The sequence below is a fragment of the Varroa destructor genome, unplaced genomic scaffold (genome assembly GCF_002443255.2).
Source record: "Varroa destructor unplaced genomic scaffold, Vdes_3.0 BEIS01000002.1, whole genome shotgun sequence".
NCBI classification, from domain to species: Eukaryota; Metazoa; Arthropoda; class Arachnida; order Mesostigmata; family Varroidae; genus Varroa; species Varroa destructor.
In genome coordinates this window covers 57,037,432-57,109,520 of record NW_019211455.1, presented here as the reverse complement: position 1 = coordinate 57,109,520, position 72,089 = coordinate 57,037,432, and the positions used below count along the sequence as shown (strand labels likewise).

At 39.6% G+C, this 72,089-nt stretch overlaps 1 protein-coding gene across 3 annotated transcripts; it reads left to right on the top strand.

Moving 5' to 3' along the window:
• Positions 1 to 26,261: 26,261 nt before the first annotated feature.
• On the top strand, positions 26,262 to 44,280 carry LOC111245278 (uncharacterized). 3 transcript variants are annotated; one of them, XM_086979946.1, is made up of 4 exons: positions 35,491 to 37,689; positions 38,080 to 38,614; positions 38,831 to 38,894; positions 39,040 to 39,152. In XM_086979946.1, exons 1-2 carry the CDS (start codon positions 37,516 to 37,518, stop codon positions 38,215 to 38,217), a joined length of 312 nt encoding a protein of 103 aa, XP_086836072.1. In that variant the 5' UTR covers positions 35,491 to 37,515; the 3' UTR covers positions 38,218 to 38,614; positions 38,831 to 38,894; positions 39,040 to 39,152. The 3 variants fall into 3 exon arrangements, 1 of the variants encoding a protein (XP_086836072.1); XR_015320875.1 differs by lacking the exons at positions 35,491 to 37,689; positions 38,080 to 38,614; positions 39,040 to 39,152 and adding exons at positions 26,262 to 26,772; positions 43,750 to 44,280; XR_002671263.2 differs by lacking the exons at positions 35,491 to 37,689; positions 38,080 to 38,614 and adding an exon at positions 26,262 to 26,772.
• Positions 44,281 to 72,089: the final 27,809 nt, after the last annotated feature.

Genomic DNA, 72,089 nt, shown 5'->3' with positions numbered 1-72,089 from the left:
GAACGAAAGGCTCACATCAGAAAAACCCATCGATCGTATGGCGACTTGAAGAACTCATAGCTTTAGAACGCTACGCAGTACGTAGTTTACGACAGTTAGGGACAATTACAGAAAAAAAAAAACTATAGAGGCTTATTTTAACTTGTTTGATCTTGCCATTACTGCAATCACCGTAGTAACTCATAATTATTTATAACAACATATGTAGAAAAGTAATAGCAGGCACGACTAGAAGGCCCAACTGGATGACGATAGGCGCACATCAGTAAATATTAATCCATTGCAAGGGGTTATACAACGGTTTAAACCATATAGTAGGCGTCTAAGGACTTTGTCTGAGCAGACAAGATCACCGCACCGCAAAGTAACTGTTTCGGATACCGTCGTTATTAGAATTCAGTTATTAATGTTCAAATTCAGTTATACAGTATATTTACAAAGCATAAACATATCTTTATACTCTGCTCTACCTGCAGTAGAGACACGTATCATTATAAGATTATACACGTTCGAAGTTACAGCATCTTAAAGTAAGCTTGAATATGTTAGCTACTAAGATGAGACGATAAAAAGTTCACTCTACCTGAAAAATTTGTAAGATCCATTGTATTCCTCTATATATATATATATATATATATATATATATATATATATAAGAACTGAAAAATATCTGTGATATGTTAGAAGGGAGTGTTATGGCTTTTGGTGGAAAAAAGATATAAAATTATATTACAAAGTGATGCGAAGGTACAAAGTGTAAATTGACAAGGTCTCAATGATGCGCTAACAATAATAACAGAATGACAACATTATCATACATTTGTTAAAACTTTCCAGATGTTCAACTTCAAAAATTGACAGCGAGATAGGTATTTGTGTCTTGTGAGTAAAACTCTTCAAAACTTCCCACACTCAAAGACATCTAATTATGGATATGTCCGGTGTTTTTTTATACGGCTATTCAATGTGAATCACTCTCTCTAGACGTACAAGAAAGGTGCAAAGGTTACACCGTAACCGTCTAGGCTGGGGTACAATGGTGTCTGTCGAAAATTCGATATAAAAAATGGCTACAGCCTTACTGCGTTATGAATAGCAAAATAATTCTATTATATACAGTAGTCTAGAATTTATTTACAAGTCCCGACGTGTATAGGTGTTTTTACTATGACCCATTTCTTCAGGGTCATTTGGGGTCGTTCTGTTGTGCGCACGACTCGCCGCATCGATTCATTCTTAAGTCGTTTGTTCGAAGAGATCAAAATACAGTCCCCCTGCTAGCTGAATGCGTTAGTTTAATCAGACCAGATTTTTTAAGAATATCGTCAGGGTTTGCTTGCGTCTTGGATGGAGGGCCACAAACATCACGATGTTACCGATAGATATAACGATTCTTTTGCAAAAGACCAGAAAAAAGGTTCTTCCCATTTGTATTTAATAAGAAATATTATTATGAGCTATTTAACCGTTGCCCGACATTGAAGACTTACGTTATTTTTAATTGCTTCACGGGCTTATGCCCGTTTGGAGATCAGCTTATTTATTGGCTTGGATTTTTCATGCTAATAACAATCATGCCAATGGTACTACTATAAGTTGTTAGACAACTATCTTGGCGAAGTGCAATATGTTCGGAGCGATCGACGGTGGCCATTACGGGTAGAGGCGACTCAAATTCGCGAATTCTGAAACAGAACAACATCGACGTAGGCAGCGTTACTTTAACGAAACTCGCCCGATGCCAGTCGGGTAGCATAGAGATTTTAGGGCAAAAATTTTTTCGCCCCACGACGTCTTCTCCACACGAGCGAACACGTTAGAGCCCCATCTCACATAATGACTGCCATTAATAATACGTTCGTTCACCTCCTCCAAGAACCCCAACGCCAATCTAGCTACTTCCAAATCGTTCCGAACATACGAATCGACGTTTCATCTACGCCGAGCGCAAATGTAACAACGGTGAAGTTTCAAGAAAAAGTTAGCAATGATTTCTGCAAAGGTTTGCAAACGCGGTGTTACTTTACCGCTCCGGTTCAGTCGCTTGGCAATGCTTTTATTGGTTTTTCATTTAGGTGCACTGTTATAAAGCAATGGACGGAGGGAATCTTGGTGGACATAAGGGCTATTTTCATTTAAGCATCTGATTTCACAGTACTCCTGGCTATTGTTTGAATATACATCATGGTGCGGGCCGATTGTTAGATTTTCTGTTGTATGTTTAGCTTAATCTGTATCTATGTACTGGCTATTAAATGTATTGGACAGCAAGCTTTGGATGCCGAAATTGGCTTTTTAGTGTGGACAGATTGGACTGTCCTTATAGTTTGTATAGTTCCGCCTACGAAGATCATTGCGACAGTGACACAAGTACTGTTGCTGTTCGAGGCAGAAGCTTGGAGACAGCGCAATATTGATTTGGGTAGGAGCCTCCTTTTCATTTTGCATGTTTGAAAACAGTGCCTTAAAAACGTTCCCTTGCATCGTCCGCGCTGCTATTTCATCAGTGTGGGAATTATATGCTCAGCTTATGTTGCATGACAAATTTTGGTTAAGCTATATTACGGTTTCGCGTTCATCAAGACTAGCTACACTATGTGGAAATAATCGTGGTCAGAAACAGCGGCTGAGAAGGATAGAGACCTGAAGAGAGCAGAGGAAGCCAATAATCAGCGTAGGGTAGGTTATGAAAGAAAAACCTTAAATGAAATTAAGTAGTAAAAACATATACTCGGCGTTTAGCAGAGACAGTAATAATGAGATAGCATAAAGCGGAACTGATCGACGTCACGCTAAATCCGTAAGCAGCGAGTAGCGAATCAGCCCGACAACGTCTTGGCAGATGTCAATCGACTGGATAGAATCTGTGTATAGCTTCTATTGAAGTGGAAGAGGTGTGCACAATGATTAAAAAGAAAACATAACACGATATAGTTGTCTATTTTAGATGACTTCATTTGATATCACTGGGAAGTAGCCTCCCATGAAAGAAACGTGTAATGCTTCATTAACTGGACGAGGTGCTTGCTATTAAGCATCGAACCGGTGAATCGAACCCGATTCTGATCTCTAAAAACTCTGTCCTATGGATCCACATGAGGGCATTGAATGCCGCTTACGAATCCTGAACCGTCAAGAATTTCGTGACATCATTTAAAAGTCAGAAGGACAGTTCAAAAAAACAATAACTATGTTCAATATTTAACAAGAGCTAAGAAAATGTATAGAAAAAGATTTATGAGAAGTGGTTGCCATCACTGATCCTGATCCATGGCGACTGGGCGAGCATAAAAAACACACAATGCTCAAGTAGCGGACAAGGTAGGAATCATTCCTTGGATTCAACAGGATCAGGTATAATACCGCGACATATCTCCTATAATGTCGAAATAACACCGTGATAAGGTCGTCAAAACAGACAAAGGAAAGAACGAAAAATGCAGGTAATTTCTCAATCACATCGATTCGATCACTTCTTATAATACGTATCACCGCTTGTACAATACGTATAAAGGCAAAAAAAAAAAAACGCAACACAAAACAATAGCCGCACTGTGATAATACACATATCGAATCATCAGTCGTGAAGACCAATGTGATCGTGATGTGGACGATCCATCACTTTCAGCAATGTCTGGTCGGCTCAGCTGAGAAAATTCAATCTGAAACCTATTTTATATTCAAAATAACTAAAAATCTTTACCTTCAATCACATATTAGATACTCAATAACACCATATCGCAGATATCCGTTATAGGTTCCATCCGGCTGTTTTTATTCAAGGGCGGAACAATACACATATGACAGAATTTGGACAGAATACTATGTTGTACATTTGCACGGATGGAAATGTATGATTAGTACTGACAGCAACGTGCAATGTGCACGTGTCAGTCGAAAATTTTAAATAACCTTATTGAAGACTTACAACAAGAAGATCAACCAGATCTAATCAAGTATGCGTGGCAATTATATAATCACCATATGAAGAAATTCGATAATACTGTGATGCATTTGACAACCGAGGGAAAAAAGGGACTGTTACATTATCCATATTCTGGCGTGACCGGATCAAACCTTAACCTAACACCACGATCCATTCGCGTAAGCTAAAATTTCGGATTCATACGCAAATCCGGAACTTCACAGGTTAGTATTAGAACATATCGTTCGTACCCCGTATCACACAGTCAACTCAATCTGCATGAAGATTGAGGTTGATACTTGAAGGGGAACCTGAAGCCACACATTAGAAGCACATCATATGGCGAAGACGCTAATCCTATACATAAGTGGCATTCTTTCAAAATAGATTTCGTAAGTTAGACAAAGGCTTAAAAGTACGTAAATCATAGAATTATTTCACAATAAGTTGTACCTGTGCATAATACTACACGACTTCAAACTTCCTTCGATTGCCACTTGGACGATTGAATATGCTTATCCGTCATCTTATCATCAAGTAGGGATATCACGATATATAAACTAAAGGGAAATGACGCATTTACTTTTAAAAAAGAAAGATCAAGCAATGCCCCAGCGTTCGATACATAGTTTCGTCGAGCGGTTGTGTGCAGAGGTCAAGCTTCTTTATCCTTTTATACCTTTATCCTTTATAACTTATCGGTCATTTTCACCTACACCTATCGCAGGAATAACAGGCACTTTTCCAGGAAGGCACACCTGCACAATTAAATCAGAACGACGAAAAATCAACAAAATAGATCGATAGAGTTCACGGTTCTTTGCAACTACGACGAATTTATAAAAAACTTACTTTACACCAATACACCCATATACTGATGAACCATATGAGGAAGTTAGTAGGTTCTAATGTGTCACCGTATGAATACTAGAAAAACGAAAACACCGGCCTTCTACAGGAAATTCAATATAACATTACATAACAGAATGAAATTGTAAGCATACGTGAGCTACTTTTAAATGACTGATGAAAAACTCTATTATAATGATGTAACAAAGGCAACAGCTCAATGGTCTTCAAGGAAGACTAGATAAAAGCTTCGTGACCAGTGTCATCCTATCCAACGTAAGAGGAAATAGAAAGGTGGCATTATCGTACATTTGATGCCCGGAGGCCGAATTTCGAACGTTTAGTTCGCCGGAATCTCGCGGAGTACAACTACATTGAAGCTAACTAAAAAAAAAAACAAAAAAAAAAAACTGTAAATCTACTTTGTGTAACAGCACTCATTATCTAAAACGAATGCCCCAGAATTAAACAGGAAGGTTTCAAAGTTGTCTATCGGCGATGTGATACACATTATCAAGATGAATCTTTTTGGGGATTACTCCCTGTTTAGGCGACTTTCACCAATTGCTATCAGTAGCCAGACAACGTAGCGATGCCGATATTAAAGACGCCTGCATCACAAGGTCCTATTGGGACACAAAATGTTATTAATCATAATGCTTTTGCAATAAATCCTTGGCGAGAAGCTTAAATAAGAACTTAATTATTCATAAATTTACAAACAAAGAACTGTGCCAATTCATATATACACAGCTTGGAACTTGAAGGAGCTGAAGACCTGATGTTCACTAGGAGATAGAAACAATATGATTCAACAAAAAAAAAAAAAGTACTAAAGCAAAGCGGAGAACTGTCTTTTCTCAGAATTACCCAAAACTGAATAATCAAATTAATGATAAGCACGGCGATGATCGATGAAGACTTCAACATGAAATGGGGGTTATTTCTATCGTGAATCTGATTAGTCTTTTGTTTCTACACAAGTAGAATAGAATATGTTTAATAGTGAACTGGGCGCGGAGAGAGCCCGCTAGTGGTAAACGATGATAGGGATTTGTCGAGAATGGCATTATTCCTGCAGCTTATAGGGTTACTTTACTGAAGGGAAACATTGTGTCTTTACAAGTAGTTTCAATAGATATGATACTCAGATACCCAGTTGTCAGATACCAGAATGTCTTTAACGACCCATTTAACAGATAATATAACAGAAAATAAAGAAAATATACCACTCGAGCATATATCCTCTTCGTAAAATGGTAAAGTAGTGCATTATTGATGGATGTACTGCAGGACGTAAAGCAGATGGTTTGTACAGCGCTTATACGTATTCGTAAATGCGTTTAAAGAAGAACTAGTCACTCATACAAGGCGCTGGTTTGATGTTAAATTGCGACCATTAGCTGCAGTCGAACTTCTCAATCGCCGACCGATGGTTAAGTTCTATTTCCGCGTACGTGTTTGTATTACCTTTGAATCACATATTGAATAATACGCTAACAGGTAGTGCAACCAAAGTCCATCTAAGCGTGGAGCCCTCTTGTTCGCAGACAAATGAAACTGTGTTCTGATCGTATACAACACGATAATACCTACTAAACCACTATCCTCTTCGTTATTCCTTTTGAGAGCTAAAGACGTTTTGAAATATTACTTCATGAAAAATGGAATAAATGAAAAATGGATACTTCGGGGAAAAATGTGGCACAGTTGGTTCTCTTTCTTTACTCCTCTTCCGTGTCTTGTACCTGCTGACACATCCCGTCTTCAAGCTTTCCTTCAAGTCTCCTTTTTTGCATGTAGTTATCCTGAAACAGGTCATTCGTTTGCTATAGAAAAAAGCAAATAATCAACAACGTCTTCAGCCATCATTCGTGACGTACTTCTCAAAAGTCATGCCATTTAAACACAGCATAGCGCGCCCCATAGTTAAGACGCGTAATGAGCATGTGGTTTGTTGCGTTTTCTCAATTTTCACTTTATAGAGCTGGTACTAATTGTATCCAGTTGATTAATATGTGCACTGAGTGGCTGATTAGCTGGCTCTTTTCATTTTTATAGCGAACTCACAAGTCCGGGATGAAGGGGCTCGCCGATTTCCTAGTCCTGTTTGTAACCATTTTTCTCGCAACTTCTATATACTGCCTTGGCAGAAATTGTCCCGTATAATTGAACTGCTTAAAATGCTATAACTTGTTATGCCTTAAGTGCGGTACTCTTGTTGTTCTGTTTATCTCATATCTTTAAGAACCCGTGAAATCCCGGTCTTCCGTAACCATACGGAGCAGGATCGAAAGCACACGTCAAGGTAATCCAAGATGTTCTTGGGTAATGTTTTAGATGAAAGAAAACGAGACACACGTTTATAGAAGCACTAACTCATTGGACACCTTGAATATTTCCGCTTATTCAGTCATGTTATTCGGCTTGCCACATCCGGTAGTTTTGCATTTCGTTAGAAAGTTATGCTTGAGGCGTAATTTTGGAACACATCGGTAGGCCTAGCGGGTCTGCCTATTGCACACATATGCCAGCTACGATTTCTTTGTGTGCCTTCAGTTAAATCAGAGCGTTGACCATTAGCTTCACTTCGTATATCTTCTATTAGTTCATCAGTTCATTTTAGGGTGTGCATTCGCTAAAAGAACCCCGAATTTTTCTACTGCTTTTGACCTTCCCGGATTTCCGTTTCTTTAAGGGAGATGATTGCTACTTATGGCTAAAGTGACTTGGAACTCCTTTTCATAGACGAGTAGATTTAACAAGGAAAAAAATAATGCCGCATGCATACACGACATATAGCGTCACACTTCGAGATGCGTTGCTGCCTAACGTACATCTCTGCCATTGCCATTCGCGTCGTTGCACGATTGTAGCCTTTTGCGACGTGTCGTGTTTTGAAGCGATTCCTGGACTCAGCGTCGTCTGCCAAACCCAGTCAGAGTTGCGGGCACAGCCAGCAGACAAAACGCTACGGGACAAAGTACAAATAGGTGCCGTCAGCCGTCGCCCTGTGCAACGGAATGAAACGATTTTGTCGTTTATCTTTAGGCTGTCAATGTTCGTCTTCTATTCTATTTTCAGCCCAGCAATGACCATGGAAACATTCGAAGCGAGCATCAAATGGGAAAGATTCACTTTTCAAGCGACAACAGCAGCCCTGAAGATGGGACAATGGCCTTTGTCCTGCCGCTGTGTTTCCAGCCGGCAATTTTGGAAGCAGCGTAACATTGGCAAATAACGAAAAAATGTAGAATATATTGAATTTAGATAAAATGGTGTTGCACTTTCAGTTAGCCACATCGACATGTAGATCCGATATAGTTGAAGTGCTTTCCGTGTATGTAGATTTTGTGTATGTTTTTCCGTGTATGTAGACATCCTCTCTTTAAGCCTAAATATTATTCTTGAAAAGAGTCGTTGATGGTACTACATTTTAATTAGATTGAATTTAATTTGATTTTAATTAGAATATATATTGTCGACATAAGTCTGCTTCTATAGAAGCAGAGCTTTTTCGGCCATTCAGATTCTAATTTTAAAAATGGATAATTGACTATGAAGTTGTTCGCTATCACGCCTGCCTGCCTGCCTGCCTGCCTGCTTGCTACCTGGTTGTGAACAAAAGGAAGAAAAACACTTCGGTAAGTAGGGAAAAATTTGTTTTTTGTCGGACATATTTCTTGCATCGGACATTGTTTCGTCTGCTTCTACAATGGTGCAATGTAGTCAGATTTCGTCAACTGAAGCCATTTCGTGACCCAATCGAACACAGATCTTGATTTAGAGTCGTCATTGACTGGACGAGAGGTGGAATTTGTCCCTCTGCAAAAAACTCGAAATCTATCTGCAACATACCTTGTACACGCAGCCGACAGATGTACTGAGCTTAGTTTGCCCTTACTGCCAAAACAATCCTGGTTAATCCCAATGGTCCATATTTTACGATAATGATCAATGGCAGCCGCCTTTTCAGCGAACTATCGTGTAGGTACAGATATAATAGCAGAGATGCTGTTAGAGACGCATAGAGAGATGATACTATTACCGTTGTCCTTGTGATATTGTCAGCAGTATAGTAGATGTTGCTGCGCGAATACCACGGCGATCGCATCTGTGAAAGCTACCATCTTCGTTCCGATCCCGCATCGCCATGGCCTATCTGATGTGCGGATTTATATTAGGGTTGGATGTTTAACAAAAATGCCCAACGAGTGAGTACATATTATATCATGTACTCACGGATAACTAAGGTTTAAGAATTGTGCTTAATATCGAGGCCGAATGAGTCTATAATGTCTACATTATAATTGCTCTCGATACAAATATTTATTGTAATATATTTAAAAAAATATAATCAGATAATTGAAGAAGGGATGATTGACCAGCACGGTACGCGATGTATCTGTGGAAAACATTAGTAGGTTCCTCAGCTCTCACTTTATCACTCAACAGCGGTCTCGAGAGGAACAGTTAATTGATATATTTCGGTGACTGAATTTTCCATAATTGGCCAGTTCAGCCTCGACCACGTAATTGTCGTATCATAAACAATTCTATTTTTAGTATATGTGTAAAACACAAGGATTTCTAGGAAATCTACAGTCAATTCATGATTGTTGGATAACCTTGGAAGCCGTCTCAAAAGATAATCTTCATCTTATCATCAAATGTTTGTATGATAAAAGTAGAAGAATAACATTTATCGACGGGTACTGATCCTAAATAATCTCTTGTGTGAGTATAGTTTCATGTCCGGCTTCTATACTTGGCCGTGATGCTTGAAAGCAGCTTTACTGTCGCATTTATTATAGATCAGATTTAATGTTTACGGTGATCAAAAGTAAACAAGGTGTTAGGGGATAGCGTTGTATCTCCCCCTGGGTAATATATGCTAATTTAGGACACTTTTAGGTTTGCAATGTGTTTTTAATTGACTACTATACATATAAACGCCGTGCTAGCATAAGTGTGCCGAAGAAGTTCCTGCTCAGACCTGATCATGTCACACCAAAACAACGGAGGTAAACCTGCCCTCTGAAAAAAGCATACGCGCCGGACATCTGTTCTGCCGATTCGCAGGCGTTTAGTCAATGTCAAGCGAGCAACTCTGATGGTTGATCATAAACATGATCTATGCTACTATTATTTTACATTAGTAGACCTTGACATAGAGCTCATTTTGAAGCTGTCTTAGCCCACATAATACGGCTTCTCGATACTTCGATTTTTGTGCTTTGATTCGGTACTTGAATTGATTCCATGTGATCGGAAGGGCCGAATGTCATCATTCAAGCGCACTTATGCCTAAACCTGGCATTGTAGGCCTTCGTTTGATCCGAATGTAAATTCGATCTTGCACGGCACTTCGAATGTAGTAGACGTGCGTCATTAGGTAGGAGTAGAATCGAACGCTTTCGTATCGGTCGCTTGGTAAAAAAAAGTCTAGCTAGTGCTCTTCATGTTCGAGTGAAATAAGTTACTGTCAGAGTTTCTGAAATTGTCCTTTGTGCTTGTTTTACTGTGTACGCACATCCTCTCTACAAATGTTGTGTTCCATTAAAGCTATGGACCACTGTATCGGTGATCAAGAATATATGTCACCTGAAGTCGTCATAGCATTAGATGCTTGCCGTGTGCTAAAATTTTACGATGAAGATGGCCAATCCGACAAGCTAAGACAATCACAGGCACTTTTTTTTTTTTTTTTTTTTTACTTGAAAATATTTCGGCTATATGTTTGTATGGGAGGGTAACAAAAACACCGGCCAATTCGAAGACAATTCATAACAGTTTCTGCTGTAAACGGGCTATTACAAGCTTTGATGACCTCACACAGATACATAGTCTAAGCTTCAAGAGTAGTAATGTGACTGCGTCCATTGTCGTTATGGTATTTTCTATAAAGGATCTTCTTGTGCTTGCGATTGCTTATTACTCTAGGTCGAAATAACAACTTTAAGTGAGCTTTCACATTGTTTGGCCGGTGTCTATTCCCAATAGGTACACAGTACTCAAAAGAAGACTGAAAATCTGTGCAGGTTAATTATGTATTAGCAGCTACTGGGTGGTCCGCCTGACCGGAGTTTGCTGAATGACAAGTCCAACAGCGGTATCTATCGCTGGTTGCTGGTACCCGACCGGAGCGTCACTTGGCCTTGCTTAATAGCAGTAAAACAGCATTAGCCTCACGGAAGTTAAAGTTGTGGAATACTTCGACTTGTGTGAAGCAAATCCGAAGACAGGTATATAAATTGAATTTGTTCAATTTAGTTGCTATTAAATTGACCGCCAGCGATAGTAAAGCATGTGATCGAAACATCAAAATTCAGTTGTCTTCAAAAATGAAGCGGAACGGAAAAATCCAAAAAAGCAGGACGCTGGCGGATCACATTTAACGAATAGCCGGGATAGTGATCAAAGACATAGACTAGCTAGCCGATAGTAACGGCGCAATACGTGCAGTAAAAACCTACAATATACAATAACACCGCCATGGAGAGTCTGCCGCACTCACATCTAATACGTGTGATTTCAAACTAAAATAGAAGCTATAGTAGAGGTCAACTCGAAAAAGATATCCGGCAATGCTTTTTAGAAAGAGTTGCTCGTAACTTTCTCATCTACAGCCTTTATGTCTTCGCCAGAGGTAGTTACAGAAATGACAGCATTTTTATACGTTAAGGAACATGCACCAGACAGCTCCCGGGCAAAGTCTGGTAAAAGGAAACTAATAAAATCCGACAAAATGAATGTTTATAAAGAATCATAAATATGACTCGTATTTCAAGTATCAACCTGTACAACCTCACTAAGGCACAGCCTTTGGAAAAATATGTACGGTCAACAGCCAGCAGAGACAGTGTGTTCAGAGCTTCTGGCTACTCAGGTCTAACATGTTTTCGTAGGTTCGAGAAGAACGTCTGCGGTATAAAGTGAACACGGGTTTGCAGCTAAATCTGTTTAGGTGGCGATCCGTGCCTCAGTGTCAGGCAATGACACCGCTTACTCTGAATTATGTGAGTGGCGTGGATCAGCTTCTTCCTAGGCCAAACTTAAGGCTATGATGGAACGCTTCGGCTATCGAAGTTTATCCTAGAGTGTGAATAGAAATGATGACTCGCCGACGTTTTATGTTCTTAGCCCGCGGACGAGTAACACAACTAAGTGCATATAATTATGATCTATATAGTTATCCATTTATTTATTTCACTAGAGAACTCCCTGTTGTCCATTCAGCATCAGGTCCCAATGCTGTTACTCAGCACCGACCCAAGAATGGGTCAATGTACGGGGGCAGAGGTATTCAATACGAGCAAAATACAGGGAACAAGCAGGAGAGAAAATTATGACTGTATTTACCATAATGTTTCCGTTTTCTTAAAATACCTTCTATTTGTTACGGTTTGACATTATAACAGAACTCGTATTCCTCAACGTATATGTGAGACTACAGAAATGAGAAACTATGTTTTGCCCTACAACAAGTGAAAATTAGGTACTTTTCAAGCACATCCGTAAATATCAATTTGATTCGACCCTCTCCTTTCATTGGTGGTGCATTCTATCTGAAAAATAGACCATTATATTGCTCGTAAAGAAAATAGAACGCTTACATTTTTTTTTTGCTCAAAGAAAATACGGGAGGTGAGGAACTTATAGCTGGTACATCTTTAAGACGTAGCTTCACCTATTTGAAAGTTCGCCCAGATAAAAGGCGCGCTCCACCTAACGTAACTGTAAGACATAATTTAAAATTATTATTAACCAACAATTCGATTGTGTTTGACGGAAATGCAGACCTTACTAGTGTCGCTAGATATGCAATTAGATCAACGAACAGATTCGACATGTATAAAATTTTAACACGGCATTCAGATGGCCCGTTACCTGTTACATAACGCATTCCCGTAAAGTTTTACTTTTTTTTGCTATTTCAAGCCAACCGTTTACTAGTTGGTCCATCCCTGGCAAAATTCGAAAAACTTACTAATTCTCCAACATCCACTCCAAGGACCTACGACCCGATATCTCCTTACGGGCTCGAAGTTAGACTCCCTCACCGTGTTCACGTTCGGCTTATTACGTACGGATCACACACATCATCCAATCTACTGCTCTTCATTTTTCCGACGTCGGAGTCTAATCTGATCCATTAGGATCACAACCCTTTCTCGTTGATTCTACTCCGACGGGCCACGTAATTAATCATCACCCAAACGCTGCAAAGCTCTCAGGTGGCTACTATTGTCAACAACGGGTTGAAAGATGATTCATTAGAGAGAACGATTGCAGTCGTAGAACGGGCACGATACGACTCTTTCATGGCCCGCTTTTAACATGCAAATGATATCTCTTAAAAATACTTCCCGACCCTCACATTGAGATACAGCGCGTATGCATAATCTGATGTCCTGCAACAGCCTGTGTGCGTGCCTTCTGGGTGTCTCCGGTCCATTGCACCATCTTTATCGTTGCAGAGAATGCTCATCCAAAAGGACACAACCCATTAAATTAGGACTAAGATATGCGTTCGCTATAGTAGACTTCAAAGTAACGAGACTTTTCGAACTGTGTTATACGGGTCACACTAGAGAAACGATGGTGAACGTTGTGTCAATAAGCTCACATTGAAATAATTAATAATAAATTTCGTTTAATTATCTATTTTTAAGTTAAATTTGACCTGGAAAACGTAACACAATGATGAAATTAAAAATTGTATTTGTAACTACCTAATCACGCTTTATAAATACGTCACCTTTATCCCTGAATTGATTTAGGGTTGTACACAAACGCTAATGCATATATTGAGCGCTTTTTGTTGTTTTATCAATGTAACCATCTCTATTTCGCACGAAAACGGATAAGTAACCCATCACCTACTTTCAACAATTGTAGTCACGCTAACAATTAGCAATAAAAATTCATTCGCAAGCAATAAACGATACATTCTCTCGCTTAACGCCCCTAGTGACAGCAGCTGGCCTAAGTATACTCATCTTTTTATTTACCAAACACTCGTAGCAATTTTCATGATGGGTTTTTAATAAATGTTTCGTGTTTTTTACAGTTCGGTTTCATGGTGACTGGAGTATTTATTGATAAAGATTAGGATTTCTTTTTCTCCACATTCACAAATTCGGCTTTCTTTAATGTTAAGCTGTTGTAATTAATATAGTAGCCGGCCAAGATGAGTAATCAGTCGTATCCCATACTAGACATTTCTCTTAAACAATTATGGCATAGATATTATTGAATGCATTGACTTGAAGTGTATCTGTTAAGGCTCAAAGCCTTTGCCTGTAATTGTTAGGGTGTTTGGGATCCGCCTGTTTCTGCGCTCGCGATACACAAACCTTGTAGTGCCTAAACTAAATGAATAGATAGTGCAATCGCAACAACTTCAACTCGCCCTTCTGCGTCTTCTATTCTGATCTTCGTCTGAGAATGCCCCTTTTTTTCAAATTGCAAGAATGAAACATTTTAGCTTTAAGAGCCTCTTTGTAGAAATCGAGCTACGGGCTCAGTGTTCACAGCACTTCACGGCTCCTAGCGCTCCATTAACTCCGCGAAACTCTGCACGCTCAGCTGTACGAAGCTGCAGTGATGTAGTACCTAGAAAGTCTTGACGTGAGGTTCCCCTTAGTCCGTGGTGAATTGACGAGCTCGCTTTGGGTGGCGGTGAGCCTTGCAGGTCCTTAAGGTTTTATTCCCGTTCATCCACCTATAGGATGTGGCAGATTGAAGGTAAGCGAGCTGCTTGAAGACGTTGAGCAATGCAAACGCGAACAACGCTGAAAGCGTACGTCATTGAGCTACACTTTAGTAGTAGTAGAAGTAGTGGCAGTTATAGGAGTAGCAACTTAGGCAGCGGCGGTGGCGGTTTCGACCATCAGATAGAGTCAGAAGCAGGGGCAGGTACTACCAGATCGTTCACTCTGGTACAACTTTGCTCCCAGCTATTACTAAGGTCTTGTGAGACTAACGAAGCACAGAGTCAGTGACCAGCAGCACAACGGAGTAAATGTCTTGCGAAAAGTGGATTGTGTTTGACATCCGAGTCCTGTTTCAGAGGAAAACGGGCCGCGCACGACTGTGTTTAGCGTTCGTCTGTATCCACCGTACTAAGGAGGACGGTAAGGGCGACAAGGGAAGGATAGGGGGTTCAAAAGGATATTGTTAAAAAGAGTTGTGGGGACTAGACGTAGTGCAGCTCAACAGCCACTGTAACAACAATAGTAACAACAGGAACAATAACAACAAAGCAGTAAGATCTGCTACGCCCCTCCGGTACGACTGTACCATTGAACCGTTTTTCTCAGTTTTGAAACTATTGGTTTGAGACTGACACAGTTTCATATGGCGTGAGGTATCAATTTTACAGACGCACTAGCGCCGAGGTAGATAGCTATCATGGGAGTCAGCGGAGATAACGTCAAGAGCGGATAAAGCAGACGCGACGAATAGCAAAATGACAACGCGACAAATTTTAAAACCATGCGGCAAAGAAATGCACCCGTAGCCCTTACGAAGGCTTTGGGGGGCTTACAGAAGGGTCTAACGCCATGAGAGAGGCAGCTTACGCACTACTGAACAGGTCGCGGCAGACAATGGCGGCTGTGTGAGGGCATTGGAATGACGACTATGGGAACAAGATGGTAAAATCGTAGTCTCGATTTCTCGTTTGGTGCTAGTGACAACCCTATGTACTGTATTATACGATGTTGAGGTGCCTATGAAGCAAACGGGCACGTGCTCGTGGTTTATAGCTCACGGTGCGCTAGTAGTGAAATGACGCTAGAAAGATACACGACGGAATTGGGGTCTGGTGAAAAAAACAATGCCAATTGTCGCCAGAGGAACGTCTGGTGCCATTGATTTAAGGTAAATATTATAGAACAAGATGATACCGTCGGATGCGAAACGGCCTTCCTATGCCAGTTTGCGAGGATTTTAAAGAAATTGGTTGGCAAACATTTCATTGTTTTAGTATTTCAGGACATGCTAAAATAGGAGTAAAAGCATAGCTTTATATTTATCCGTTTATTTATGCAAGCACAACTTATGTAACAACAGAAACATATCTTCAAATGTAAGTATGTTATTTTAATTAACCATTTACGCAAGGCCAGCAAATTCTATAGCACAGGCCTTCCGTAGACCTGTTGCCTGGACGAATGGAGTTCTAACGTAATGTGATCGTTACGCGATCTATCCACCTTGCCGGTAGCTTCTTCAGAGATTTCACATAAAACATCATTTCGATTGCCTACCTAAAATTAATGACTGTCCGTCTGGTCGGAAATTGAGTTTCAACGCGTCGTACTTCTGAGCAGCATCTGAGCAGGCTCTTCACACAATTTGGACAAATCGGATATTCCATTAGAATTTTACTAATTAAGATGCACGTCTCGTAGTTCTCTAAACGTGACATCATTATTAGCATTTCAGATAAAAATGCATAAGAAGAAGATTAACATAGACTTGACGTAAACAGGGCTGCCTACCCGTTCATTGGATAGACCCCATTTCTAATAGAAGCAACGGATGCAAGAAAAGGAAAATAGTTGCTAAAAACTATATATATATATATATATATATATATACGTGCTCAAAAGCCTTTATCGTAAACATATTACAAACCTTTGCAACACTTTACGCTGTGAAGATGTTTAATTATAAACTGGTCCGTATTCTGCTCTAAAATTACGAGATGCCGTGGGCCTTTTAGGTGGAGCCGACGAAAGATACGTGGTTGATGACATTTTCACCTTCCAACTCGAATTTTCCCTAAATTCATTGCATATTTTTCTAAGAGAACCGTTTCCAGTGTATCCGTTATGTATCATCACATGTAATCAATTGTAGAATTTGGTTTCTGTGGGATATTGCATCTGTACATAGAATACAAGTAGCTTATCAGAGTCAGACTTTGGTTTCATAATGACAAATGACTGGTTTGGTCTGGGCCGTGTCGTACACATCCAGACTATAATAAATCTATTAGTGAATTGAAGGCTTAGTAAAATTACAGCCTTCCTGTAGTTCATCAATGGGCTATTTTTCTGTATTATGCCACAATTGTTTCCAAAGGACCCTCAACTTGGAAAAATACATTTGAGGGCGTCTCAGAATTTCTTGCCAGTGTTTCTAATAAGGACATGGTGCATTAATGAGCGTATTGCATATTCGAATCGCTCTGACGGGTTTTCTTCTATTCTTTGAACGGAGTATCAGGCCACGTTTAAAGAGTACACTTTTGTAGTGAATTACGGCTAATACCATTGTCGTTGTAAAAGACGCGGGCTGACTGGTAGCTTCCATTTTGGCCTTTAGATGAGTTCCGCCGTCCGAATATTTATTCAGATCGGTCTGTTTACTTTTCCGTCCTGTTATACTATTTAGTATGAGAGCGACAAGGCAGACAATGACGAATCAGATACTACAGAAACAGATCAAGTCTTTTTCAGTTCCTATCAGGGGATCGAGAACGTTCTTGAACTGACACATTCCCAATCATTACGAAGCGTTTGGCAAATGTAAACACTATTCAAAATATTTAGTGGATACGGCTTTTGAGGGATTGTCAGAGAAAAAAAACACGGCTCTAACAAGCCTAAATGATGGACTATATATTATCAGTGAATGAAACAGGTTGGTGACATAAGACCCTACAATTAATTCAATGTAGATTAATTCTTGTCAGTTATAGCATTGCAGGACATGCACACCTAATGTAAATCCTGCAGGCTGACAGGCGACACAGAAGGATGGGCATACTTTATTACTAAGCAGGATCCGTTCTCTGTAGCTTCTTTTTTTATGGCATATTTTTGCTAGTAAAGAGCTAAATCAGTCTTGTGTCACAAGTTACTCCGTACAATTGTTTTCCACTCATGTTGAACAGCACTTAGAAGTAATACCCATAGAAGATCATATCGTTGATGAAGGTACTCGACTCTTTCGAAACGAGGTTTCCCCAATAACAACGATAAAGGTACACATAAACATGTTGAATTCTAAGTGGCTACTGAGTTCAGAAAGCTGTTTAGCAGCTTCGAGATTTTTAATTAGCAGAAAAACATATATCATATGACGTCAAACGTTGATCAAAACCCCACCTAGCAATCAAAATATACACTGGAGTTTGACATCCTTCAAGATAATTTTTCAAAGGGGAGATAAATTTTGACTCATTTTTTTCGAGGGGTAGCGCCACTTGCTAAATATCTCCGGCTTACTGCCCATTAGAATATTACATAAAACAAATTTCGAAACTCCCGCTGCTGGGGCACTATATCAGGTTGTCCAATATCAGATATATGTTATTATACATAATCCGCCTGATGACCTGTTTAATTTACATTAAATCAGATTTGCTAATGACTAGTCATAATTGATCTAGAATATTTGCCAATAAAGTGCACGACTCTCACGAGTTCCTTGTCGATGGCATTACTAAACACAGTAATACGTCAGCGTGTAAGTAACTTAAATCAATAGATAATACGCGACGTGTGGTTGATAGCTTTGCAATGCAAGCGCTGAAACAGCTGAAGAAAGACGACCTAATATGTTGTCCCCCGTTCTGGTGCGTCAGTAGCGTTTCCGCTCACTAAAGTAAGGCACATGCGAAATAGTCTTCGTTGAAACTGGGTCTGGGCGTAAATTTATGTTGTTACATGCTGGAGGGAGCTAGTCGTTAGAAGTAGCAATGTTTAACAGAAGCGATTCGCGGAGAAACTGTAGATTATTGCACAATTTCGTCCTACGAGAAATAGTACTTATTCTTTTTATAAGGCAGGCATCACTGTTTGAAGTTATTACTCGAAAATGATTGTCAGTACGTGATAATTAAATTCAATTTTTATTTAGTTTCATATTCAGAAGCTGTTCTCATTCTTCATCGTGAACGACCCCTTCGTATAAGCCGTTCCCAGTAGTTTTCGATAAGGGATTGACTTAAGAATCATCATCATCATCGGAGTCTTTAAGGTTGCGTAGTTTTATTAGCCCGTTTGGAAATTTTGTTCTCGGGTAAAACATTGTGTTGCATTTTTTCGATAGGCTGAATCGGGGTTCCTTTTATTTAGACGGAGGTGGTCATTAAAGGTCAAAGCTGTAACAGTGAACTCGACGTTGCAGATATTCTTGTAGCCTATCTATACTCTCACGCTATATATCGGAAAAAATATTAGCAATGCACACATTGAGTGGAGCTTATATCGATTATAAGTTCGTATTCAAATTTTACTAAACTCCTAAAATACCATAGAACAATAACGTGCGTAATGAGATCAATCTATTGGATTCCTGATTTGTGGGCCCGATAGTGTAGTCGGGTTTCTATTTTAAGCGAAACGAATTTTTTATATATATATATATGCTTCCTACAATACGTGCCTCATGTTTACTACAATTACACATCCTTACGAGATAATCTTATCCTTAATCAAGATCCGCAGAGAGCTCCGTCTTGAATGATTAAGCAATTTTAGAATATACATGATAATAGAAATAAAATAATTTTCTGATATCGGAATAAAAACGACAGTTTTATCACAAAATACAGCATAGGCAGATCCTATTGAGTTACCCAAACAAAACCTTAATCTGTTTATTCGAACTATATTAAAACACCTATTCAATGAAAGAACTTGTTTACTTGAGCATTAAACTTCGTTGGTTAACAAATAGAACTTAGTTATGATTATACGGCGTTTGCATGTACTCCTTGGACGAATCCCAGAAAGTAAAACAAAGAGAGCCCTGCTTCTACCTACAACTTTATTAACTAAATTGATTAATATTTAACTTGATGTGATTTTATATTAGGCCAACTATATGAAACCTAAGCTCAGTCTTCTTAGGGCCAATAATGTGAACGGAAGCCTTTTGAGGGAGACATATTGCCGAAAGCAGCTTTTATAGCTAAAAATTATAGCTGAATCATCACTATAAGCTAGTGCTCATGTATTTTAATCTAGAAATTATTGCTACACGCTTGTAAGGGTACATCTTTTATCGGTAGCTTTATATGAATCCAGAATATATAATGCAATAATAATAAGTGGTCAACTGGCTCGCTAGCTGGCGTCTGATATGTCTTATAACGCTGCCGCTATAGGCAGGACGAAATCGTACGATCCTAAAAGCAAACCTAGAACATCGGCCAGACCAATTCTTATTAGACTAACATTGTTCAAATGCAGCTTGTATTCATTCTAGTTGCTCGACAGAGTTCCGAAGCGCACATTCAAGCTCTTCATCAGGAAGGATTGAAGTGCAATCTAATCATTTGCAACGTACGAAGGGCTGCATGACGAAGCAATGCGAGGTGCACTACATATGCTCGCAACGCATAGTGCTATGCAGAAATTTAACCTGTGTAACTGTTGAAGGCTAAACTTTTTTCCTTCTGTCAAAGCTGAAACACCCAAAGGTAATAACTTCTGCGGAGTGAAGGACGCTTGCGGCTAGCTGGCTGACTGACTGACTGCCAATAAAAGAACTAATCCAACAGAGCGAAGTGAACTGGTGCATCAAAGACAGTAAGCAACTATCTCTAAAGGGAAATTAGTTTAGTCTCTTGCATCGTATCCGCTCCATAGAATTCAATACGCACCCTATAGATAAACAAAAGATCGTTTTCCCAGTGCAAGCCATGCTACTAACGACAGGCAGCGCTGTATCGTACCTACGCCCCAACTAGTTTGGTAACTGTATGTGTAACAGCACTTCGTAGCCGTGAACTTTGTTGAAAATCTGTCGATACGAAGTTACGAAGCACGACGAAGACCAATCAGCGGTCTATTGGTTACGTCGCAGAGTCTCTTCTCTGCTTAGCTTTCACATTGCTGACGATAACGTTACAGATCCTGCTTTAGGGTAACTGTATTGATTACCCGATTAGTTACTACATCACTAGCTAGATTATTTATTATTTACGAATTGGACGGCTCTGCAGTTATCAGACTTTTCACAGACAAAAAAAGGTACGAGGTGGTTTCTCTATGGTGTAGATATTGTTTTCAAGTATAATGAAAGTAATATTTTTTACAATTCAATTTAAAATAACTAATCAACAAATGAGGTAAATAAAGAGATACGATAAATATGGATGCGGCACTTTCCGTTAGCATTTATAGAAAAACAAATTTATAAACCGCGCGTAATTTGTGAATTATGACAACAGCGTTAACGTTCAGGTGTCTAAGGGCTAAGGTGTGTCAGGCTAAGGGTCAGAATTGCCCGCCCACACTAGCAGTGTTGCGCGCTATGAAGGTAATCTGGTTCTCGTTTGGCTGCTTAGATTTGTGTTTTGCGGAACTGTATCTGTTCCGTAGGACAGAAATCAACGAATTATTTTGCCGTCATTGTAACTCTGATTATCCACGTGTTATTCGCCTAAATAAAAAATGTTTTGTTTGTAGCTTTCACAAACCCTTTATTTTCTCTGTTAGCATTTCCCGGACCTCGGTGCGGCGAGCGAACTGCGCGTCCGTAGCAAAATTTCAGACGTAGTCTGACCCGACTTTGACTTTCTAAGTCAGATGTAATTTACGACTGCCCTATAGTCACCGCACCGGCCTCAAAGCAAATACACAAGGAAAGCTATGTCGTTCTTCCAAGAAAGGCCAAAGATCTACTTTGGTGCCTGTTCACTTCTAAGTTTCGACTAGACCCTTTTGAACGAGGATGCGTAAATGACCCCGGACGCGGAAAGCCTGTCGGGTCTGGTCGCCAGGTCGGCAAGAAGTAAACCACGTCTTTAGCGAGCTCTAAAGTTCGTCTTCTTCCAACAGCGCCATTCCACAGCCCTGAGTAGAATCTCTCCATACGTGGTTATTTGCTATGTTACTAGTGAGTCCGTCTGCAGTTCCCTTGGGGTTGTGCCGTTGGAAAGCGAACAAAATAAAAAAATCAGTTTTTTCCCTCTGGCACCTCTTAACCGAAACCGCAGAGGGACGATTGCTCCCTTCGTCTGCATCGTTCTAACAAAGTTAATTCGAAAAGAAACCAGTGAACAATACAAATATCATTTTTTTTTTAAATTTTAACTTTTGGAGATCCTATATTCTGTTAAGTAGGGTACATTTTGAGACCATCCATCGTCCATATAATAATAATATGACTACCATCTCAGAGTTGTACGTAACTGCTGGAATATATCTTTTCTCTTTGTGGCTCTTCTTCAATATTTATACGCGAGCTCAATAGAAAGCCTCAACTGTGAACGTCGAGTCTATATTCTTCTAGTGTCAAAAAAAAAAAAAAAAAACTATTTTTTACGCGTAATTAGTATACATGCAGAATCATTAACGAAAAAGCACCCTGATAACCACTGTGTACTGACACAGTGATCGGAACTGTAATAAATAGAGGCCAACGGGCCAAATTTGTCGCTGTATGGAGAGTCTTTATTTCTGGCTACATCTGTGTTCTTTTTATTATATATATATATATATATATATATATAACAACACCGGTTTTGTACAAATAAATTTTTCAGTGTTTGGGGATCACGTCATACTCTAACAAAAGGGACGATTCTTATGCCATTTCGTTTATTTATGTAAACCGCATTGGCTTACCAGTAATACCTGATGAAAATAGTTAATAATAATTCTGAGCGAAGATTTGCCATTTAGCCTGTGATATTTGTTGGCCTAATTCAAAGATAGGCGACTTGAACGAATCCCTATGTGCTTGCCATTTATGTTTATTTATGTCCATATATGAAAGCGGGCAGCATAGCGCGGTATTAAAAGATCATAACATGTTTACGGTCTATTGTTATTAGTTGATATTATAGAGAATAAAGATCGGCATCGCTCGAAAAAAAAAATCCTACGAACAGCATGGTTTTATTATAATTATATTATTATTATATTATTAGAATTATATTATTTCGTTTGGAAGAACGGATACATGAATATAAAGGTTGATGGAAAAGAGAAGTCTGATTTTTCTATATTAAATAATTAATGAAATTAAAAAAAAAACTACATCTAGTTACAACAATGGTAGACCTTTCGATGAAATAATTGTTGCTTTTTTTAGCTAGCGTTATTAATTAATATAATTAATAACCAATTATTAAACTTAACGGATAAACAATTTTAAGATAACACAATTAGTTTCAGATGGCGCAAAAAACAGTAAAGAAGATCTTGCGTTACACGTTAATATATGACGCAAATTTGCTTCTGTAGTAGTAGTAGTAGTAGTAGTAGTAGTAGTAGTAGACTTAATGGAATATTTGAAGAGATTACCTTAATGTTAGTTTATAGGTGTATTTAATTTGACAAACGAAAAACTGCCTCCGGATTTCTACATACTGCTAAGTGGTGACGCTTTACTCCAACTAGACATCTTGATTTTTTATTATTGTTTTTATGAGCTTGTTACAGGATGGTGCTGCAAACTACTCAAATTGTTTCCTTGTGTCAATCTGCTATCTCACGATTGTAATGAATGGGACTGAGCGAAAACTACCGTGAGGAATAAGATTAGCACATAAACAAACAGGACACATTGCCCTTGCTTAGGCAACGTTTTAGGAGCCAATTTTTGCCGCTGGCGATCTGCCAGTTAGTAACGACAGCGAGAAGAAAAGTCAACACATATAACAGTAGAGAAATCACAGCGTTAGCTATTTTCATCATTCTGTACATATTTACATGTTTGATTGAAGTTATGATGGATCATTGCTTGCTAATGCGTCGATCGTATCGTTAACTTAAAAAAATCACAAGCTTAAATTATTGCTTGTTGCGCGTCACTCGAAAAGCTGAAGATAGAACATGCACAAAACTACGGCTCGTATACCATCATCGGCACTCGGTAACTATAAATAATTAAATAATCAATATTTCATATCGTTTCAAGTGTTACTCAGTGCAAAGACAAGTTAAAATCGAGTGCTAGGACCCGGCAAAGTACATTGTTCATGCCCTACTAATCGTAGCAACGTTACCAAAAAGCAAGATATAAATACTGCTTCGTGCGATAAATGTCCTAGCATATAATCGGTTCTCTTTGACCTTCATCAAAAAAAGGAGATGGCATTCTATTGACGCACTGGAGTCAGGAAAGATTATTCAATCACCAGTTAGCAGCGTACGAATCCTGAGATGAGGACAACTCGACGAGAAACAATTGTCCGCATAATGCAATCCACTGAGTTACCGGTTGTCTTCCTATCGAACTGAAAATCTATCTAATTCATTTATCAGTTAGGCCAAAACAGAAAGTACTGGTTGACTCCTAGGTATAAAGACATTTATGGGGGCCTTAGAGGAAAGGCGTAGCCGAAGGGTGAGGCGGAGAAAACATGGCATCCTTCTCACGTCTTTGAGAGTCCTGATAGGTGGCCGGAAATACGGGCGAAAGGGCAGCTTTCAAAACCGTCCTAGTGGACCGACACTAAAATTATGACCCGGGTCTTTTTGCGCAATTAAATACCCAAATGTCTTGTATACGAATACTGGCAATATATTTCTTTACTGCTAAACACTATATGTATGTTAGTAGATTAAAAGGCTTTTGTACGTGACGTAAATCTACGTGTGTATGAATGACTGTTATTTCGCCGATAGGTGTCTACTAGAAAGTCTCTGTGATGCCTCTGTATTTTGATATCGAAAAAGAAGGCGTTGTTGTTGCTGCTGCCGCTGGACCAATATGGTATTTTACTATGTTATTACACATACATTTTTATCTGTTTGAACACATAAACAATGAAGTGTTATGCGGATGCAGTATCTTAGGGAAGCCAGTGGAACACGTCAAAAGCTGTATAGAATTAAATAACGTATCTGTCAAAAGTCTGTAGTCTGTCCCACAGAATGGCTTATATGGCGAGGTTTTTTTAAAGTTGAACCCGACTGAAAGTGTACCTGCAAGATTGTGGAGTCACAGCCCAGCGACAAGGCCAAAAAATACAAGACAATCGTTTTAGGAGAGTTAAGAAGATTGTGCGCCTAGTCAAAAGAAAATTCTCAATTGAATAATAGCCTTTGAAATATTATTATATGTATTACATTACAAAAAACCAAGAGTAGACTCTCCAGTAGGACGTTGTCCTGACATACATCTCTATGCCAGTATATATAATCAGTACCAATATTAGCGCGGCAGAGTCATATATACGAGCACTGTTCAAACGAACCGAAATAACTTTCTCCTTCCTCTTCTCCTTCACAGACTTCACGCCTCGATGTTTAATTTCTTTAGTCCTCTGTAGAAATATGGTGTACAATGCTGCCATCGGAGTACATATATACTTTGTCAGCAAAAAATTTTTTACGTTGCAAATGTGTGTTTCCAGCAAGTATCCAGCAAGCATCTAGCCTTGAGGGCATAACTACAGCTAATGTATCTGGTTAGCCTATACGTTCATTATCAGACTGGTATTAACAGAAACAATAAAACAAACAGAACGAACGCCTGTGAGCAGCACACGATTCCATCTTGCACAGTAAATTTACCTCTGAGTGCTCACAGCCGCACAACGAAGATTTATCTATTGAGAATGTGCTTCAGAGTACGTAAAATTTATATCAATGTTTACATGAGTCAAACCTGACCATGAAAATGCAGAAAACGTTAAAAAGCTTTGATGCTCGCTAGAAGTGATAAGTATACACATGTCACTCAGAGAAGCCTAGGAGACTGAGCTTCATAGATGACACTAAAGAGTTGTATTGATAAAATGTTTTTCTATTTTTGGTTGAACTATAAACTGGATTTGTTTCAAATACGACGTCATTCAATCCTCCAAGTTTCGTTAAGTTCTCGCTTGGCGTTGACTTCAAACAGATATTTTGTCAGTTTTTATCATTTATCTCTAAAAAAATTCTATGCCGTAAAAAATGTCGCGGGTTTCCACAACTTGAAGTTAACAGGGCGAGTACTTGACACGCGCGGACCGCTCTATCCGTCTGTATAAATCCATATTGCGCACATTGTTTGTATAGCGTACCCATGACTCTGCATAGTACACACAGCTGAAGGCGGAACCAAAGGCTTCTCCCTATGATAACCGCGATTCCACTAGTGCAGGATGGGTGGCAGCGACCCCGAAAGAGAAAGAAGTCCGTTTGAGGAAGCAGTTGCTGCTGATGCTACTGCTGCTAGCGGAAGGAGCATAGCTATTTACGTAAATTGGCCTTGTCCTCGTTTTCCTCTCCCATCATACTACTCGACGTCTGCTGCCACTGCGGCTGCTGCTGTTCCTAGAAGTGTCCTCGACGACCTTTCTATCTTTATCCTTTGCGTTCTCACTTGCGCCCCTCTGTTCTCTTCCAATCTGGCGCCGCTGCCGATTTACCGTGTTAGGAATAGTTGGTCGCTCCGCTTGTTCGTTGGCTGTAACAGGCTGGCTTGAGATCTTAGGGAAATAGAAGCAAGTGTGGAGAGGGGGGCTGTTGTTCCCCGCACTGTTCGGTGGATTGATCAGTCAGTCGTCCGTTGGCCTAACCAAACAGCCACTCGGCTTCTTGGTAATGGCATCTTTAGCAATGCGCGATGTAAGGGGACTGGCGTTTTAGTAGCAGCGGCAAAAGAAGCAATGGTGGTCGCGTCGGTGACTGTTTGTGATGGGGGAAGCGCTGCAGCTACTCTTATGCGTCGTTTTGCTTGCCTTACTTGCCACGTTTTTCTGATTCGAATCTGATTCCAGGCCAGGTCTGGGCAAGCATGTAGCTCTTTGGTCGATATCAAAAAGGGACCTAGAACGAAGAAGTGAATGCGAGTTTGTTCTGACCAGCCTTCGATTGGAGTGTGGTGTGATGATAGCACAATGGCGGAAGGAAGTTAGTTGAGGAAACGATGGCACGACCTATTGGGCACGAATACATAGATATGAACGCAGGCAAACAGTTGGTACAGGATGTCGACCTCAATAAAGACAGCCTGCAGGATCGTGTATACTCCAAATGCATGCCAAATCTACGTAGGTTGGCCGGTCTTTCATTCAGTCAATGCTTGAGGTGAGGTATCAAGTTATGGAAAGTGGAGTATCTGAGAATACCTACGATCGAAAATTAAAAAAAAAAAAGCAAGTCTTTATAATATAAGAAAAGAAACATTTTTGTCCAATAATTTTGTTATTATGTAGTGGCGCGTTTCTAGATAGTAATGCTGCCTTGACGGCTTTTCAAAATATCAACAAGCTTGCGAGATAGAACTCGTCAAGCTCAGGACTAGCAAATATCACCATCAAGTGGCTAGAGCCGTCGGCAAGAATTATATCAGTACAACTCTAACATAAATGTTGTTCTTCAAAATTCAAAAATAGTATCGGACTGATATACGAAAAGTCTGGTTATGAAGACCAAACAGAAGGTCGCGATGTTTGCACCCGAATGGCTACACGTCAAACGTGCCAGGCAGGTTCTATTTTGAGAATTGAGGCCTAGTTTATCAACAAGAAAAACAGGCAGAATAGAGGATCCTAAATTTCTCTCACATGTAAAATACAGAGCGAGAGTTCCTATTGGACGACCTACTGCCATGTCTAAGTTCGATTTAGTCGTGATCAAGGAATTTTACATGTAGTGCATATCGTAAATATTAATTCAATTATGGATTGACACTACCCTAGCGACCATGAATTTCACTGGTGACAAGCTGAGCCAAGTTTTAATAGTGCAAATGATGAGCTTACCTGAAAGTACTGAAATCGTACGTTTGCATCTCTTGTTATTAGTACTTAGTTCCTATAAGTTCATTGCGGCTATAGCAATCATCGACAGTCGATGCGCGTGCATACACATTTTTTTCTTTAAGCAGCCAAAAGACATGATCCAGTAGTTACTCTGTTGACATAATCGATATGGGTTGCAGGATCCATTATGAAGCAAAAATACAAGTTCCCGTTTATCTCTCTCAAAAAAAATTTTTCGCCTACAGTTGGTCTGCTGTTCTCGGCTTTTGGTTGCTATTGTTTCCAGCGTGAACGGCTCATCCGTTATGTGAAAGTCCCATCCCTATGCGGCATTTACCTGTTCCGGTTCAGCGATACACGCCTAGGTCCAATACGAGTGTTCTCTTCATTAAGTCGCCCAGAGTGCCATCTTCCATATTTCATTTTTTCGCTCGTTCACGATCGTGGCTAAACTCTAGAACATCTCTCCTCTACGCAACTGCGACAGCTCTGTTACTAGCAGATCCAGCGCATCCAGTTTTCCCAAGTTACGTGGGCAACAGCTGGCTAACTGGTTGGCCATACCGCCACGTAGCAACAAAATACGCGTGTGCCAGCGACGTAACCGTGCGGTGCAGAAAGATTGTTACCGCGCGAACACGCACAAAGGACAAAAGTTTTCCGTACTATCAACACTTTGCCCAGCAGCAGCAGCAGCAGTACACTACCGTCAAGGGCGACTGCTGTGGTTGCCAGGACCAAAAGACGCTGAGCTGGGGTACCCGCGTTAATCCCTCATCGAGCGGGGTCCCAACGCTGCCGTATGTGTGAGCAAGCAAATAAGAAACAACACGATAAATACAACATCGAGATATTCAACATTGGGTCAACAAGCCCGCCATAGAATTTCGTTACCAGCTGTATCGCTTGCTGACGCACACCCGCGTTTACCGCCGTTGCTGGGATTGAGACCCGCACTCCGGGGTATGGCCAAATCCAGTCCTCGGTCCTCTGAAAGGAGTATCACGCTCCGTTGGACGTGCTTTTATGACTACCGAAGTTGTTTTCGAGACCTCTCGTAGTGAAATAGTCATGCATAAGAAACAATATAACATACAGCTGAGCGAATCGGAGCTGGCTGATGTTACTCGTTCATTGTGTCTCTAGACTTTATCTACGTCCAGTGTTAGATTTCTTCTCAACGACTCTGTGGCTCCGTGCATGTGTGCTGGTTAATGCGGAAAAAAGAACATGGCCATAAGCGAGCCCAAGTCGACACAGTATACAACCAAGCTGAAGTGTGCACATTTACATTTGTACAATTATAGCTGCTATTGTACGTAAGGCTACAGCGTCCATTGTACACTGGCCATGTGGCAATAGTCGTTACTGCTTTTACTATCTTGGATTCACGATAGATGGAGCTGGGTCTAGGACATATGTTGGCAATCCTCGAGTAGACTCTGTGTTACTCAAGCGTCCCTCGATTAACATATGTCCGTCATGAATGTAGACAAAGATAGAAATGCGGACCCTGAGTAAACATAAAGATGCTTATACAAAGTCACATGGAGGGCATGGACGACAAAGAAGCCCTGAAATCTTAAGGCCACACATAAGTGATGTCGGATAAATGCTACACTGGGACATTTTTTTTGCCCTCTGCTGCTGCTGCTGCTGCTGCTACTATTGCTTTTCCTGCAGCTGTTGTTTTATTGGAGCTTAGATTAGGCGCGCACGAGACATCGTGTGCAGTTCACGTACGTGTCGTGCCGTTATCATGGCAAAAATCGATCCGCTTATGTCAGTCCTCCTCCTGCTGCTGCGTGGGAATCGAAGTTGGGATCAACGCCAGACGGATAGAATATTAGCCGCGACAAGTAAATCTCTAGCGACGGCTTTTACACAATGAGTGTATTTTGGGTTAGCATTATAAGTTTCGATGTGGAAGTCATGAGGAAATTTTGTCGTTATGCGAGCAGCAATAGACGCTTTGAGAGTTCACTTTGGTGGGTTTCGCAACGGAGTAATACTATCTGAGATTCGGGGAGGCTCAAAACAGAACCCGAGTGGCTGAATAAGGAGTGCCACTGAGCGAAACGTTGACGGAGGTCGCGCTCGATTATCTGAAGCACAGTAAAGAAGTGGTTTGTCGCCATCGCCAGCCTCTATCTTGACTAGTATTGAGCACTTTATTTCAACTCCTTTCCTATTGTAGCACGAACAATACGATAAGATGGACCAATTCTAAGAGATACCGATTTCGTCCACAATTGCGTTTCTCAGACAGCTCCTAAATAGAGTTTTTAACTCTGACGAGACATTTTGAATTGTCACAAAACCGGATAGTCACCGATGTTGTGTAAAGGCTGAAAATATAAGTGAGAGATACAAATCAGTGTCTTTTGTGCTGGCTGGGTTATTACTATTGCCGAACAAGCCTAATGGGATCAGTCGCTGGTTGAATGAATTACAATCCACCGCTCGTAGAGGTCATGCGGCCACTCTGGACAAATGCGTTTCTCGTTCTTAACAATATTGTCTCTCATCACTTGAGATTACTCATCCCAGAATCAAGGAAGAAGAAATGAAAACCGATAGCCTCGTAGAAGGGAGTCGCAATTTTGTCAGTTGTCTGTTACCGGTCGGCGACGTTATTTTCCTTGGGCTCGTCCAGTGAAAAAGGAACGAGAAGCAATCAGAATCCGATGGGTGGCAGGCAGTGAGTAGCGCGCCCAGGTCACATACGGGCTATCATAGGGGTGGCGTTATCTCTACTAAATGACACGGTAAAAGGGTTGTCTACTTGCGGCGATCGTCGGGTGACGGCAAAAGGCAGAAGAGTAGAAAGAAATGCCACGAGCAAAGCTTTACGTAATATGTACTTTACGTTCTCACAATGGGCGGACCGTGACGATGTTTAATGATGCATGCCATTTGACGATCCGACAATAACGAGATTGCACTGTATTCATATATAATCTGCAGTGAAAAAGTTGGTGATAGTTAGAAAAAAAAAAAGAAATAAAGCTTTTAGTGGAAGGTTCGTTGTTTAGACAGTTAGTGGTCCCTGTATCGGCGCAACAAAGAGTGGAAATGCCAAAAAACTAAGCCTAAATGGCATCATCATCATCATTATTATTCGTTAGCGATCCATAAAGCGATCACTAGGTATTTCCAAATTTACAATTATTTCAATCACTAGAAGCTGATGCGAAACAATGCTGGCTTCCGGTAAGATAGTTCTTACATTTGTAAGAGTTCCTAAATAACGAGTACAGATTTGAGAGAACAAGGAGTATTCTATTTGTCCAATGTTTACATCAATATACAAGATACTCAAGTGGCGAATTGCTGCGTTTGTATCTGTGCACGTTAATGCGACCGTAGACGTTCTAGTACTATTTTTGTACAGTTTCTCAAGTGCCAAACGTGGATGCTCAATGCAACTGCGCACACTTGATAAGCACATAAAGTATCCACAAAAAATGATATAATATAACTTCATGTTCTCTGCTCCTTTAACAGGATTTTAAAATTGCTTGCCCGGAAGCGCGTTTTATAAATTAAATAAAATATGGACCACTAAAATACGGGTTAGATGCGATATCTGAGACGTTCAGAAGAAACTTCCTGACTTTGTATTAAATCATAATATTAGCCCTTGTGATACGCGCTACGCCTTCCAGGTCCATTCAAGCGATAACCCTTTTCCGGCCAAACGCTTGAAAAAGTGTTGGAACGTCATTTTGACGTCCAATTATTTGATGTAGCTAAAGCTGTTCTTGTTTAAATTAGAAAAATCAGGTGCGGATTGAATTTTAACAAAGCTGAGCCGGGATGCGAATAGATTTATTGAGAAATTGGAAACCGATTCATTGAAAAGTTAACGGTCCCACAGCGGCACTAGGTAGACTCTAAACAGTTACTTAAATACGTTAGTCATTGTCCCTTTCTCAATACCTATTCTTGTCTCTAGCTAAACTCTTGTTACCAGCCTACTTGACAGGTCCGACCCATTGAGAAGACATTAAAAGAACAAAGAAAATCAATATGATTACACTTACAACGTATTGCATAGGGCATCGATTGGATGTCGCCTTTTTTTCTGCTAGGATGCCTCGTTTCAGAAAAATCATTTGCCCTAAGCTAGACTAATTTAGTTGAAAAAACAACGCTTAAATTCAGATTTCGGTTTTAGCGCGAAGTAAACTAGGCCAGTTTGACACATGCATAGTTTCCTATCGATGCGGAAGCGTATACGACAACAAATAACTACAACAGTTCCATTCCCATTTGTTTCTATGACTCTCAAGGAAGGAAGATTTAAGCTAAATAAGACAGGGGCATACACAGGTGCATCGATAGTGGGAGACGCTGGTGAAAGTGTGATTTTCGAACTACCCTTTTTTAATGGGTCTTGTGAAATAGCTTCAAAAACTTTTACAACTTACTCAACTGATAATAGTTGATGTTAATTTCCAAGAGGAAATGGAAGGAATTAATGTATCAGTTGTACAAGTCGACTTCGGCTTGTTTCTTGAGGATAAAAAGAAAAATGAAAATCTACCAATTGATTTTCTCTTGTGGCACATCGCATTTGAGACTGCTTAGGTTTCAAGTAGACGGAATTGGGTTAAAAATCCTGACCTGGCCCCCAAACGTTCAAGTTTTCTGCAAAGAAGCGCTCGGGTGAATATTAGGGTTTCCTTTGCTTCGCAGTAGGCGCGTTACTCGTAGTGAACTTAACCTTCTATTCGCCAGTAGCAGAGAAAGGCGACAGTGCTTGGCTAAGGAAGTGGTAAAGATAACGTAAATTAGAGCGTTAATTTTTTACTGGAAATAATGGTTGAAATGGTAAAATTAACCAAAAAGCTTCGACGGCGATTCGAGACAAAAATCGTTTGTACTGGCAGCTACAATGATTAAAGAAGTTATGCAAAACCGTATAACGGATACATGAAAACGGAGCTTTGGTGCGTTTAATTTTCATGTATGTTTATCAGTTCATGTAAGCCAGCAATTGTACTCTACGACATTTTCTATTGCGGCATATTAAACCGTGTTTGGTGCAGTAGAATAGGTCGACAAATCGTTGTGATATAAAAGCACTGCCTCAAGGTAAATGGAAAGAGCTACACTAAAACCCGTTGTAAGACTTAAGCTTCATTCCTTTTAAAGGTTTATAAATACATTACATTATAAGTCCAGCATGTAATCAGCCTGTAGTATCGATATATCAATCATACTAATCATTTCAGCCGTCTTAATATATGAAAAGAGCGCAGCCATGAATGGCCGCATGATCCCTGATTGTCGTTTTATAAAAGTAGAATGTCCTAATGTATACGAAAGGTCCATTATTTTTGCTGACAAATACATTGCGCTTGTCACCTTTATTATTAGGTGTTAATATAACTAAGGAAACTTTTTTATTTTTGATGAATAATAAACGATCGATAAATAAAAGTGTATTTAACACGGACAATAGATGCAAAATAGAAGTACGCGATCTTACGGGGTCGCTGTATTGGCTAACGAGGGATTAGGTGATAGGACGACGTCGCAAATCACATGACTACTGCTACTCCGCTGATTATCGTAGGAGTCAGACGTAATTTGCTAAGTTCAAATAGAAATAATCATTTTGGTAATAATATTAAGAGCAAGGGTTACGCCATTTGGGCCCGCCGTGTCAAGTGTAGGGAAATTAGTTCTCGCTGCAGCAGGACAGAACAATCAATGAGCAAAAAAACGCCTAAAGCCAATAGGCTTTTTGCAGGATTTCCTGAGAGAGTTTTCAGGTAGAACAAAAATACAGGCTCATTCCATTGTCACTTACAGAATATATTGAAGTTGGAATTCCGATAAATACACAGTATCGCCTATTTAGCATAAAAAGCTTACAAATGTGAATTTGTTGGCGACATCTGAGATTGTATGTTTTGTATAAGAGTATAAAAAAAATCAAATATAATTTAGCGCAAGCAACGGCGATAAATCCCTTATAGTACCAGTCGGCAGCACGAAACGTCGTACGGGTATAATTTCTAAGAACTTTACCTTCGAAGTTACAAGATTTTTTAAATTGATATCAAAGTATTTGATAGGTTTTCACGTAACAAATTGAAGCTGCCGTTATCTGAATCGTGCATTTGATCAAAGAGCGGCAGAAGCTATCATCCAGATCTGGATGCTATAAAAACTAGTATTTTCGCTATGTGTTTGCGGCTATTACGGCGACTAGTACGTATTCATTACAGCTTTCCATAAAATAACTAACAGAGAAGTTTTTTGAGAGACAACGTTCTCCCAAAGCAGAAACGGCAAACAAAGACATTGTTCTCGGGTCGTCATGTAAACCTATAGGATTTCAAAAAACAAAGTTACTCAACCGACGAATTTGGAGGCATTCAAAACACTGGTGTATTCCATAAGATCGTACAACTTCTTAAAAGGCTTAAATTATGTTTCTATGGTAGACTGCGAAATATTGTCAAACCACATACAGTTAAGCGAGACTATGAAGGCTCTCTAATTGACACTCCAAAATTATTATGGTTTTAAAATGATTTCCTGTGTATTTTATTACAAACTAGGTATAATAACAGCCCTTCCTTCCTCATAGTGATCAACTTTGCACTAAAGACATTTTTGTTTTTTACCCAAGATTGTCATAAACCTTTATGAACGTTTGTAGAACAAAGGTAAAGAGACAGAAGCAAAGCTCAGAATAAAATCTATTTTACACAGTGGTGTTTCTCTGCCTATAAGGGCTATCTTTAATTTGCTTATTAATAAATTTTTGATTAGATAATAATTTGATAAATTATTTGATAAAAAGGCTTGTATACTAACGCGACCCTGCAGAAGATAATTGCGTACAAATGTTTCACTCAGCATTATATATCTTAGATTATTTTTTTACCTTTCGGCTTTAACTTCGCCTCGTTCTCTTTCGACTCGGTCCACGTTACAGTGTAGCACTACAGCAAGTTTAAATTAGCAAGTCTCTTAAATGGTCTTTGTATGAGCAAACAAAACTTAATTAAAACTACAGAAAATTTAACATAAAGGCTTCTATTTTGTATAAGTACACGCATGTGACACAAGGTTTAGCTCAGGTATAGTTTTTTCGGGCTTCCGTCTTGGCGAAAAATATACTATAAGCTAAAAAAAATGCGTGCCCCTTGTCTTATTACAAAGTATATGCCTATGTCTTTTCCATGCGAGGTGTACCGTGCACGTCAGTCAAACTCTATTGTAAATGCACTTGGTTTGGAGCCGGAAGTCGGGCGTCTGGAGCAGCACCTAGCGAAAACTCGGAACGTTTGTTTATTGATTTGGTGCTTTTGTCTTAATACGCCAATAAAAAAATAAAGAGCAGGCTACGAATACCAGGACTAGCTTGTCTTTATCTTTTAACTAGTTAACCTTCTTTCTATAATAGTTAAAAATATCTGGAATGACAAAATGTCTTATAGATGTTATAAAATTTCGTGCATTTTGAAAACTCATTTAAACAATGTAAAATGACTGAGGCTATGCACCAAAGATGTGTCCCAATATGTTGAGGTATGATATTTACATGAAACATACTAACACGCCCCTTTGAACGCTTCAGAGTAGACCACTGGGCGTGTACGTCGTGCTCCAAGTATCCGCTGATACACGATTAAAACTCTGGCTGACACTGAGTAGATACTGAAACAAAGAAGGACAGTTAACGATATGAGCAGATATGAGTTTCAGAGAGATGCAACAAGCTACCTATAAACGATATTTAAAGCATAAATCGGCATAAAGCGAACCCTGTAGTAGAAAAATTATTGGAACACGCGACGTTCCCATTTGATCAAATGACGGAGTTGGAAGAGCAGATATCAAACTTGAAAGCGAAACACAAAGATGTCATTTCTGAGAGACCTTCGAATGGCCCGGCTCCGTCCCCATCATGAGAGACAGCACTGGTAATAAGCGACGGCATTATCAGCAGGGCTGTCTTTCAAACGTGTTGTATATTTATATGTATTGCAGGCCCTCGTCTTTGGGCTGAGAAAGATATGCCCAAGAAAACGTCGCGAGATGAACACTGACAATATTGTGTGAAACAGACAAGTATATTAACAGTAGCAACGGGCCAGTTGCGACATCTTGACAAGTTGGTTATCATGAATGCGTACAATTTGAAAGGGATAGACATCAGCAAGATAGAGAGCTTTTCGAATACATTAATCAACTCGTGTGCTGGATCAGAGGTTCATATGTGCTGCTATTTTCCCTTCGACCAGACACAAAGCGGTAAATGATATTATTGCGAAAAGGCGAGTTCAAAAGATGTGAAATTTTCGCTTTTCCTCCTGTCCATATCACAGCATCCGGTCGTCAAGGGTGGACGGTACAGCCACAAAGAAGACGCGGCAAACGAATAAATCCTTTTTTAAACGTGAGAATCCTGATAATCAAAAAAAGTAAGATGTAGAAAATGCAATAAAAAAAAAATGTAAAAAAAAAAAGATACATCAATACGAGGTAGTTTAAACAGTAAACCCGACCAGGCTCCCAGAGCCGAACGTTCCAGCGGCTGAATCAATTTCGATAAGATGAGATACTGCTAAGGGAAGCTATCGTTGAAGAACCGCTGTCAGGAAAGGCCACACCAAGCAAATTAGTTAAAGTAGGGCCAACGTCCACAAGTCCCGCTGCAACGGTCGAGGGCTTCATCAGGCAGGTACTAGCAGCATTAATGGCTAAAGAGCCAGTTTCCATACGTAATACCGTCAATCACCGCAGCCAATCAAGAAACTTACAGCAGGGCGACATCTTGAGGAGACGCTAACAATTACATAGTGGAACTGCGAGAGGGCTGCAACTCTAGCGCTTCTCTTCCCAAGAGCTCTGGACAATACAGATATTTTCGGACTAATGGAAAATTGGGCAACTAGCCCTTTTAACTTGTCACGTTTCTTTTCTACGTACTGCCCTATAATGAAGAGCAGGATCACGTTGTCTCAGGGCACTTCGTCTTCTACAGTCATAAAATAGGCGAGCTCACGCTTACGTGCTTAATACAGAATGCTGTTTTTGCCTTATAACAACCTATGTTCGCTTCGTCGAATCGGAATCAACGTAAGTACCAGTGAAGAAACTTATCAGTGGATCAGAAGCGCTATCGTCTCATTCTGGCCTTTCACGGCCGGCGATTTTAACGCTTAGCTCGATCTGCCGAACCCAAGCCGCGCTGAAGCCTTTCTTGATATGCTCGTCGATCTTGTTCTATGGATGTCAATTCCCCCTTGACACCGACCTTCCTAGGACGTTCAGTCATCGATACATTTGCGACAAACGTAATAAAGGACAAAGTAAAGTCTTAAAGTGAAAAGCAATACCTGTCAGAGGACGCAAGCATTCATGCTCACAAATCAATGGTGATAAACTTCACTGCCAGGTTGCATCTATACGAACTGTCAAACTCCAAGCTCCCTCGCGACACCTACTCGTAAGCAAGCCCTTAAAGCGCACCCACGCAGTTCTCCCTATACCTCATGTGCGGAATGTCAAAACTTATGCGCGACATCTGCGTAAATTCTCTGATCTATAATAAAGCCTTTAAGTCCCTTCAGAAGGATAGGCAGTGGTTCAATTATACTTGCAGATTTATCCAGGCAGCAGCCCAAATAATTTTAAGACTTATGACTAAGGTACAGCGTGAAATCTACCTTTTTGCCTCCGTTTTTAAGACAATCTGTCAAGAAATGTGTGCATCACAATGGCAACAACACTTTGAAAGGCTGCAAGTCCATCTGATCGCTGCTGCAGAACGTTAACAATATACGTGGCTAACGAAGCACAGCAGCTCGATGCCAATTCAGATAAAGCGTACAACGAGCATCTCAAATGCATCGTCATTCCGGCACCGTATTGGATAGCAATTTAATAAATGTTTACATTTTGATTCCTAAAAAAAAGGGAGCTTCAAGCGCGTCGTTATTATGGAGAGAAAAAGAGAACAAAGTGTTTACTATAAGCTGCTCTCCGACTTACTAAGAGGTTGAACATCTACTTAGAAGGCGTACACACCATCCCAATGGAGCAATATGAATTCGGCAGAGAACGCTCGACAGAAACGGCGTGCAGGACCCTGATCACCGATGTCAAGAGCATATCAGCCGCGCCGCGTAACCCGCGATACGGTGTACCTCAACTTCAAGATGGCCTTCAACTCAGCGCCCAGGGACAGGGTACATTCACGCTAGCCGAGGTGGGTGTCCCTATCGTGTACTCAATCTTCTCGTTGCGATTCCTCAGGAAATCAGAATAACCATCAACGGCGGAGTAAACGAACTCTTTCCCTTTACACCGACAATTGGCTTGGCTCAGAGACGCAATCTAAATCCGACTCCTAGTCTCTATCATGCTTTTTGAGCAAAATTCCTATCGAGAAAATCAGTCAAAGTTATCTTGTGTGCAGACGATTTAGTGACATATGGATTAAACAAATTCCAAATGTAGCAAGCTCTAGCTTGCCTTCCCGCATCAATCACAGGTTTAGAACTGACTGTAAGCTAACCGAGATAAAGGGAACGGAATTTAGAGGGCGGGGTAGGACAGCGGCCACTGACGCCTTGTATTTTTTTACCTACGTAAACAGGTTTCCGCACTTGAGGTCGCTCTTTTCCGCAAGCAGCAGAAGCTTCACTGTATACGTCACCGAAAGATACAGAAAGGCAGTGTTGACCGCATGGGAGATCGGAGGGCCTCATCGCTTGTTTCGGACAACTACTCTTAATTCCAAATAGCTCCAATCGCAATGTATGGAATACACATCCTTTGGGGGAATGTTACAGTGGAGACCGTCGAAGCGCGCAAAGGTCTTTTTCTCAAGAGAGCATTGGAATTACACATCGTGACCCGACATGGCCTCGTGTATCTCTTAGCCGACTCGTCACAGCTCTCGGACGACCTAGATCGTCGCTTTCAGCTCCCAGCAACGGAAGCCTTCAAGACGAACCTTAGGAATTGGGAGCAAAAATTCATGGAGCTCGATGAGGATTTTTTGGCCTCGAGTGTGATGAAGAGTATCGAGTGGAAAGGGACGAAGCGGCTAAACAGACGTGCATTCACTCGTTTTGTCACGCATGACTTCCGCCATAAACCCTACAGGAAGCTAGGTTTCAACTCGAGATGTAGGTATTCCAGACGCTAGGAAAACTGCGATAGACATCATGCCGCTCGTTGCATTCGAATACCATTCTTAGATCGTCTAAGGGAGTTGTCAAATTCAAAAAGATTCGTAAAACTTATATGAAGTTTTATAAAGCAAGGTAACTAGATAAAATTTGATTGCAGAAACACGATATGCTATTGACACCGGCTTTCTGTTTCTTCTACGAAATTTTAAGGTGTATCTGGAATTATTGGACGTCCTTCCTGCCGAATTGAAAACTAGGTCTTGGTACTTTTAAGGTAAGTAATCTGGGCAAGGCTATATGTTGCTAAATAAACTAAAATAATTCACGTGGTGAGTAAATTATGCCTTTAAATAGTGGGAAAAAAGAGATACCACTTCGAGTTAACCTTGATCTAAAAGTGGATATCTTTACTTACACAGCTGACAATTATACGACCCAAATACTCGTATCGGGTGGAACAAATGGTTTGGAAAATGTCGTTATGAGACGGCTACAAGGACGCACGCCAATGTATATATGTGGCAAATAAAACTTTTAAAAAAGAATAGGGCTATTCGCTTTATATTAGTTATTAATTTTATTCTAAAGTAAGTACAGCGCTCAGAAAAATACATCCGCAGTGCCATTTATGAATGTTGCTCTGCATGGTTTGCAAACTATAAACAAAACGTCTAAATTATGTGATAATAACAATATTCTTAGCAAATTTTTGAAAATTTTATTTATTTAGCCGCACGAAAATCTGGATTCGGCTAGAATTAACGCCTTTCAAGCTGACAAGTAATTTGTCTTTGTCATATTTAACTTTTTTTTCTTAAAAATATAATTCGAAAAAATGGTATAAAGGTACAATGTCCATGTTTAGGACGTATGTTCAATGTAACATACATTAAATCTTCTCTTTCGGTCTAGGTTCAGCGTATCTTATTAGATATGCCCCTCTGGAATTTATAATAGAGCAAATGTTTGGTCTAGTTTTCCTTAAAAATAAGTTTTTTCATCTGCTAAAATTCTGGCAGTTTCACTTCCTCGTTCTGCGAAGTTATTCGCTATCTATGCAACCCAACCGTCATTGGTGTCTCGGGAGAATCGGGTCTCACCCGACAAAGTAGATGCTGGTAGGAGAACCGCCTACCCGTGGAAATCTGCCACATAATATTTGGCCATACCATTGCACACTAGATTAGAGAGACACTTGTGTTGAGCGTATCCAGTCATTTCCGCACTATACAGTTCCTGTCTATGCTGGGTACGTGTAATTAAGCTGCACATTGATGATTGACCACCATCTCGAAATGTGTAGCCAGTGTGTGACCAAATCGTTGCCAATGTATACGGAAACGATCTAAAAAAGTATCGTGCTTGATTGCAATATTTAACTGAACTTATGTAGCCAGTGAGTAGAGTTGCTTTCCGATTATTGTCACGTTCGCATGCTTCGGCATCGAAAAACCCTATCAGATTTCTATATTGGCTAAGTTATATCCTATTATATATATATATATATACGAAAATTCATCGAATATTCTGGATATCATTCGGTCCCCGAGTAAAATCGTCCAGTGAATTACTAGCTTTCATAGTAATTGAATCACTGCTACAATTATTCTACAACGTTTTCCTATTTTGGTAATCTACATGACGTCTCAACCCAGAGTAAATGTTACTATTTGATAACACTATTATGAACACATTATGACATAGCTCATTACTGCTGGCACTCGCTGTACGTATTTGTGGATTGTTACCCTTTTCGTAGTGATCTCTTATGGGGTACAAACTGAACGACCGTCAACAACTTTTCAGACTGCGCTAGCCGTGTACGACGTTTACGCTTGCGACACCTTCGCTCCTCCTAGGACTCCGGAATGCCATTCCTTTCACATTAGATTTTCTCGTCCAGCAAAATGTGGCCACTCAACCCATGAAAAGCACACCCATGCTTGCTTATACGGCGTGCTTCGTATTTCCTGTTTCTCGTCATTCTTCATTCACAGTCATCTGCCAGCTACTTCCTCCTATGCTATCCTCTCCCTCTAACTTTTACCCCTGCCGATTTTCCCCGTTCGCTAGCGCTGTAACTTTTTCCAAATGACAAACGGCAATGAGTCAGAGGAACTGCCGGCTTGAGGATTTTATCATGACTTGCTTAGGGAGCCTACTCCAGGAAGCAACAGAGATCTGCGTTGCTCTTTCCTCGAAGCGTAAACTGCTACGTATACTATCTCACTCCTCTTCTTGCGCGACTGCCGGCCGCTAGTGACAGCACCGCTGTTACTGTTAGCGCCATGAGTGGTGGTATTTTCAAAAATAAATGTCTGAGAAAAGGCGGTACAGATATTTTATTCAATTCTATCCTTTTTCTCTCTCAGGTACTCCCAAGTGTTTCCTTCATAATCCTGCCGTACCATACGCAAGGATTTCCCGCCCGACCCATTTGCATCATTTCATCGCATAATCACTGTTACATTTTTTCATAGTCACCTTCTGCTTTGTGCGTGTGACACAACGTCCTTCTGTTAGGTGTTTCTCGGCAGTTTCTTCTGTTACATAGGGATATGTTAAGGAAAACCGGAAATGTTATCATTTCGAATTTTCTGCTTCATTTCTCGCATTACTTTTTCTTGATTATCTGGAGATCCCTTATGAGTTTCATAGAGGATAGGTTCAAGCAAAGTGATTTTATTTATTCGAAAGTCACCCCATAGCTCGCACCATGGAACGGGCTGGCTCTCTGTAATGACCAAACCGAGCTACAGTAATACATTTGTGAAGTCGTACGTGGCCCCAAGGATTGTTCGAGGTTGAATAGACGAAACGCCAAGTATGTAGATGCATGTTCTTTTGACTATTTCGAGTTCCCCGGATAACAACGAGCTGAGTCATAAATAAAATATAAATAGGTAAATCATCAAGAGATTTAAAAGACAGGGCAACTTCATGCTTATATTGCAAGGGTCTTTACTAAATTGGACGACAAACGGATAGTTTAATTGGGTTGTCGTTCTCTAAAATAAAAATCTACAGCAGAAATACAGAATCTACAGAAATAAAAATTGAATAATACAAATAAAAATTGAACTGATCTAGCGCTAAAGCGATCAATCTATACATTGGCCCTTGTTCTAGATCAAAGCGTATCGAACCGTATTACCATTATTATTATTTTCTGACATGATAGGACAGCTTTAAGAGTGACAGAAATCACACGTCGCTTCTAATGGTTTGAGCTTGCGTGAGACACGAATACCATAAAGATCTGCGCCACGTGCAGACCACAGCCAAACGCCTTTATTAAATCACTTCGTTCTAAATTTCATAAGAGCCTTTAAATGAACAGAAGGATCTGAGAGCACCTACCAGAGGCATCCAAATGGTCGTAGTGGAGTTGTGCCATACGTGCAGGCGACATGCTGAGATATTAGCGTTTCGTTACTATGTTGTGATGTGGCGGATTCTGTAGAAGCCCAGTGTTTTCGTGCTGCACCCTGTTGAGATCATCATGGTGCATCGTGCATATTGAAACCTGGCCTTCAGAGCGTTTCGCTACGACCATCCAAGGCTGCTAATTTAATATTATGCCTATGTCGGGATAAATTTCATCTAATCTGCCCTTACAATCTTTCCGCCTAAACAAACGAGGCTCTGGACTCACAAGGTATCAGACCTTGTTATCGTACATAGATCAGCTGCACTTTAGTCATGCGCAACAGGAACAGCTCGTATGCTTTACATATAAATACATGTTGCCTAAGCTTATGTAGTGTCGAGTTTTCCGATTTTCTGCGAATACTGCTCACACGGAACTGGAATTAAGGGCGACTTCTCAGATATCGGCATAGCAATATAAACATTTCATAGGAGGCATCATAAGTGAGATAATAATACGAAAGCCGGACAGGGTTAAATATGGTTGTAATGCGAAATCAACTGCCGATTTTTTCATTTATTATGTTTCAGCCACCTGCAGCTCGTTACTCGTACTTTCGTATACTGCTTAAAACCGGCACTTCCCTGCCCGCAATATACCATTAGAGATAGATGTACGTGTTTTATTTCGTCAGACATCGGGCATGACCGCTTTGTGTTTGTGCACATTTTACTTACTGCTATTGGTTGCTGCTGCTGGTTTCTATTGTCTATAAAACACCAGGTTATTTTTTATGATTTTATTTCTCTCTTCACAATTATCATGTTGCCTTGCCTTTTTCTAATCGGCCATCCTAATGAATAACAAGCGCTACCCTGTACTCATTCGGTTGACACAACATGCGTTTAACCCGATCATACCGATTCTATTTCCGGGCGAGGACCTTTATCTACAAGCAGAACGTGTATAGCATGTTATATACTTCATCAAATGTCACTTATATATATATATATATATGTTGTTGGGGGGCGGTATATATTGTTGGAAACGCGAAGACTTCCGGAAGACCTGAGCTCGTTTCAGTCAAGCCCATTTCCGCCGTTTACACACAGCTTACCGCTTTCTGTACTAAAGGTTGCTACCTACAGGCCTACGAATTTAAGGCAGGTGAGTAATAGGGAAAACTCCGCTGGGACGAATGGTACTCAGTGACTGGTAGACCTACACATTCACAGAGGCTGTGCAGACAAATAGGGGACGACCGGCCGATCCGAAAGGGGAGCTTCGACTCGACGTTGTGTACCATTGGTAAAAAGAGTATGCTCGATGTTTATGTTGTCAGCATGTTCAGGGTGTTACGAACATTCATCTCTAAGCAAAGCAATTTTCAGGTATCAAGCCTAATGTCCATAGGGAACAATAGAGGCAAATAGAAGGAAGTCAAAGCAAATGCTAAGTTCTTCGTAGCTTTTCGGTGTCGCTATGTTCTCATTTATAATGAGGCAGGGTGTCGACAAGTAGCTGTGATCTCTGAAAACTTCCTTGGTACATTTTTATTTTTCTCTTATCTTTGTTTTCCGCCCACGCGATCCTGCAAACCTAATGGCCAACTGCAAACTGCAAAGGTTGTCCTAAGTAAGACATTTATCTCACCTCATAGTGACACCGGCAGTTAGATGTCTACGTTCTAATGATTCTTTTTAGCCAATCGTCGACTAGCTAGCTGTTCATTGGAGTATACTGCTTTTGGAAATTTCAGGACACTGCTACATAAAATGAACGTGCCCTGTTTCGTAGCTGCGCATTCTCGTTACGCATCCATCTGTCATCGCTGACATATTGATAGCGTGTTTGGCTTCCTACAAAAGTCTTGTTCGTTCTCCTTGTTTCGCTTTCTGTGAGAAAGGTCTCCGTCGAAATGTTTTGCGCAGACGTCCGTATTTACATGACTTACACAAAAATTGGTTTTGTTGACAGCTGCTCTGGCCATCACCGCTGAGTATCTAACGTGAACATAGAAAATTCAGGACACTATGTTCAAAAGGAGAGTAACCAATATTCTTATTGGTTAGAATTAGAATGCAAAACACCTGACCGAAGACCTTCGCGAAGCATCGCAGGTATACATGGCCTATTAACCCAGAAAATATATAATACTAATAATAATAATAATAAAATTAAAGTGTAGTTTTAGCGCCTTAATTCTGTTGAGGTTGAGTTTACGTAAGCGCTTATAAATACATTGTTCAATGTGAAATGTTCTAGATAAAATGTCACCTTAATGTCGAATAAAAATAGACCTGAGCGGTTTGAATCGATTAAACAAATTCGGTTTTTATTTAATGCAGCATGATGTCAGTGTAACACACAAGGACATAATCGGTAGAAAAATGGGTTTAGAAACTTACAATCAGCTTATATAAATCGTTGTGTCAATTAAAGGTCGACCAATATTAATGGAGGTTGATACGGGAAGTGAGTTGGCTAAAACCGGCATCACTACATCTATCCGAATTTTGGTCTTCTAAAACTGAAGGAGGTGCGTGAAAAGCAGAAAATCTGGATCTCGGTTACAAAATGCAGACGATATCGTGTCCTCAGTACTTGTCCACGAAAAATGACCACCGTTATTTGAGATTTTGTTGGCCCGCTAGAGGAGCCTATTGAGTATCGATGAAAAATGTTCCAGGACACGAAAGATGCCGCCAACATTCCAAGTCGTAAGCATAAATACGTAAAATGCGTAGATGCGACACCGAGCGAGCTATTTCTGTCTTAGGAGTTTCAGTCGTCAGATGCTGTGAGACACATCTGGCCTTAGATCGGTAAAAATAAGGCTGTATCCGAACTCCGGCAGGTACAACATTGTCGACGTTCAAATAATAACAGCCAACGCTAAAATGATTCGTCTACATAGCTCTAAATGGAAGTCAGAGGGGATGCGGGGGGCAGACTGAATTTCTGAATATTGATAATGTCAGCTACAATAACACGAGTTAATCGAAATCAAGTATTAATAAAGTATGGCCGACTAATATGCTGATAAATAATGAAAGCGCTATGGGTCTAGATATGTATGCTAAAAAAGGCTAGGAGCACGCTTGCGTGTGAGCGCGAACAAAAAATGAGCTTAAATATATAGGTATGTATGAAAATATGCTATATATAGATATCTATCTATAAGATGTCGCCTAAATGTAAGCGAACGATATTTCTAGGCATTAGGAAGCTCCTAGCTCTATTTGAGAGTTGTTTACAATGTACATTTTAACACATAACTAATACCATGCTACAAGTACTTTATGTAGGAAAGCAGTAATGTAATGGATCAGTCAAGACATCTGAGTATTCCCGATGTCATTAGAATTGATGTATAGCGAGAAAAAAAAAAAACTGACAACGCAGTTGTCAAATATATCGGGAAGATTTTTTGACCTGGCTATATATTATATATGGCCTGGCAGCTGTATTAATATACGAAGCTGTGTAACGACAACACCTAAATATTTTCCAGGTTTAAGCCAAGTCTACTCAATATTATTGCTGGAATTAACAGCTACCTGTGAATCTTCATAAAGTTTTACAGAAAAATAGACGATCTAAATGATCTCGTGAACGCAGAACATCATTGAAAACCGTAACACTCAATCAGATTAGACCGTGCGGCGTGGGAGAAGAGCCAATTTAGAACTTCAGCGATACTATTCCATAGGCATTCTACAGATTTAGACGTTCTTATTGTCGTTTGTTCATAGGTTTTAAGTTAAGCGAGAGAACGACATTACTCTCAATATGAACGGGAGGTATGAGGCATCAATTTCATGATTTATGTCCACGCGGGTCATCTTTTATTGATTACTGATAATGGGCCGCCATAATTGATATTCACCTGTCACACCTGCGCTCACTGCCACTACGGTCAACTTGTGTCGACAGAAAAGTACGTTTAATAGAATTCAGGCGAACCGTCAGACCATCTTGTACGCGTCAGTCTACCCCACGAAACTTACTAGTTAATGTCACAATGTTCTGATATCAGCAATTGATACGTCTTCTCAAGATGCTCTAGCCTATACGTATACAAATTTGAAATTTGTATTTCTATAGAGGTATTGCCTTCTTGCGGGAGAATAAATGTATCGCAGTACGCTGATTGGTCTAGACACCGGATAACACACCATTCACTGTAGTATTAAGCCGAGTATTAAGTTCGGCGTACATTTCTGATGGTCGACATAAATCTTAATATAATATAAAACAAATAAACACGATTTATTACTACTACCAGCATCTCTTATACTCTATCCAATTGCCAAATAAGAAATCGTACAAAGGATTCACCTGGTACGTATTTCAGTACTATAATGTGATGACTTTTCCCATAACTCAATCGTATAGAAATACATCAGTTTGCATTTAAACCGTTCTGCTCACAAGTGCATCCGCTTTTTTCGCAAACGTAAAAATAAAATTAGAATAAATAAATGCCGAGAAATACTCGGTAAATACTATAAATATTACTATTTATCCTTCCTATTGTGATGCTACAGTGAACTTCTGTAGGTAGAGCCAATATGTAGATGATTAAAACTAATACAAAGTATGCCTAATGATGACCTTGAACTTCAACGGAACTCGGAACATCAACTTACGTAAAACATATTTTCATAAATAAAAACATATTTTGACAAGGACGTATGAACCAGTTCTCCAATGGACATGGACGAACCTGCTACGAAATATCGTTTAATTCTGTAGCTTTTTTTTTAATATGAATATTTTTCATAGCTGTTCCATTAGGGTGTTTTGTATCAATGATGTTTACATTTACTATAATAATACTGTATAATGTAATTTTAACGAGGTATAGAAAACCTCAATACGTTGCTGGTGATTACGCTAGCAGCCTGTAATACCTGACAGCTCATACCATGACCTCAATCAGAAGAATATTTAGCATTTGCCTATAAACGGTAAGATTGACAGAACGCGGGATGGTAACGCTTACACTTTTGCTTTATTATTTATTATGTGCTTTGTTGCCTTTCCTATACTCCGTTTCAACTAATTTGCACGGTATTCATCTCTTCGAGCATAATAAATCAACGCTACGGTGATCAAGTTCTGGGCTGATTGAATCCGTAACCCTCTAGGCTGACACTTTTTTTTTTTAACATTGATCCAAACGGATATACCTCTGAAAATCCTGCAGACTCGCGTTAAGCTTCGATCTCGACGTTTCTCATAATCGAATATACCGATGAAGAATTTTTCCAGGGGACGATAGAGGCCGTTTTGTCCGGTACAAGGTGACCCTTGCCGCTGCTCGAGGAAAAATTCTCAAGAGCGGTTTAGCACGTACGTTTAAACCTGCATTTACCAACACATACCTACCATTGTGCCCTCGTCATCTTGCAGCAATAGTGCGCCACGAACAACAAGTAACACGCGTTGGTTATACCTTCACATCGTTATCACTAAAGGTATAGTAAAAATACTGAACTTTCGCCCTCGATCCTCGAATTACCACAGAAAGTCTCATGGAACAGAAACATTTCTAATTCATTTTTACTTTGAAGCTTGCGTTCAAGTGTGCCTTATCAAACAGATGAGCCCGAGTACAGGCAATTCTTCAAACACCTTTGAGGTGACTGAATAAAATGGAATCAGAACTACGGGTAAATAACTGAAGTGGAATTGTATCATCATCATCAATCCAATAGTCTACTTAGTACTGTTATTTTAAGATAAAAGTTATTACGCATGCAATGCAGACAGTAAGTTGGATCAGACACTACATGTTATTGATTAACACAATATATTGAAAGGGAACCAACTAAAAATGCTTGTCGTAAGCCATATCTGTTGAAACTAAAGGTCGGCAGCAGTCTAAAAGCTTACCTTGCACGCTAAAGGCAAGGACGTTCCTAAAGGTGAAGAGCCAATATCTTCTACAGTATTGGCCTTATTCCCAACAAAAGCCAGAGTTTTAAAGCCAATTTAGACCTGAAATTTGAGCGTGTCGTGGGGGCCGTTCCTAGAATGTTCTGCCAGCTAGCAGACGGATTTGATATTATTGGCCTACGGCAGGTTGTAAACACGTTTGTTAAAATACACATAGTATTACAAAACACTATGCCAAAGTGCAGCCTTTCTTTAGTGCTGTATGCTAAATTAGAAAACGAACCGATCAACTTAATCGTATTTATTGTTAAATAGGAGATGCGTAACGTCTATAAAAAGTTAAGATCGTCATTTTTTTTCGTACTGAACACTTGTAAGCATCTATATAAGTAAACGGTAATCCGTTTTCTTGGTTACATCCATTAATTGCACAGAGTAGCCAAAAAGTCAGCGAAAAAAATTGAATTTTTTAACTGTAGATCAAACACAAATACAGTCTCTCTCTCTCTCTCTCTCTCTCTCTCTCTCTCTCTATAGATATATATATATATACACACATATATATATAGAGGCTAAGATATTTTTGTGTATAGATTAATCGTTTGTAGGTACTAACATGTTCAATAGATCAATTGCTACCCTTTGGCCTGTTTATCTAACTGTGAATGAAAAATGCATTTCCTCAGCCCTCAAACAACTCTTCCTGTGCGTAATAATTCTAGTCGTGTCCACTGAACCTTTTTATCGCAGCAAGACGTCGTCAGAATGTTTGTAAAGTTTATCAATCATTGACGGTTTCTACTAACGGTATTAGCGAACACCCATAACGTCTGCTCAGCCTTCCAAATGGGTGAACATTGTGTGTTTATAAAGGGTAGCCGACGCTGTACGTCACCTCTGTAAATTAAATTGCACATAGAAATTCCAATAACTGTCCACAGAAACAGAAGCGCCCGAGAAATGAGAGATCTTCCACCGGGCTATTTTTGTAATTCTTTTTTTTTTACAAATAAGGTTTGCTGACCAAGGATATACGTAAATAGAGACAGAACAACGCATGCGATCTACTGAAATAGTTAATTGAACCATAAGAGAGCCCACAAAACGCTTAAACGCATACGTTATATGACGTCCTTGACACGCAACGTAATTACATGTTAGATAAATAAATAAAAAAAAACATCCTAAGCATTCATATTGGAGTACATTTCATGTATATCTCATACTTTAGCTAGCTTTGCATAAATACATGAGTACCATACGTTTATCACGTATACTTCAAGAGTCCCACACAAATTACACGCTGTATATATATATATAAATATTTCACAAGGCTAATTTCCAACTCTTATGTTTTGTCGGTAAACTAAACGTCATCGACCTCAAACGCCCAAGGAACGGCAACGTCAGTAAAGTAGACTTTGGAACACCAATGAATGATGATGTTACGGAGAAAAATTAGCCCACAATGATGACTTCCCTCAGTAAAAAGACCTCTGTAACAGTCAAAATGATGGCTTATGACTCCAGTCGTGTTTATGTATGTACATCTATATCTTTGATAGTTGAGTCGATTTGGCTTTGTGTAAGCTTTGTGAAACAACGCTTTGTGAAAAGAAAAAGGCGAATTCTAGAAGATTTTCCTTATTTATCTAGTATCTTTCAGAATCAATTAATATCGTTTAAAGTACGTTATTTTTTACTATAAGAGCACTTTCGCTAATAAATAGGATATCGACGCAAGATATTTAATGGTCCATTTTCTGGATTACCTCATTAAAAAAAAAAGTCATTTATCTGTGGTGGCCGAATTCGAAAGAATAAAATTCTTTCCTGTATCATAGAGACCCTAAAAAATTAACGGCATCTAAGATAGCGAATATTTACAAAGCAATTATTTAAGCTCAGTTAATACGGGCTGAATGACGTATTTTCTTAAGACTGGAACCGAAAAATAGGGCAAAGGCCGACAACGATAGAGCGTGTTATAGGTCGAGAAAATGTTCCTACTTTATAAAATTAAAAAAAAATATATAGTAAAAGGTTATTATTTGTATCCTAATTTAAAGGTGGAGCTCCTGTCTCTACTTAAGGATCTGATAAATGAAATTCTACGTAGCATTACTAATTACTTGAATCATTTCTGGTCTAACCTGAGTTGGAAAAGGGTTCAAACCCATGTCAAAACCACAATTAAGCAGCGCGCGGTGCAGTGATTAAACCTGTAAAAAACATTAGCGAAACCCTGTTATCCTTTCAGATCAGTTAGGGAAATGAAAATAAAAATTTGCATAAAGTGTTCAGTAAGTATTGAAAACCAGCGTATCACATAAACTCAATATGAATAGCTATTTAGACCTCATATTGAGCAAGGCACAATAAGCCTCTTTTTATACTCAGAAAGATGCATTTACTTTCACACACGACCATCGTCGTGTAATAACTAAACTTACTAAAGGAGTATAGCAATCTAAATGCTTTGGTTTGGCGAATTCTTTCTTAGAAATGGCCATTTCAGACGGCTGGCCCCTGGCGTGACACAAAAGGCCCGATTTCGAACATAGGTCACTTCATGTGTTGTTAGCCTTAGCAGGCACACACGATACGACTGCGATATGTGCACTAAATATAGAAATAGTTAGGAGGCCAACTGAGGTCTGATTCTGTTCGAAATAGTTGTGAGAGATAATTCCTGGATGGAAGCCAGTACGTTTCACTTGAGAATCTCTCTAGGTCACTCGGCCCGTATCAAAATCACCCACGAAACTTCGTCTGTTACAATTTATATGAGATACTTTAAGCCGTATAACCATAGATTCTCAAACTATTAAGCTTTCAGTTAATGGAATTAATTCCCCTACATATCATGTTCTAACCATAGAATCGTCTGGGGACCAATGCGTGCAAGGATTATGCACAGCTTTTATATTAAACGAACTTATCTTACAATCGAAAGTGTATCCTTGTTATACTTGGCCTACTGACGATCCGTAAAAAGTGGGTTAATTTTATTAAAACTCTTGCAAAATAGATAATTTTACTAACGCAAATATTAAGTGTTATTAAATTAAAAATTAATGAACCCAACGTGGAGGTGGCATTTTTGGCGGTCGGCCTTGCATTGTGGCAGACAACAAGATATCTAGTGAATAAAGTAAACTTATTATTTTCTGGAAAAGTGTAACAATTTTTATTTACTATTGCAATATACTACGGCGAAAGTTCGTTGTTAGCGTCAAACGTAGCCAAAGACAGCATCAACTTACAACCCCCAAATAAGACTCACGTCTGGCAGTACAATATATATGGACACCAACATACATATAGAGACATACCCAGATAGACATGCGCTACAGAAATTTAGCTAATAAGAGCATTGTAAATGTGCGCCTACCCATTAACGCGTGCCTTTTTCGCATTTGGCCATATACTAAAGCGGCATAGCCGAAGTACCTAATTTACAATTCTACGACCGTATTGCCATAGCAATAGTGTTAAATATTGATACAGATATAGATAAATTGAAAAAAAATCTAGCATGGCTATTTTCTAATGTACCAAAAAATACATACGGTTAACCATAACTCTTGGTAATTATTATTATCCGAAACACGATGTATGTGCCAAGGGCGCGTTTAGCCCAAACGCTGCGCTATGTGGATATAGTCGTAGAATTCCCCTTCAAAGGTAATTACATGCGGCACTTTATTAGCGACAACGCGTGTGGCACACATACATGTACACTACCTTTGTTTACCTCGACATTTATCTATGTACACACGCACACACATAGATCTTCTTTAGGCTGGACTATGCAAACTATTTTTTCAATCTCCTCGTTGAAGTGACCATTTATAAGCAGCATTAGTTTTCATATATGCTCAAAAGTTGCTAGTCCATATGGATCCACCTAACCGGGGCACATATAGCACCCTAAACGGTCATATATAATAACACAAAACTCCATTTGCTTCCAATTAGCTTCGAGTAATGTATTTCGAAGACAGAGTAAGCTGTAACGCATCCAAACATTTGATAAAGAGCTTGTAGCTCTCCTGAGTGGCCCAATTTTTCTAACGAAAATCGAAAAATTTAGTACCTCGACCCGTGTGCATCTCAGGACGGCTGCGAGCCTTACAGTATTGTTTAACGGAAACTAACATCACTAATTGGATAATATGCGTCATTTAGTTAATGAACATTATCTACGAACGTTACGGTTTATACTGACAACATTAAAAATGATATATGTATATGTATGTATGCCTGAATGCGATATACTGATATATCAGAGGTCTGTTCATTTTTTTATAGCATATATTGTATATAGATGCATTTCGTGTAAATTTCGAGTGACGAAGGTGCGTCACCACGGCAACCATGACTTTAGGTCAGCAAACATTTTTGACTTGGTCCTTTATGGCTAGGGTCTGCTCGAGTGCACGCCAAATCTCCAGTTATAGCTATTCCATATAAGTTTATGTTTGACTTGAAATCGCTTAGCTTGAGCGGACGCCCGCCGGCGGACGAATAAATATATAAGATATTTTTCATCTATGAGAACTTTTTAAAATTCTTTGATCGTTAGGTGCGTATAAATTTAGATCCTGTAAGGTATCCGACACATTTACCCTCAGAAAATGTTCAATTTATATTAAAACCGAACAATCTATAGCCATGTTTCTATCTCTTTCGTGTGCATTCAAAGCAGCATGCGACGTAGATTTAGCTCTCTTTATAACAAAATCGAACCCGTCTCAAATTTATTGTGGTTGAGTGAATAGGTTGCGTATGAGCCCGCACGCTGAGTACCCGGTGGTTGCAAGACACTGACGCTAAGATCATGTGAGTGTCAATCACTGAGCCTTTACCGCTCCTTATATTCTGCCTAGTTCTGCTTTTCAAATTCAGGTCATACTAAACAGGTCATTTAGATAATTAGTAGCCTAAAACCCGATGGATCTTGCAATTTAAACTTTTAGCAATATACGACGATGAGTAGATGATACAGTAGAATCTATGTAACGCATGTCGTGTAGATAACCAAGGTCCTACATACATATAGACTAATCTCTAACTGATTAGATTCTGTAAGGGCTGCGTCTAGTTTCTTTGATCAGTTGTAAAAATTGCATAAGAGTCCCTACTTCCGGCCTAAGTGTTTGTATAGAACAACGTTTGCTGTGACAAAACAGAATATACGCCTTTGACATACAATAACATTTGTAGTAATAACTCGCACGGTCTAATCGACTGTAGATACTTATGCCCGGCGGATAAATAGGCCACGGAAGGTGGTCGTTTTCAAAATGTTTTGATGACAATTTCGAAGACGAATGCAGTAGAAGAGACCTTTCCGTATCAGCACCGAATTACCTCAGAGTGGATGCTTCTGTAATTGGTAGTAATGCCTGTAGCATGATGGAACCTAATTTCGAATAATGGGAACGTAATGTAAAATGTCTAAATTTTTATGAAGGTTTAGGGTGTTAGTAGTTTACGTTTTTGTTGGATCTATGTTATATTGAACTATGGACTAAGTAAAGACGCTGCATTGGTAGAGAGATCCTATCCTATCCTATACTATTCTAGTTCAATTCTAATAAATTAATATTTCCGTCGGTACTATCTGTCGTCCCCACAAGGCGAACGGATGATTCCAGTGAGAGCGTCGCAGACTGCCGCTCTAAAATGTACGATAATTGTGCATAATAGATCAGACGCCGGTATCCGGAACAGAGATAGGAACTAAGTTGAAAGTTTGCTTAATAAAACATATAGAGTATAACTTTTTAGTATACCTGCATGTGCATAATAAAAATAAATATATTTTAAGGCATAGAAATAAAGAATTATTATTTTATAAGGGAAGATTTGGTAAATATATGCTTTTGGTAGAGATTAGAAGAAGATTTCCATGAAAACTATCAGGTTATTACTAAATTCGATCGTTCGAAATTCGAGGTTGTATTAAGTAAGCATTGGCTAAATTAGAGAAGATTGATAAATCGAACCGTTGTGTGGCAAAGTTTTTCTTAGTTTAACTGTAAAAGTAAGCATAAGAAACATTTTCGTCCTTCTGAACAGACAAGGGAATCTCTTAGCAAGCGCAAACCTTCTATGCTAGCTTGTAAAATTCCCTGTTACAATCCAAATAGGGATAATCTTCAGTCTATAAGGCGTGAACGAAAACTGTTTCATCAAAGGCCGCGCTATATTTAATATAGCTGCTGAATGTATGAAGTTCTTATTGTGTGCGCACCCCTCATCAGCCATATATGCACAAGCGCAGAATTTAAAGGCCATCTATGGGTAGGTGTATGCTGTGACGACGCTAAAACCATATCAGTTATTTGTAAAATAAAAAGAGGTGCAGTTACCTAAACTACAGGAAATTCCGCTATGTAAACTTTCATTATTTCGCTACCAAAGAAATAGGTCGTATGTTTACGTACTAGAAAATGTCAGAGCTAATACGGTCAGCAATTTGAAGCTGGTCGGAGATGCAGCGATGCGGGTCATTCGTAAAGCTTTTCTATAAATCACGATTTGACGACGAAGTGCTAGTGTGAGTACCGTCGTCACCCGTGCTAACTTCCAACTGCATTAATTATTATTATTATTATTATTATTAAGTAGTTACAACTTAACTTGTAATCACCGACCTTACCGGTGTAGTTTAAAAAGTAAAAAAATAAACGAATACAACGTATGTTATGTGAACGATGTGACTTAACTTATGAGGAAAACAAATAATGATGTATTCCCATTCAATACGCAACGCAGATACAATCTATAGGGTACAACAGCTAACTTCTTTGCATAGAATCATTAGACAGAGCTATTTACCCACCCGAAATTATGGCAGCACTAATCCAATAGTAGTTACACCGAGCGCAGAATAAGTTATTCGGCAGAGTTCTCGATTGAGTATTACTTGCTCGGTCGATGGGTCCACCCTCGAACCCAGCCGAGGCCATGCCCTTCAGTCGAGAAAATGATGACTTACTTTTTTCCAGCAAATTTCATGTAAGATGAATACCTGCATGATATATTGCCGGATTGTTATATGATTTACTGGTTTTAGCACCCAACGTTCTTGTAGAATATCGAACATCAAGTATATTACCTTCATTTAGAGTCAAAAATAGTTATCAGATCAGGGCGACCCTGAAAGCAACTTACCCTTTGAAACTAATATTTGGAGCACTATTGAGTTTAGCACCCAAAACATTAGCCCGATTCGAAGTTTTTGACAGCGACCGGCTAAAACGATTGGTAAGGCAGGTACACCATAGATACCTACATGAAGGCGGATTAATTATGGATTATTTATTACTTAAAAATCACCGCCAGGGGTTAAAGTTAAGTACAGTATACTGCAGACCATCTGGTCGGGAGCAACTTCAAAATAAGGCCAACAAGAAACAGTTGAACGTAATTACATAAATCCTTCTTTGCTACGAACTTTCTACATTCGAGGCTACCCCTAATCACAACATCAATAAAATTGGCCTTTGTTCATTTAACCAGTCTTTTGGATACCCCTGATCCTATTCCTGAACAGGCGGTGCCGTTTCTTGGGCTTGTCTATTGTCCGTAGATTATCATAGATGAAGAATCCCCGAGTTATTCAGAAAAGCACGGGGTAGTCTCAGACTTCTTTATAATCCAAATGGTTGATAAAGATTTATAAGGCATCGAGCTTCCACAAGATGGTCCACCTCTTCACGTAACTAATAACGTAACTGCGTCATTAAAGAATAATTTCGGTGAGTGGCTGGTCGCGGTGAGTGGTACAATGTTGAATAGCTCCTAGATCAAGTGAAATAAGTTCACTTAGCTTATTTTTATAGGGATACTAATAGGATGTTTTACAGCAATCCACGAACGAAGAGTAAACTTAAGGAAACTAGTTGTGCCGCCATGGCAGAACTAGAGTCAGAAGTATGTGGAAAAATAGCCAAAAACTGGATGAAACGAACAACTGCTATAAAAAAAGCCAAGGGAGTCCATTCTGTTGCTATTGTATTTAAGCCAAATTCTAAATACATAAAGTATATGATAAAGAAGGGTTCATGCTTAATTGTTTTTTGTTGGTGTGGCATCATTTTGAAGTTACCCTTTAACCCGGTGACCGTCCCTGTGGAATAATAACAACAATAATAAGTACACTTGGAAAAAATGAAGCTATAAATATTCCAGTTTATTACTTCGTTTAATCCGCGAAGTTACTCATCTAACCGAAGCCTGAGAAATCCCCGTATACGCTTCTTCAATATATGCTTCTTAGCGGATAAAATCCATCAAGGGATAGCGTACGCCTGGAGACGTTATCATATAGATTGCAATTGTAATTGCTTATTGTTTGCATCTTACATTACGAACATACAACCTTTAGTGTAAACACTCACGTTGGTTATTAAGAGCGATCAGGAAGATTTGATTGGGAAAACTTTCAGCTGTCTTTGATCTATACACAAATCGCTACGCGATTGCCAGTATTTGCAGGTATCTTCAGGGGAGCGTAGATTGAATAATAAATTAATTTTATAAATCTGAACCGGAAAGATGTCAAGTGGGGTCTCGTTCTGCAGTCCAGGGATGCTATGTAAGGATAAAAGAAGCTCTATTTGCAAAAAAATAAAGGATTTATATACGCTTCTTCATATTTCCGTCCATATTTCTCGACTTGGTATCCTCTGACAGGCTCGAAGGATTCTGTATGAAAAACTAATGGAACGTCTACAATCGAGCGAGCGTCGAAGACAGTACGATTTTAAATCACCCTGTGTAAAAAAAACACTTGTTCACTCGGTGTTTCTTCAATCAGTATTTGACAAAACTGTGTAGCATAACTGTTTGCTTAAAACCTTTTCAGCGGAAATGCCTTTAATATAAATCTTTTTTTTTTTACAAGAATGGTAAACGTGTCTGATAGGTATTCCTACCTTGACATCGCACACCATTTAGAGAGAAAAAAAAAAAGGCCAGTTTCGCAATAGAAACTTGTCAAAAGACGATTTCATCTACTGTATGATTGCTAACGGATGCAGTGGACCTCATCTTGAATCTCTATAACTTGACTCTATAATAGACGTTTTCGGTTATAGTATTAAATAGGTCAGCATTGTTGCAGTAGTCTTGCTAATCGAATTGGGTGGACAATCATCTACCAGAAACTATTTTCGTACACAACTTTGAACCGAAAATTTTCTTCGGTTGAAAGTTGTATACGACTTTTGCTAGCAAAATTTCACCGACAAAGCGGAACGCAGAAGCTTAGATTAAGGAAACGTGGAAAGCATCGTGACGGGCGAACCGTCTGAAAGTTATATTCAAAACAAGAGCAAAGTATCACGAGTGTATGTATTATTGTGTGACGTAGTCAAGAAAATATCTACATCTTGAGTAAGATTGATGCTACAGTTCATGGGATACAGAACATATTTTATTACTGCCCCACAAACAGAGATGGCATGACAGACGAAAGTGGTAGGTAGGTAGGTAGGTAGGTGTAGTTAAAGACTGGCACATTTACATGAGTTGCTGTTTTGAATCCTTTATCCTCACGCAAGGTCAATTAATATTTTTAGGACACTAAAAAATACACAACTTCTTTGACGTCCTATATAATCCCTAGAAACTCTGCTTGAAAAACTGGCGTATAGATAATTACACTATATATATATATATATATATATATATATCTTATATTTCTATAGACATTTAGTGGTTCAGTTGTTATAATCCGGGATTATAATTACGGGAGGGATCTTAATGCGATATAGCGCTTTTGTAGGTACCTAATTTTTTCCAGTATAAATAAAAAGGAATAATATGTGTACATACATATATATATATACGTTATATAATTATAATCCTTCAACACCGTTATAAACACGTAACTGCGGTGTCTACAGGAGATTGCACGATATCTATAGAGTGCTTCTATATAATGTCCAGTTCCCAAAAGTTTAGCTGGTTTTGAATAGAAAAACAACTAGTTTTTCCAAGCATAGGTGCCTGTATAATACGTCTACAGTCGTGTAGAACGTAACAAACAAGCGCTCACTCTAGATACCTGTTATTGGAATTACTTTATTATAGAAAGATCTACATTTGGCTGAGTTTCGCAGAGATAAAATTTAACTTTACACAAATGAGCGCTCTGTACAAATAATACTATTAATCTGCAATTTCAAAACTTAATAATTTCAGGCTCAAGTTCCTGTTCTATCCCGTCGCGTTTATTCGTCATCTAGTATTTTGGAGCTAGCCCCCAAGTATTTATCTGCATGTTTCACCGTCAAGCATTAAAAGTGATAACCTTATATCTGTTTGATTATAAAACCGTTAATATCTTCCTCAACTCAAAATCTTGAAAAAGAAAAATTCAAAGACGGAATTAATGTAAAGGCTTTTCGAGCACCTGTACGTTTCCCTCTTCAATGAAGCCAATTTACAATAGGCCTTCGGCATCGAACCCTAAACTAATCTTTCGTTCGATCTATGCATTAGTTTCGAAGCAACACCCTCGACATGCTTCTCCTGAACCAGTCTGTTGCTGTTGTTATCACGACCCGGCGGTCGATTTCCACATTCTGCTGTATAATGCAATTGCAAGGATAGTGAGTTGTTTTGAAAAAATATCTGCCGTTACACGACGTTCTGTCTGTTACAGCAAACATTGAAATTGTTCACGCTGGTGCGTTACAGGTTTACTTGAGCTAAAAATATTTTCAGATCAGTCTGACTACTACGCTATGATTAATGAAAAAATCACTATGTTTAAACTAGTGAACACCCCCATCCTCTACCGCGATCCCCTCAAACCAATGTATTTCGTACAATCGATAGATAATGTAACGAGTCGCACAGCTGTTAATTACGTTTCCCTATTCTTCGTCTCAGGCGAAAAAAACACGTACAGGTAAATGGACGTGATCCTATTCACGGACTATCGGCACTGCAGCTACCTTAATCGTATGGATACAGTTTCAAACGGATAGATTTTTTTCTCTTCTTAGAAGCTTCTATCATTACAACCTCATATTCCATGGCCCATTATAACAACGTTTTGATGTTTATGTAGATTTTTAAAGACAGTATTTCAGCGGTCCAAAACGGTGACCAGGACAACATGTGTCGCTTATTTGTAGATGTCTGTGAGATCTGAACGAAATAAATTTCAACTTAAATGGATAAAATTTACATATGTATGTATGTATAGGGGAACATTACCGTTCTCCTTGCACCGTTCCTGCTCGAAAGACGGCAATAAGAAACGATATCGTTGATAATGGCTATAGCTGATGCTCAGCTTTTCGGCCATCTTGCTTGACAACTGTATGGTAGATATTTTACCAGGAATAAGAATGCGTAACGGTATTGCTACGAGAGAAGCTATTTCAACGAGGCTTATTATTATATACGCTATAAATGCCTCTATTTGTTCAAACCATGCCCTAAGCAGTGCCTTTCAGCACGCATCTGGCAACATCAGTAACCTCCGAATTTCTGGAGCAGCTATTACGTAATGATAACGCGCAGTACCTTTGCAAACGAACCGATTTTCTATAGGAAATTAAATTAATTTTGCTAGCTCCGTAAGATAGTTTACATATACATGCTCTCTGAAACGTATAATATACATATATATATATATTCCACTCATATGCATGGCCAAGTTTGTTGTGTACATTGTCGAAAAACGGCACCGTTATGTCCAATAGACGCGTCACAATTGAATATAACTATAGTAAACAACGTTTAGAAATTCCTTATAGTTAGTCAGACGTTTAAGGCGGACAATATAATCATAGTATTGCAATGATGACGGTGCTGACGCTAACGAAAACAAAGTGTGCTCGCACAATGGATGAAACAAATCTTTTTCAAAGCACACAACCTATCCCCGTACTAATAACAAAGTACATCTTGTTTCAACACAACACGTGTTTAAATCATCAGCTTGTTCCAACAGCAAAAATTGATGTGACGGATTCTTGTTTTTATTGCATTACTACTCTCGAACCCTAACCTGTACAATTTACTAGCACCAAGAGCAAAAATAAACGTTGAATTTATATCTAAATATGATATATGTACTTCTCTATGTGTATTATACGAGTGCGTAAAGTTAAATCGACTGTAACAGAAAAGTCTACCGCTAGCGATAGTTCTCCTATTCTACTATTTCTGCCAGCAGTATCGACGTTTACACGCGGTGAGAAAGATTACTCGTTGAAGGTACTGCGACGCATGACACCGCATAATGTTTGAAGTATATCTCACCGCATCTTGTGCAGACTCACGTAGGCTATGGCAAATAAAAACACGGTGTTCCATATTATATGGGGTGCAATCAAACTCAACTACTGCAACACGCGTAAGCGAGCGTAGGTGAGTTCTGTTCATCGCCCCTGTGTTATAAAAGTTGGGATTTCCCACTATTGATGAACTCCCAATGAGCAGTGGTAGTGCGAAGTCTGAATCTACGTCTCAGATCCGCTACAAATAGCGCTGTTCCTCGATGCAAGCCCACAACGCAGTTCACGAGAGATGAGCCAATGGGAAATGCTTGTACGCTATCTGGATTCAGCGAGAAGCCATCGGAGCTATCTTAATTTCGAACGAGGCAAGTGTCGTTAGTAAAGAAAGTCTGGAAAGAGTTCGTATACCTGCATTCTCCACCATCACTCGTCGTGTCCGTCGATGTGCTCTGCAAAAGCTCGGCTACTTGTAGGCAAAATCACATTCAAAGATTTGAAGCTGGTCACGTACTCCAGCCCGTTCTGCCGATGGCGAGCGTATGGGTAGCGGCAAAGCGCCTTTCACTACGAAACTCCTAGGTTTAGTTTTGTCCATATTGATCGCCAGTTCCATCTCATCCACGAAGAACGAAAGCCTTGCTGGAGGTTGCTGAGCGTAAAACCAATTCCTTACAAAGACGACAAGATTATCAGCATAAGGCAGCGTTTTTACGTGAGCCGCTGGATCTTGAACATGAAGAGGCAGATCATTCAACAGCAGAGAGAGGGGCAGTGAACGAATGGTTCAAACTGGGCCTCTTCACCCTCCGTGCTAACCGAGATTTCCTATAGAATCGCCTTGATCCGATGCAGCGTACGCTAGGAGACTCCGCACTGCGCAAGCTCCGCGAAAATCCTGTCCCGGAGGGCCACATCAAAAGCCCATTTAAAATCGACATACCATGGCGCGACTGTTTGGCCGACGACAGATACGGTAGTATGCCACATACCGTAATGGTGGAGCATCCTGCGTCAAATACGTGATATTTAATTAAGGTACATAAGCAAGCTTTCCAAAGGTCTCATCAGATGCCGTGTGATAATTCCTGAACAATTTATTTTAAACGGACGACCGAATCAATAGGAAGAGGAAATTGATGTGTGCCTGCATTCGCTAATCAAACGAGTCTTTTCGAGATAAATCGCTCTTCGGTAGCACCACTGACCTCTTCAATTACCCATTATAGACGGAGCCCATTATGTTTCGAAATGCTATTATTAGAGTTGAGATCAATCATTGTAAGGAGAGAGAGAAAAGGTTTTAAGGAGTTTCGTGTCAGGTTAAGAGCACGGTATTAGATAGTTTCATTTGTCTGACACTTTGTTTCTACGTGTGGTAATGACTGTGTATTGAATTTGAGGAACATTATAGATATATAAAGGATGTCTTCTTAGGGGTTAAACTGCTTCTCAGCATCTTCACCAGTAGTTTTATCAGCCATTTATATATATATATATATATATATATACAGTGTGTTAGTCGCCAGCTAGCAGCAAGTGGACAATACCAGATGAAACATTTTCAATAAACTTTATTTTTTAATCAGTTAATTGTTAAACTACAGACACTTAGTTTGCAACAACCACTCTATATCAAGTATGGTTCTGAGGTATACAGTACAACAGTAAGTGCCGCTTTTCAAAGTCGTTAACACAAATAGAGAGATAGACGTAAAATAGAAAGGATCTGTTGAAGATAACACTTAAATCTGGACCAATCCCTAAATGAGCGGTAGTTGTTACTTCGTGTGCTAAAAATATGTCAACCCCCTCCGTGAAAAATCCTTTAAAATGGGACAAGGTAACGTGTTTGTAAACTACGATGGCTGCACAGCATTGTTCCTAAAACGATCATTTATGTACTATCGCGATGATCATGAATGACAGTGATCGTGAGATGCGTCAAGATAGAAATTACTATAGTATGACTCGATCTCTACCTCCAGGCAGAGAAAAAAGAAATACTTGATCTACTATAGGCAAGTCGAGTGGATTTCTCGTGCTGCCGAATAGCGTACTTGTTAGGGCCTGAGCAAGATTGCCTGCAAAGCACCAATCAGTTTGGGTAAGCAATTGCACGTTGATTGGTATCTTCCGGTACTTCAGGACCTATAGTCTTGTCAATCAATGGTGAAATGCTGTAAGGTGGACATCATGTAAGTGGATTTGCGATCTTCCTTGTAGGCATTCCTTGTAAGCGGTAACGTCCTTAACCCATCGCAATATAGATGCGTCTTATTGAGACTTTATTTTATCAAAATATATCATTCGTTAAGCGTTGAATTTAGTGCATCATTTCAATGATGAGCGCACTAGCTAAACGTCAACTCTTCCCACGTTCGTTGCGTCAATCTAGTACTAGATTTTATTTCTATACCACTTTAAGTAGAGGGTATCTTTATTATTATTATTATATCTGTTGTGATGTCTAGATCGTTTTTGATATAGTGTCAGAGCAAGTTTACACATGTCAATAAGACTAAACAAGCAAACAAAGCTTTTTTTAATAATTTTTCCTGTAGGTATTTTTTTTAAATTTTCATCTTCATAAAAAAATTCACTAAGTAATTATTATTACGCATGCATTTTCGTGCATTTTCCAAAAGAGGTCACCAGTGTATCACGACTGAAAAGTCGCCGAGCGTTGTTTAAAAGAAGCGCTGTATTGTAGAAAATTGTTTCCATCATGTAAGATTGCCAATAATCAAGGGCGTTATTGTACAGAGAGATTTGAGATATGGCACTTTTATTTTCCAGGTTGTATTGTAGACTCTCGATACATTATACAGCCTTAATTACCAACGTTAGAAACTTATTAAGAAAAGCTTCGCTCATTTAGTAAGTTTTATTAGCACGTGAAAACTTGTCTCAATAAATACTTGCTTTCTTAAACGAAATTACGCTATGAAAATATTAGCCTTATGTGGGCGTCGTCTTTAACGATATATTTAACCTATTTCAGGCCTTTCAATTTAATTCAACCTGATACGATTCATTACTTATGCACTGAAAAATATCAGGCTAGTCGACCGAAATTTAGCAGTAGAAACCAAATTTGATCTCGGAAAGTTCTCAGGATATGACCAATCAACATTAATCCGTCGCGTCTGAAGGTCTATGCTGCTTAGCGTACCTTCACCATGTAAATCTGGGTCTTCACGATTTCTCGTCTACGTTTATACATGAGCAACATGTGGCAAAATGGCATTCCACTGCTCAAATCGGGTGACATTTTACGATGATGACGATGATGGCGCCTCATTTGTCATCCTGTACACTACATAAAGTAGACCTGCCTATCTATCTATTTAATGATCTAATGAAATATTTTTATGGATTCACGAGGACTTCAATGAGAGTCTCTATTCTGTCTCAGTATCGTGTGTACATGAAATATGCTTATTTTCTAGGGGGGTTAAGGGGTTAGATTAGCAAAATTTTCTTATTCAACAGCAGCGCTGTACAAGTAGGATCGTACCAGTTTCTTTTGAGGTAGCGTCATGGTCAGCTGTGATTCGACCGTTATTTGGTTGTCACAAGGTCATTACGCACTGCGTTGCTTGCTCCGATTCGGATCCTAACGTATTCGATAGGCCCTGATGAGCCCCTTCACAGGAATCACATCGCTAGTGCTTTTTGATTCAGCATTGGATTAGTAGCACGGTGATTCAAAACAAGTCTCTGCAGGCTGTAGCATCTATGTGTGAGCCTATGAATACGGGGCCAATACATCATACTGTACTTTTCTAGGCGTGTATTCGTAAGAAAAAAACTCGGCTTTCGAGGCGATTGAGGTAGAAATTAATTAAGGAACAATTTACAAAGGAACACATTATCAATACCAAGATGAGTAGGCAAAGATATTGAACTTGACAAATGAGCACAAAATATATTAATTCGTACTTCGTAAAACATGTAACTTGTCCGATATTTTAGTACAAATCATACGCTCACTTACAGTTGCTTAATCGTTCAAACCCCGTTAAACATTATTAGCTTTCGCAGACTAGCGTAGTTTTACTCCTCTCGTTATGGTAAGGTCAGTTATTTTTTTTTTTGTTTTTAGCGATAACGTCTTATATCGTATTTTTTGTTTCGAACACAGAAATATTTCAGCTCAACTAAGGGCATCTGTATCTTTAAAAAAGTACTTTTTCATTTTATCTACCACTACATCTCGTGCATCCACTTGTGCATTATTTGATTTTTGGAACTCAATTTGGCTCAATTCAAGTAAAGCATGACTAATTCTAATAATACTTGACCTTAATAATAGATTTGCAAGTTCAATACCGTGTAAATTTGAACGATTATTGGTCACCATCGTAAGCACAAGGCTGTCCGCAGGAATGACTGGAGACCACAAGAAGCTGCAGCAAGAGTTTGCCCTTGAGGGCTTGTATAACACATGACCTCTGCCCAATGCCGACTTTGATGCAGTTTCCTGAACCTTCTTTATAACCTGGGTAAGAAGAGCTCTCTCTTTCTGGCTAGTTGGCCTTCTCGTACTGCTACTGGTTTTTTTCTGTCTTTGATTCACTATATTGGCAAACTGGTTGACGTAAAGTGCCTTAGTCCGCTTTGCTCTACGAAGTCGACGATCCTAAGATGGGAGCCACCGTTGGACCTGGATCTGTAGGCTTGCTTGACGATGAACGCTGGAATTCCTGCCAGTATTGACAAATATAGCGTGTAAAAGGACCTATCACCAGTCACCATTCAAGACGTCACCATAAAAGCTCTTTTCTCACTAAATGGCTTTTACTTATACACTTTCTGTTTTGACCAAAACCGCAAGAAACTGAACTTTGTACATATTCGGACTATAAACCGATAACATATGATAATTCAGCCGAATTTTCTATATATTATACAGATATGCTAAGGTAGGAGAATGAAGAACCATGTAACTTGGGAAATATGTCCTTAGAATGTATCCCATTGAATTTTTTGTGCAAATAATCCGATTAGTGATACGGCTACTAATAATTTCCAAAAAACCTGAGAACATTTTTTACTTTATTCCCTTATTCTAGTTCCGTTTGTCAGGGTTTAAGGCGTCGATCTGTCGAAATCAGCTGGGGTCAATTTCCGATGGGTCCTGGTTGACCATCGAATATTACAGGATATTTCGAAACTTAAACACGTTCTAAATATCGATTTGATTCGAGTAAGCGTAGAAATACGCTAGTCCTTCTTCAATGTGCTGCCCAAAGTCCGCTGACCCATATAAATAAATAATAATTTTACTAGCTGCCGTATTCTACTGATTAGTCTTTGTTAATACTAACCGAACCAAGAACACACGCTTTTCTCCACGTGTACGCACTAGACCTCTTGATATTTTTGATTAAATAGAACCGCATGTAGCATGCAGGTTTGCTCTTCTTGTTGATTCAAGAATCGACGCGATCACTGAACAAACTGTCGGTGCTTACCTATGAAAGATGTAGAGCGTTTTGCGTATATAGCAACGGCAAGTGCAAGTTAACGTCCCTCTGCAAACGGTGTAAAACATCCTTATATTATTGTAAAAGCAAAACGCACGAGATTCACTCAGTAAATAGTTTGGACAAGTCCTTCAAAAAAACTCCATTTAAATTCAGTCAGAGGCTTATGTTAAGCTTGTATACACTCCACTCTAAGGAATCCATGTAGAAAACAATTTTACAAGCGCCCATTATACAAAACTGTTTCAAGGTACTAGCGGAAAGTTTAGGGATTTTAGCCCGTTTTTTTGTCGAAGTTCCAACCACTTTATAGTTCCCTTCTTCACTGAAGCCACACATGGCGACCTCTCAAATGATCACAGAAGTAGTATCCAAAGTCTTTTGAACACGAACCAACAGAGTGCTGCGAGTCAATTTTAAAAAATCACTTAATTTATTGAGAAAATATCTGCTAAAGCTGTTATGCGCTATTCAATGAACTAACTTATAATAAATACATTTGAGTGAAAATTTTCAACCTTATCACGATACGAAGAGTTATTTCAAGTATACCCTTCTTCAGTATACCCTTTACGTTCGTGCATGTGCCGTTGAGTAAAGGATCCATATTTTACAGTTCAAATGCAAAATTCTACACCGAAAAGGGCAATAGTCGCTTGGTCGCAAAAATTTCCAAGTGGTCCTGCATTGAGGTAACCTTGGAACACTACCACAGCCCTGGAGTTTGACAGCGGAATTCACGCCGAATCATAGTTTTTCGCACTGCTGTTCATGGATTGACCTACCGTTTGAAAAGACAGTTTACGATACTTGGACGTCGGCGACTTATTACAATTCTGAATGAAGTAACAAAAGTAGTTCATTTTGAGGAACAATCAGGCTTTGAATTCAACGACGCTGAATAGAAGCTTTTTATGTCAAGGGGGGTAGGAACGTCGACAATGAAACTATTTGTCAGGTTAGGAGGTTTCTGGCCTGACCTAGATTCTTTTCTAGCACTGCATTTCCTTACTTTACACGGCGTTTGGACGCTATGGTATATCCTATTATTTATGACCTATTCGACGACAAACTGAACGACTGCCTGTTGATGATCCTTCGATCCGTTGACCTCGGAAAGGATTTGGTGTCGGGCTTTTGTGCTGATCCGTGCGGGAGGTTTAGGAATGTACAAAGGGTGACGAACCTGTCAAAAACCTGTCATCTAGCTTTCCTCATTACTTTCAATGTCCTGAAGTGCTACCCAGTCCGCCAAATGCTACAGCTAGCTTTGAGTTCCCCTATAAACAATGCAAGCGAAAAGAACCTATATCCTGTCAGGACGGAAACGCTTTTTGAAAGACCACGCAATCAATCTCTGAACGAAGCGCCTGTGAAAGCAAACCCAGATGACCTCGACCACAAAGTCCTGAAACGACCTCAACAGAACTGGACTAAATATGTCAAACAAGAGGTTGTTGCCGGTTGTATGCTTACCCTCGCTAGGAGCGGTGCTCTACGACCACACGCTCCGCATGGCCTCTGGTTTAGCGTTGAAATTTCTTTTGCACTTCGTTTATCTTCGTGTCCAGCGTAACTGAAGAGTCGCTGAAACAGGCGAGTAGAATTTCAGTTGTTTGAACGGCGCTAAGAGACGCCCTTAAAACGCAATGGTCCACGAAGTCATATTTAGAGACCTCCGCTTACCACCCACTTACCACCGCGCGAGAGAAATACCTGGTCTTTCGGCGAGGACAATTCGAGATGAAGAGAACTGTATTTTGATATTGACAAAATTATATTTCTGCTGCACTAAAGGTTGCTTGAGTCTATCGCAATCAGAAGAAAAAAAATGAAACACAAAAGAAATGGCACACGTAGCGGTTCTTCAGTATAGTAATTCTTCACAGGCAATGCGTTAAGGAACATAGCTCAGAAGTTGGTGAAGACAAAAGAGACGATAGCGAATGACAGAATTTCATTTGTTGGTGTTGCACTACGACGCCCATGGTATCCTACGTTTTACTCCAGGTTTAGCGTTGAACTTGTAGTTCTCTACCGGAGCCAGTGTTTAGCTTTTAATCTGCCTTAATTTTACCATTCTCGCTATTCTAAACCCAGCCGCAACGTGGACATACGTCGCGTGAACCAATTCTTTCAGCAGAAAATTTTCCACATTAAGCGTTGTCAGAAGACAATAGCATGTATTGGTTAGAATAGAATACTAAACAAACCTTCAGGTCGATGTATAACTCCAAGGAGCTGACGTTGTCACAATGATTCAGGTCGACGTCTATCTCGCACACCTGCTAACCCGAGCAAGTTACCACGAAACTGAATTTAGCCTGTGCTCGAGGCCGTCCGTAAACGCAAACTGATTTCAGGCGAAAGAAAGGCCAAACGCTAGAATTCAACGTCACTGATATTTATCGGATCAAAAACAGTTCTATTATTTTCTAGGTGATGCTTCATACGGATTAATAATGGGCGATATATGAAAATTATATGGCTCGTATATAATTGCGAGTGACCCGTTCGATCAATGGCAAAAAAAATCAGTTGAAATTCCATAATTTCTCTGGCCCTTAGTTGTAGCGGTTCCGTAAATTTAAGGTTACAAGCGACTTATGCAGGTTAAAGATTTAGGCAAACGTTTGACAGATCGCGTATTCAAACGACTGTCCATTGCTTGGTTATTTGTCGCTACCAACGTTACGCGCAATCTTTGAGTTTTCGAGATGACTTCAAAGCGGCTAATGTATCAAGCTTTGAACTTAAAATAGTTGTTAAACTAGAGAATAGTTGAAAGTGTCTATATTCTGGATTTAAATTCCTTTGGATGCTTCACGGATATAGGAAATTTTATTTTTAGGTAGTGTTTACCAGTGTATTATTATATATTTAGTGGCCTCTGGTTAAAGAAAAGCTACAGAAAACCTGTTTCCTTGGCACTGAACTCACAAACTCACCATAATCGAGGTCGGGAGGTTATGTCCAGACCCACCGACGAGCCTCCATTATCGCCAAAATGTTCGTTCTGAGAGTATTTGAAAAAGGATAGTAGAAGTTTTAGCCGTCTTGAAATTGGCAGTTTACGATATTACCAGTCGCTGGGTTATTCTAAGAAATTTTAGGGAGACTTGTGCACGCCGATTTACAAGGTTTAGGTTTAAGTTCTTTGAACTTAGGACTTTAAGTTCTTTGAAAAGAAATATAGAATTGGTTTTTCCTAACCTCGGTTAACTTTCCACACCTTTTATTTGTCACTTGGTTGGTACTGTAAACTCGAGTCTAGTATTTTTTAAATTAAAATAAGGCACTATTTTTTAAAACTTTCTAAGGTGTCCTGAATCTATCTGACAAATCATAAAAGTACATCACGTGCAGTTCTACAGTAATTCAGTGAAATTCACAGTGGATCTCACAGTTTTATGTATAATAATAATCCATCCTCTTCATCACAAAACATAGATTTCTGATTTAAAAATTCTACGTAACGCCTGTGGTTAGGATAGTTTCTTAGTTGGTTCTTCTCACTTGGTTCTTATTGTTAGTGTGCATATTCACTCAATGGTAGCTCTCTAGCGTACTTATGGGCTATGGTATTCTCCCTTTAGATCAATGTTGATTTCTAAGGATTACATGCCGAAAACGGGGCTTATTTCCTTCGTGACGAACTTACGCTCTATTATATTCCTCACTGGCGTTTGCGGTCAAGTACTAAGGCTGGACCATGTGAGAGGCGCTAAAGTGCTCCAGGCGTCGTACTCCCCTTTTCTTAAAGCCCAGAAAAATTCAAAGTAGCGCAATTTATGTCATTGAAAATCAGTATCGTTTCAACATTCGCTTATTCAGCCTCACCTGCACTGCACAGTTCTTGGTATCTTTAGTGAAAAGATAGTGGTATCTTTAGTTGAAAGAAGACGCGTGCAAACAAAAATGCTCACAATAGCCCACGATAGTTGTTTTTTTTTAGTTATCTATACATACTTAGCAAGAGGGGCACACCGTTTTTAGTTAGAATAGTAGCTCATTGTTTATGAAGTTAACATAAGAAGTAGCAGACATTTTTTCCATTAGGATCAAATTATATTTCCCGCAATTGCATGCAATAATCTTAAGTTAGATAATTTTTTGCTATTCTTAAAAGCGTTCTCTGAAATAGAATTTCAATAATCCTTACAAGATATGGCGTTCATATTACAGTCCTGAGAAAGCGAACCTGTGTTATTTCTCTCGCATGGGTTGCATACTCTAACGAATAGCCGAGATCATCTCCGGTCAGACCCAATTTGTGATGCTTAATGCACTCAAACATTAAATTGTCACTTTACATTACTGTTATTTTCTGGAGAAGCAGGGTACCATGACAAAATGGCACACACATCCATAATAATACGTATAATCCAATGGTTAGGCAGGCAATCCATCGTCACGCCCACCTATAATTGATAGTAGTTTTTGTTTCTCAACCGAAACGTTCTGTTTGCAGCATCTAGCATCTGTCAGTATTGCTATATAACAAGTCTGGGATTGTTATATACCAATATCCGGGGACAAGCTTGTCTCTTCTTTTGACCTATACTTGCTACAAGTGTAAGTCTTCTTATTTGTTGCTGCTGTAGCAAGCCGCTTTAGTACAGCACACGTCCAATGCGGATGTATGCGGACGCGATACGGCGTCCGCTATCTTGGCTATTTATTGGTGAATTATTGCTCACAACGGCTTCCGCTGGTTTGCTAGTGTCTCTTGTGCCTTTTCATGTACTGCCCTTGCGAACTCCTAGCAGACACGTGCCATGTAAATGTGCCTTCCGTTTATTCCGCCTGTGCTTCCTATACGGAAAAACAATGGCATGGTAGGACTTGTAGGATGGCGGTACAGGCAATAGGCCCCCAATGGCTGACGAGTTTTTAGTGTCTTTTAGCGGTACTGTTATGTACCAAGCAGCGACTTCTGGCCGCTTTGTTATTCTAAGTTTATGCAACTGGTAACACCGCTGTTACTCGTCGCACGCAGTCCGCCCGTCCTGCTGAATCTAAAAATACAGGATGACACGCCCTCTTTTCCTCTTTGCCGAACAGCGTCAGGGGTATGCGGAACTAGCCGCTAACTGTGCAACATAACCGATCGTTTGAAGTGCGCTCTTGTCCTGGTGCTGCACCTGTGAAGTAATGCTTGGCTCAAGACTCTACTCAACGATGTTGTACTTGGTGCTGGTGTTATTGTTACAGTCGTTAAAAATAGTTTTTGCCGTTAGTTGTCTTACGGAAATTCGTTCACCTAACTGGCACACATATTCTGGCATCCTATACGCTTTTTTTTCAGATTAAAATCATGCTTGCCCTGAAGAAGGACGCGCCTTAAACAACAGCATCAGAAGGCAATTCCTAAGGGGTAACCTATCGTACAAAGTGAAATCCTAATATGTATGATATGCGTGTACTAGTAACATAAGAGGCCACGAACCCGCAACGTTGCTTGGCAGGCCCACAAGGAAAGTCAGCGGTCCCTTACGTAAAACAATGATGAAATTACTTAACAGTTGACCGATGCCTTAAATATCCGTTGTTTAACACTGTTAACGTTCAGGAGCAAGACGACACTGCGTAGATCCCTCCAGTTTACTTCTTAAAGCAACATAGCTAACGCCGATACTAATGAGAACGCCAATCAAGAAGGTTACAGGCCCTCTTCTCGGCACTGAAATGGCACCGCAAAGCCTGAGACAGCTCAGGCTAACTGGGAAGAGTCTTCTGAAGAACATATCCTTCCGGTCCCACTAATCAGCGCACATTGTCAGGAGCTGGTGCAGATAGGATACCGTTCACACGGAAAAGCTTATGTCATAACGAAGGGCACGCCATGCCCACTGTGACTATAAGCGTGGAGCACCCAGTAAGATTCTGCTAAAGATCCGATGGTCTTAATGAGCAGATGAATCCTGCCGACAAGTAAAAGTAGCTTAGTCCTTCGGAGAATTGAGCGCACCATTCTCGATGCCAGAAGGCTCTTTTTTCGATAGTTCGTATGCCTCAATTATGTTGATTGCCAATCACAAAAAGTCACACTAAGACGAAAACATGAAATATGTCTGCCGACGTATGTAGATGCCAACTAAAGAAGATCGTACTTAGCTTCTGTCGGCTTTGTAAGTAGGTCTTGGGAAAAGCCGACCTGAAGAAGCTTCAAAAGATACATCATATTATTGTAGATGTTCCCTTCCATTGTAGTCGAGATCGAGAAACGCTTAACTCACACTTGTGAAGCCTGGGACTCAATTTACAACCGAGACTTATTAATATCAGCCCAAGGCGTCGCTGCATTTAGTTGCATTGTTGATCAAAACTATATCTGAAATTTTTTTCCTGTACCGCACGCAAAATACTGGATGTCGAAAATGGTTTTTCTAATTTCTAAACAAAAAAAAATCGCAATTGCCGGCGTATAG

Excerpts from the sequence above, each read along its gene's own strand:
- LOC111245278 (XM_086979946.1), top strand. The coding sequence starts at position 37,516 with ATGGAGCAATATGAATTCGGCAGAGAACGCTCGACAGAAACGGCGTGC. Across the intron at positions 37,690-38,079 it reads GTACATTCACGCTAGCCGAG|GTTTCCGCACTTGAGGTCGC; the intron begins GTGGGTGTCCCT and ends CTACGTAAACAG.